This window comes from Anser cygnoides, chromosome 4, assembly GCF_040182565.1.
Source record: "Anser cygnoides isolate HZ-2024a breed goose chromosome 4, Taihu_goose_T2T_genome, whole genome shotgun sequence".
Lineage (NCBI taxonomy): Eukaryota > Metazoa > Chordata > Aves > Anseriformes > Anatidae > Anser > Anser cygnoides.
The window spans coordinates 38886860-38958948 of record NC_089876.1 but is presented as its reverse complement, the minus strand read 5'-3'; the positions used below and the strand labels follow the sequence as shown (position 1 = coordinate 38958948).

At 39.4% G+C, this 72089-nt stretch overlaps 1 long non-coding RNA gene across 2 annotated transcripts; it reads right to left on the bottom strand.

Moving 5' to 3' along the window:
* Nucleotides 1-12592: 12592 nt before the first annotated feature.
* LOC106040980 (uncharacterized) lies at nt 12593-68651 on the bottom strand. Of its 2 annotated transcripts, none has more exons than XR_001210188.3 (7): nt 68388-68651; nt 58597-58825; nt 57832-58028; nt 57080-57165; nt 56684-56827; nt 15562-15658; nt 12593-12882 (listed from the first exon to the last, which is right to left on the bottom strand). It is a non-coding gene; the product is annotated as an uncharacterized lncRNA (long non-coding RNA). The 2 variants fall into 2 exon arrangements; XR_001210189.3 differs by lacking the exon at nt 68388-68651 and adding an exon at nt 63890-64634.
* Nucleotides 68652-72089: the final 3438 nt, after the last annotated feature.

Below are 72089 nucleotides of genomic sequence, written 5' to 3'. Positions count from 1 at the left end.
GGAGTTTAATTAAATATCAGGCAGCAGCCAAAAGCTTGCTCAGAATTTTGGTAACAAGCTATGAAGCAATTTACTTCAGGTAATTGGGAGGCATTTGGCTCCAGACTTCTGTCTAAAAGCCACATGGCTGATGTGAAATGAGCTAATTGGTGACTCGAGTCCAACAGCGAGAGTCCCCATCACGCCAGCCCCTCGGTCTGCTGCCCCGCTGAGGCACAGCTGCGAGCGGGAGCCCGGCGCCACAGGTCCTCCTTCCAGCTGGGCCGAGGAGAGACAAGCCAACTGCCGCAGGCCTCAGTGGCAGCAGCTCCAACCAAGGTCTGCAAGTCCACATCTTCTGTGGAAGCTTGGTAACAGAGTTAGGCCGTCTCATTTCACAGGTGAGAGAAGTGACCTTGTGTGCTAACCTTATTTCAAGGGGGAGAAGTGGACAGAATAGGAAGAATAATCTGTAGGCTACTGGCAAATAATAGCGTAGACCACGGCACTGGGTGGTCAGTTTTGCTGTACCACAAGAAGTTGCGAAAGCCAAAGTCACAGTAAAGATGAAATGCGTTCAAATAATCCCCTTTAAACTCATCTTATTTGGGTCTCTGTCATGGAACTTTAATACCAGGTGGCCTTTAATAATACGTTTAAACATTCAGATAGTAGATTATAGGATTTCAGTCTCTTACTGGATTGTTTTGACACCTCTCCTATAGCAACAGGCAAACCTCGTTAACTGCCTGAAGTCAGCCATATTAGAGACTGCAGTGTCTGAAGCCCTCATACAGCTACTGGACTTGGCCAGGGCCAACCCAAATGGAAACTCATGCCCCCTGCACCCAACCTGCTGCAAAAAAAGGATGTAAACAACACGAACTGGTGGGTCTTGCAAGCTTCTGTGATATCGGACTACTGCTTTCTCTACAACCCCCTGAGTGCCAGGTTTCCCTTAAAACAGATTATTTAATTCTAAAGATAATTAAACATCAGTTATAATACTGAGTCTTCAGCAAACGCACACACTAGTATGCCACTCAGTTCCTTTCTACTCTACTGCACAGAGCAATGAAAGAAGAGCAGTGGCACGGCTGCACGCACATTTAGCAAGTCCTTCAGACAAAGCCTTCCACATTTGAAAGGCAAATTTTGCATTTCACCAGAGGATTTAAGTCAGCTGAAGCAAATGCACAAAGAAGCTATCTCTTAGCAATCCCTAAATGACAAATACAAGTAAATATCCATTCCACACTTAGAGCTTTGGCCCATTTTCCGATTTTCAAACTTTAACACAAATAGCATAGGTGATAGAGTTAGGAGAACTAAGATAGCCGTAGATTGCTATTTAAGTAATCACCAATAGGATATTATATATTATGAAAAACTCCTGAATGTTTTTCTATTTTTAAACACACCAGTTGCTTGATTAAAAAAATTATAACGCAGACAAATCAAAATATTCTTATGAACAATAAGGCTGATGTGGTGGGACGATACAGTCAGACTTCACAAATTACTTTCAACAATGTGTAATCACGTCTGCTCCCAAATACTGTCCATCATCCTGAAAGGTACAGCTTATCAGGAACTTTCATTCTCAAGAGTTCAAAGTATCATAAGATGAACACAGCTACCCTATCATAAACAAGTTCAAATCATAAATGAAAATGTAGTTCTCTCAAATTTCTCATACATACAGCTTTGTTAAGTGACAAAAAGACAAAACAAATCTGTTATTTTTAGCAGGGGGTAAGGGAGATCCCTAAGATTCTCTTTGCTGTAATTATAAGTGTTTTGAATTTTCCTTAACCTCTGCTACTGATCAAGATTTGGACATGTACACTGTTACTACCTCTGGAAGGCAGACCTATCTTTTAGAGATGCTCCATCCAGCTGCTACAGAAAAAGTGTATGCAACTCACACACACACACAAAAAAAAACAAACAAAAAAAAAAACCTTTGTTTGGAATAATTAACTAAAGGGAACAAAATAATATAATCCCATGTCACAATTTTGCATTTTCATGAAACAATCATATGACTCTAGAGTACAAAACTGAATTTAGCTAAAAAACTGACTTGAATATGTGTACAAAAGATAAGCAAGTGAATAAGGATCTTCTAAGTACTGCTGAACTTCTGAAATCACACCCCTGACTTAGCTAATTCAAGATAAATGTTAAAACAGATCTTTAGTGTAATGTTCCAAGGGAACCTATAATTGCCTTCTTCTAATCATTATATGAAAATGTATTTTCAGCACCAGAACAGATTAATCGATTTTTTTTTCAATGGGCTTTTTTCTTGTTTTTTGTGTACTGTTTCCAACTCAATGATATTTCATATGCTATCTGGTTCATTTCATAGGTATGTGATCAATTTTGATATGAAATATATTAATGAACAAGCAAAATCATATGCATATTCACACACAGATGGAGCAAAGCTCAGACCAGAGCTGACAAAGAAATCATTTCATGAAACAATGAGTCTCCAGCACACGAAATAGAGGCATCAATGTTTAGGATAAGAAATGAAGAATTCATTATCTAAGAAAGTAGATAGACTCTAGGAGGAGAAATTGTAATTACTTAAAATGGAATTAAGACAGAAATCTAAGGGTAGTATATTTACTTTTAGGAAAAAAAAAAAATTGCAATGGGATTTTTAATGATCATAAATATCCAAAATCGCAGGTTTTTCTCATCACCGAAAGGTGGAGAATCACAAAGAGAAAGAAATGCCATCCATGTAGCTAGCTTAAGGGTGTTATAATGGGAGAAGAACATTAGAGAGAGAGAGAAATAAACCAAAGAAAGCCTTGTCTCAGTTAAAAACAATAAATTAAACCCTAGAACTGACATAATTCAATGCCCTTCTAACTTGCATCAGATTCACAAGAGGATGCTATCTCTGAAATTACATTGACCTGAGCCTAATCAATAAAAAAAAGACTAACTAACTTAAATCTAACTAATGACAACAGCTTGCTTCAAATTAAAAGTATGCTCTCACTCATCTTTTTCACTCACTTACAAGCTCAAAACAAAACAAAAAAAAATTTTACATATCCAAATATTCCTAAAAATTGAAACCCTAAAGGCAATAGGACTAAATTAAACAGTACTTCAAGCAAATGAGGACAAAAATGTTCTCAGGTTCAGTTAAACTAAACTGCAGCTAAGGATTAAACTGTCTCAGGCACAGTGGCCAGGAAGGAAGGAAGGAAGGAAGGAAGGAAGGAAATGAAGGCATTAGGAACATGACAGGAGAGAATAATTTTCTTCTTTCTTTTTCACTAGCTGGGAAGCAAAGATGTTGGAGGGTCTTTGACTATCTATCAGCTTTCTGCAAGAATTGGAGTGAGATGACAACCAACACACTCCTGAGTAGCCCTGTCACATTCAATAACTGTTTCATAAAGGGAGAAAGACACTTATTTTTCCTACTTTATTCTTTTGTTTGGAAGTCATTAAGACAGTTACTTAAATTCACTGATCAAATGAGCAACTCACCTTATAAATCCTTTGCAAATACTTTGGGATAATATTACTCAGAATAGTGTGCCAGAGCCAGATTGTCCTTTGTCCTTGAGTGTAACTCTGTCAGAATTTTTCTAAGAAAATTTAGGAAAATGGTAAATGTTTTTGTGCTCCTGGGAGGTGAGGAAAAACTGTGCTCAAGTGCTCTTCAGTATCTGTGCTTGCAAGAGGGTTCTTTAACTTTCTACTTCTCTCCACGGAGTTATTCTTCATAGTTGTGATACAGAATAGTTGAAACATATTTTTAAATTCTTCGATAAACTTTAAGGATCACCTTTTCTGTTGTAAAATACCTGACTTGCTTTGGAATTGGAATCACTCAAAAACAAAGAAAAAAATCAACTAGACCACCCACCCCCTAACAAACCCTTATGCAACCTTGTTTGTGCCAGGAATCTCAACAGAACATCTTGCGACTCTGGTGAGTGTTTTCTTAATAATACAAAAGGGTTGCTGTCTGAAAAATAGCACATGTACACGCAGGTATCTCTCCCACTTCTTATTCACCCGACAAAGTTTGAGACTAAGAACATAAGCCAGTTCCCTGGTTTCTATGCCTATTAGTTCAATGAAAGCTACTCCACACTCAGCAACCACAAGCAAGCTGGCAAACAGTCCAGAGTTAAGGACTGAAATAGATGCGGAGGCTGTGGTAAACCCCACAAAACTGATGCAGCTGGGTGAAATGAAGGTCAGGTGGTGGTCAGGCTCAGACTTCTACTTTCCTGATGCTGGCAGTGAGTATTTTTCCAGGCTGCCACCAAACTGGTTTAAGCTATTATTCCATTGCTGCCCCCCAGCCAGGCTGACTGTTAGCAGCCTGCCTGCAGCAGGGAGCTTCCACTGACTCCCAGATTGGCTGCATCTGAAATCCTAAATAAAGTAAATAAACTAAATTTTAATAAATAAACCAATAAACTGAAGTTTATTCTTAATCACCACCAGTTCTAAAAACTATTTCATAAACTGCAGATATTGTACAATATGATATTAAGTGAGAAGAAAACCTGTAGAAGTGACTTGTTTTTGTTTAAAGAAGTTACCCTAGAGTTGACAAATGCCACAGACATACATGGCTACTGAATTTTTTTCAGAAAGCATAGCAACATTCATCTGGTAGTCAAACAAAAGATAAGATACAATATTTTCTTGCAGAAGAGATCCTTTAAAAATCTTTTTATTTTAGAAGTAATGCAGAAATCAATCAACTTATTTTCTATCAAGATAATCATTCCAGAAAGTGTTATTTGAGAACTTAGAATGTTAAATCCATCTAGGAAAAGGGGGTTGGGATTTTTTTCTCCTTTTTTTTTTTTTCTCCTCATACACACTTCTTCTTTCCTAAAAGATATGCAGAAGGCAGTCCGCTCGCATTTTGAACAATATTTGCATAATTGAAAGGTATTTAAGTTTAATACAGTACAGTAAGACCTAGGATTATGCAGAAACTTTTTAAATACTTTAGAAATATGTAGTATTTAAGGTTCTGCCACTACTAATTACAAAATATATTAATTAAGCTGATAACTGAACAAAGTGGTTAACATCAGAAGAAACCAAAAAGAATACGAGCAGCAGAGAAAATTAACACTTTCAATGGAATTTTAAATCAGAAAAACATAAAAGAGGAAGAAAAACCACTTCATGTTCCTGTGTAAACAAAGGGGTTGGATGTAGGAGTGAATGAAGTAAACTGGAGAAGAACTATAATAAAGTGAACTATTATGAACTATAGCAAGTTTCCTGGAATACTAATTTTAACTGAAATAAGCAGGTTAAATTTTTCCACCATCTCCTCTTCCTTCAAATAAATCTGTATTATGCATACAAGTACCTTGTTGCCCCCCTTCTGCAGAATATGCTCCAAAACTGCTCGTGCACTGGGCAGACGTACACACATCAGCACAGCCTTACTTCTACTGTAGTTCAGCTTACAGCAGACTTACGGCAACTTTTAAAACAGAAACATCCTCTGTCTCTCATCTTCCACACATCTTGTCTTTTAAGCACAACTTCCTCTTTCTTTCAAAGTGTGTACTCACATTTTTGGAGAGCCTGAGCCAAACTGCACGTGTACTACCTGCACTCAAACAGCAAAGCTTAAAAATCTTTCCAAGACTTGTATACATTTCACTCTTCAAGACTGAACCATCAACCATCTACCTCCTGCTGCGTACCTAGGTGCAAAACAGTCTTACATGATTTTTAAAATCATTTAAGCAATCTCTTTTCCACTATTGCATGACTGCCTTTCATCTGAATTAAGTTATAGGTTAAAGAGAAACAGTCATTCTGAACCAATACAGAAGTAAACCAAAGATCAAATTCAGGTCACAAGGAAATCTTTCATGGGATAAGCACTAGTAACTAGATTTCCAGCCCTAAGTAAATCATTGTTTCTGTAAAGGGATTTTATGTATTTATGTATATGTATTTTTTGAAATACATAATCCGTGATTGGGTTCTAACCTATTTCAATCTCTAAAGACAGTCTTTAACCCTGACCATATAAAACCTCTTGCAGAACTGTTGTTTCCAAGCCACTGCTTTTGAGAAAAGCCATGGTCCTTGTTCCAGCATTGCCTGACCCTACTGCCCTAGAAACCAATACTGAATTGCTAATGATAGAACGGGTATTTTTTAAATTACTAACATTACATGAAATAAACTCTTCCCTCCTCTAACATTTTTGAATCTTTCATACCACTACTCATTTGAGACATCCTGGCTAAAGAGATTCAACCCACACCCTCATGTAAGACATCAGCAAGCCTGGAAATGCTGCCACTGAATCTGTTTCATCAGGCTTCCTTTTGGTGCCAATCTCCATTAAGCAAAGCATCTCTTTAAACATTCAGCATTTGTTGCCCTGGTTTCTACAGTACTGCAATACTCACCCATAGTCAAAATAATGAAAAAGAAATAGCAGAAGACATGCAAAATAGCAAAACCATAGTATTCTTAAAATGTCCCCTTGACTACTGACTATATCACTGACCTCTTGTTAACCACCTTGTTAAAAATTATCACAGCATCTTTTCTATGCCTAAGCTCTCAAAGATTTTCATACAAAGCAGTGAATAATGCCTAGCTGGACAGCTTGGTAGGCTTTTCATTGGTCTTTCTGTATTTTGTGAGCCACTGGCAGTAATGCATATTGTTTCTAGCTTTCAGTCTACCAACCCCCCAGTACGCAATACTGGGAAAGAGGCTTTCTCCTGGTTCTGTCTCAGAGTGAAAAATAAAAGTAAAAATTTGTATTTGGATGGAGCATCGCACAATCACAGTAGGTCATATATCTAAAAAAAAAAAAAAAAAAGACATCACATAGGAAGTTAAAATACTGAACCCTTTTTCTACAAAGCTGTGGATTCACATTATATAAATGCTGTACATTTACAAGAACTGAAGGACCGAGTGACAAAATGTATGGAACAGAAATGTATTGAGGGCTGCAGATTAATTGAGGACAGCATCACCTCTCAATCAAGTCCCTAAGCCACCAGTTTCAAAGGATGCCTCAAGAGTACTAACCCTTTTTACTAGTGTATCCTGCTGGCCACTGTCAGGAAGAAATACCAAGTTTGTCTGACCCCATGCAATTCAGCTGCAAAGCACTTATTGACATCAAGAAAATATTTATTAACGCGGTTAGTCTACATCCTCCAGTAACCTGAAGGTTGGGTGAACAACTGCAGGACTTCTAAGCCCTTGAATATATTTCTCCCTAAAATGAATTTATTTCAAGCTGGTTAGGATAGCCTTGCAGTTTTGTATTACATTAAAAATGTATCTTGGTGTCAAAACAAGATTTGCTTCTGTAGAAAAGCCACTGCTAGAAAATCATTTTAATTCACTGATGGTAGATATTTTGTTTGGGTTACCACATACATATTTTGAATACTTATCTCCTTGCATTTTAACTTCATCTATAAATTTCTATACTGGATACTCTGGCTCTGTGTATGATACATACACATACATCGTGGCATTTCTGTAAAACACAGATTACAATGATTTATTTTTTTTCCCCAAAGCAAAACTGGTTAACAGCATTTCTGAAATAATAATAACAATAACAAGCTTTTTAATGCGTTGGCAATTGGAAGTACCAAACAGAAACTCAAACCTCACTTGTTTAGCACCCCCTAGAGTGGGTTAGAGAGATAGCTCTTCCCCAGCATTCAGTCCCTACGGTATTTTCAGCACATGGCTCCCAGAAGAGATGGAGATGGCAAATGAAATGGTGATGAAAGGAACTAACCAAGAAACTAAAATCTTTTTTTGCCACAAATGTAGCTCTTTTAACACAAGTATAATCGGAATGCTTATGTTACCACAATACCACCGTTTGCTGATTGCAAAACAGATGTTCAGTATTTTCTTAATTCAAACAACAGTCTTCAAACCAGGTTCTCTTCTGTTTTACTGATACAGAGCATTGCTTACCGAAGTATTTTTAACGCTTTCTTCTATTCTCCCAATTTCTACTTGAACTTGTCCATTAATTTGTAATCCATAATCATTGGCATGATATATTACAGTAAGGATACTGCTTGTGACCTTAAAATTATAGTCATTATTTTGGATAACGATTTGCAGTTACAGTTGAGAGATACAGATATTTTAATCTTGGAGCACATCCTAATTCTTCCTATTAAAAAAAAAAAAAAAAAAAAGAGCCACAACAAGATAAAAATACACACACATAAACTGAAAACTGCTTAATTTATAGAAGGTGAAAGTTTTAATGGTGATCAGTTTGACTATAATCAATGTATACAGCAATAGTATAGATAGACTAATGAGACTCAATGATCTACTGGGTGAAAAAAAAAGGCATTCTAATCTAGCATTTAATTTTAATATCTCAGTAGATTCTTATGAAGTCACCTTAACATCCCGATATTCTACATCTGCCTGATTAGAAAATTTATAATAGGAGACATGCATATTAAGAAGTAAAAGATAATAGAAGTAGATCTGAAAAGATAAATCAAATTGCATCTGATTGCAAAATTTCTTTCTGAAAGGCTGTTGCAAGGATAACTTTTTTATACTGTCATTGCCTGAATTAAATTAACAGTTTTGATTTATTTAAATGTGTAGTGCTATTAAGAAAATTGTTTTTTAAGTATCCCAATTCCTCTGATTGAAACAATTATCATTTTTATTGTGATGTGAAGAAAGTAACTTTGTAATTAGATCTGACACCAGAAAGCTTAATACAGTGTGGTGTCTTAATTTATTTGAAATTTGGATAGATAAATAGGCGTTGATATCAGGTCCTTCCTTCTTATTTATAGAATCCTTCAGTGCAAACACTGATGTCACTCATTTTTTGTAAGGGTTTATTTAACTAAATTCAGTTTTCTGGGAATTTGCTCTTACACAAAATGTGTCAACTGAAGATCCTAGAGCCTTGCAGACTATATTTTCTTAGTGGTTCTATACCATTTCCTTCAGGAATTCAGGTTTCTTCATTGTACACATGGATTATGTCAAAGGGTACCCTGTACCGCCCTTGCAAGAGCAGCATGCCCAAGTTTTATGCAGCTAGAAGCTACGTTTTGGGGAATGGCAGGGAAAAAGTCTATTTCTGACACTGAAGACAGATCTGAGTCATGGATTGCTGAGCAAGTAGAGGTGAAAGAAGGAAATTTTTCCATCTCAGAAATGTCAAAAAGTCTCCTGATGTTTGCAAGAGAGAAGATAAATACTGAAATGAACCACATATTAAAAAATAAAATAAAAATTACCCCTCCCTGTTTGTTACTTCCCACCAAACAAAAAACAGCCTACACCAAGCCTAACAATGAAACAAGTTTCCTGTAGAACTACCTCTTTATCCTAAAGATGAACACATTTTGAAAACAAAGTGCATTTAAGGATCTCCACAGTTCACTTCTTCTGTTGGAGGGAATTTTTAGAGGATGAGGGAATACTGGAGGAAATGCTGCAGAAGGTATTGGTGAGATTCATATATCTGGGGGGGGGAAGGGGTGTATTTTTTTTTTTGTTATTCATTATTCAGAATGTATTTTTTCCCTTATTTGACCCAACATTTTTTCTTCCATTTGAGATATGAGATTTATGATCTAAGATATATTTATGTAGAGATACAAATATTCACAGTACAAACAACCACAGTCTACCTAATCAGTATAGTAAAACTTAACAGAGTTTTTAAAAGACAATTCACAATTAGTACTGCAAATTAATTACATCATTTCACCCAGATGAGACCAGATTTTTGAGCTTGTTTGTTTTAATCTACAGAAAAAAAAAAAAAAAGGCATGAATCAAGCTAGCTTTGGGAATCCTTTGCCCTCTGCTTATGCTGACACTTGTAAAACAGCCCCGCACTGTACCCCTGGAGAGAAAGCTGCGATGAAGAGCTCACAGGTACCTGCCTGCACTCTTCCATGAATGTGTGTGTGGCAGCAAGTGCTCAAAACGTTTTGCACTTTTGGAATATTCTGTATAGGAGGTAATTAGACTAAGAGAAAAAATACTGTAGGGCAGGTAGTTTTAGTGGTGGAACAAGAAGCAGTGAAGGTATCAACTTGAGTGTTTGGGAGATAGGGGCCAGGCCATTGTAAAAGCAGAGCTGCTACCTCTGTCACACCAATCGATGGCTCTCAGGTCATTTTCTGCAACTGCAACGCAGCTTTCGGGAATACGGGTAAGCAAATTTGCTGGTGCACATCAGCAAATCAATGCTGATTTCAAAGTTACACTAGTTAAGGGATTTCCACTCCATTTCTCTCCGAGATGTCATTTTTCGCTATATATAAACTAGCACATACAGTCATCCATGCACATTCCCAAATCAGCCAGAGGGTATTGTTAATGTAGCATGAGTGAAAGGCTACCAAAAGGCTACTGGAGATGACAGACTACATCTAACGTATGAACTAATCTTCACTGCTTCCAATTACTCCAAGACGGGAAGCAAGGAAGCTGAAGTCACTTCCAGACTCAGGAGTGCCGCCAGCGAGGTGCCTGCTCTGCACAAGCCAAAGAGTTTCCCCTCAGAAATATTTTGCTAATTGTAGCTATACAAAATCACAGAGATAAGCAGATCTGCAGAGTTATCTCATCCAAACTATTATTAAGTTCTCACTGAATTCAAATGCCAACTAATTATCCACTGTCATATATTTGTCTAATGGACCTTCCAGAGAGAGCAGGATCTGGAAAAAAAAAATAATTGTTTTGATGTCTGAGATCCAAAAATTATCTGTTCAGATGGCTGAGGCTGAAACACTCCAAATACAATATTTAAAAAATTCAAACTCTGACACTGCGTCTGCAGACTAGGTAGCTCAGAGCCTTGGCAGTTCAGGATCACGGAAGGAGTACTGCAGAAGAGGAATAGAAAGCAGGATAATCGAGGACAGTGACTTGGATCCCAAAACACATCGAGGACAGTGACTTGGATCCCAAAACACATCTGCTGACAATTTTCAAAGAAGAAACAGAAGAAGTGACCGCACTTTCCTGCTTCTCTGCTCCTCAGAGGCCAGTTACCTTTGCAGAGCCCAGCAGGCATTAGCCCCTCAGGTGTTCCTCAGGAGGAGAAAGCTGGGAGACGAGGACTTCCAGGTGGAAGCCTCTGACATTTATACACTCCAAATACCCAGGGACATTCCCTTCTGAGGAAAAATATCTGCGCTCCTCCCAGTTGCCACTGAAAATTAAGCCGATACTTTCATCAAGGCGAGGTCACCCACAATTAAGAGAGAAATTCAAGGCAAGCCCAGGAGGTGCATCTCCACAGTGGATGGGCAACCAGTAAGCTCCAGCAGGACCTCATGCTGGTCCTGTGCTCTTCGACCCATTCAGAAACCACGTGGAAAGCCCGCAACTAGCAGTCACAGAGCCAGGTGATAACAGTTAGCCATGATACTAAACCAAACCAAAGTCACTTAGAACTATAGAAGGATGACGTGATGCTGAATTACCGAGGAATAAAGTTTAGGTATCTATAAGTGCTTTCAGAAAATATTTATACAAATTCACATAAGATTGTGTTAATTATTCTCAAACAAGACATTGTCCCTAAACTCAGACTGTGTGGGGAGAAAACCCCTATGTGCTTACTGGTCAAATACTTTTCCCCAGGTATTCACTACCGGTATCTGTCAGAAAAAATGTACTGGTTTTGGTAGCTCTTTGGTCCAACTCTGTATGGCCACTTTTATGTTCAGCTGCAGTTATAACAATCTACCAGAAACCTTCCACCTTGAGGAGAGCTGCAAGCTGAGACATTTCTGCTCTCTATCGAGAGACTTTCCCTCCATAAAGTAATATCTGGATCAGTATGGGAAAATATTTCTTTGCTGATTACAAACACGCTTTGTGATCCAAAGCTTCTCACGCAAGCAGCTCTACCACGCAGCCTTAGAAACCTTTTCCTCCCTCCTGTCTCAGCAGCGAACTATCTTTAGTAGCTTTGACATTGATACATGGAAGTCTGACCTTATTTGACAAAGATATTAGGTTTGATTCAGTAAAGGCTTAATTAAGAGGGCACGTTGAATAAGTAAGATCATACTAGCCTGGGTGATTTTTTTTTCTTTACATTGCAAGACTGCAGTAAAAAGAATGAGAATTAATTTGTGAACATGGTTATTTATGCAACTTACATGCAGAATTAGCAGATGTTAAATATGCCACCAAATGTATTGAATTTTTGTCCTCTCAATGAAAATTACTCCATTGATTACAATAAAATACTAAAACACACACACTCAGTGAGATAACACAAACAACCAGTGATTACTTTTAAGGTGACTGCAACTTTCAAATAGAGACTTAAGCAGTGCTCATTTACACATACATGCATAGAAATCACTCCTTGTTTGTATAAATAGACAAAGCAAAATTCACAGTTACCTTTCAAGTGAAATGCCCGTGGATTTTGATGATGTAATTTATTCCCACCACCACCCAGGTAAAGGTGTTAGCATAGCTCTTAGGGTTCCTGTGTTTTGAAAGATTTTCCCTGGGTTTTTAGAGGTTTAGGTGTTTTAAATTGTTTTATGTAACAGTGCTGGGAACGTGTTATTTCTATTTTTTTTTTTTTAAGTCTCATTTTATTACCAATGACTAGATCAATTCCAGCAATACCTCATGATTCCTACCCCTCCAGAACTTCGGTGGGGTTTGTTTTTCTGCATGGCATCTCTCTCATCTTTCTGCAGATGCTGTGGCAGACCTCTGCTTGGTACAGGCTGCCACCATCCCATTGATGCACTGATTCCAGCAGGGATCTAAGAGTTTGTATCAGTGGAATATCTGCCCCAACCTGTCTCTGCTGCTATTTATGACCATCACTTAAGCCACATTCTGAAAAAAAAAAAAAAAGAAAAAGAAAAAAAAAAAGTTATTCCTCTAAACCATGATCTAGAGATAACATGAAACCCCATCAAGTCCTGAGTTGTCCTAAGTAATAATCTTGTCACATTTCAAGGTTTATGTCTATATTTTAGGTGTTCATTCTTCACTTTTGTGTTGTTTTGTTGTTGGTGGTGGTTTTTAAATTAAATCTTATTTTGCAGCTCCTCACAAGATAGTATCAACTGCACTTAACATTAGCAGGCTGTTTCAACCCTTGTTCCGGACCATTAATCCACCTGGATCTATGAAGCGTCCTTATTACTTGTGTAATGTACTTTTACATTACAGATATTGCATGCCCAAGGAGTAACGAAGGATAGCTGAGAGCTGACTAAAGGAGAGGGAGGAACAGCAGCCTTATAAATCCTTCATTCTTATTCGTAAATGCATTTATAACAAATAAATTAAAAGTGCTTTAGGGATGAAAGACTAAGTCTTAAACAGCCTTTTCCTTTCTCTTTATTGTTGCCTCCCTTTCTTTCCCTATCTTCCTGAAGTCTGAATAGGGAAGCGAGAACAAATTAAGCAGTCTCACTTAATTAAGCAGAGAATGTTTCAAGTTAATTCTTTTGGTAACAGTATGGTTTTTATGGAAACAAAGTGAAACATAGCTTTAATATTCCCAATTTTGTCTACTTTCAACTGAAAAGAAAAATGGTGAAGTAGTTATAGTGACCAATAAGGTCCAGATACGTGAATTTTCTAATAGCATCAGCTCATTGCATCTGACTTTAACAGGGTCTTTGGGTAGCTGGGCCTCTTTCATATTTTATATTCTACAGTGAGAGCTACAATAAACAAAAGACGTGCTACAGTTCTGTATTTGTGCATCTCCCCCCACCACCTTTTTGTAGGGGTACTATTTTGGTAGTCAGAAAAAATAAAACTGGAAGAAGCCCCCATGCCCCTGCAAAACCTTGGAATTCAGCTGCCAAGCTGAAATGGTACAGAAATCAGATGAAACAATGCAGAGCAAACTTTGTGTTTTAAAAGATGAAGCATACATGTAAAGACATTGGGCTAGAACATTTGCTTATGTTGGCACTGTGTGCAATGATTTTTATTTATATATATATATACATATGAATCAGAAATAGCTTCACCATAAGAAAGCCCAACAGATCCTCTCAATTTAAATAACACGTTGTACCATCTATTAAACTAATTAGTCTCATTCTTCCGCTACAAAATCTGTACTGAAAGACTTCATATCCTAAATATGAAAATTTTCAAGTAGAAGAGCATATTAATACTCCAGAAAGACTTCAGGGCACATTTTGCAAGGCCATTAAAGTATGGCTTGGGCAGATGAAGGCGCTTGGCAGTAAGTAAAGAGTACACGTTAACAACCCCATAAACCACACCCTGGCCTACGTAGCTACTTTGGGATACCAAGGCAAAAAAGTTATCATGAGAAGAGATCATGCAAAGTTCTGTATCAGTCCTTTACAGACGTGTGTTAATTCAAACAGCACATGAGAAATTAGAAGAAAATGCTAAGAAAGGAGGAGTTTGTATGTTTAAATGATTAAAATCTTTTAGGTGAATGAAAAGAACCCGATGTTATGGTTTCGTCTCATTTCCAAGAAATATATAATTACTTATTTTTTAGAATTACTTCAAATCAAATTACACGTGCCACTTTCACTTGCAGAAATGCAACACAGAGTGCCTATTTACATTAGCAATTCCTGCCAGTGTGACAGACTAGCAATCTGGGCAGGAGCAGCAAGAAGAGTTGTTGCTCTTGGCTTCAAACAAACAAACAAAAAAAATTTACACAAGATGACTTGAAGGCATTTTTTTTCTCTCTCTCTGTTTTCATCCATTCCCCTCCCTCCCCCCGCCTTTTTTTTTTTTTGGTTGGTTGGCAGGTTTTGTTCTTTTTCAGCAAGACTATTCAGTTTGAGGGACTGCTATTAGCTGGCACAGTGAAGTTTCTTTTCCGTATCCCGAACTAAATATGTTCTTGACAGTTTCTAAGCCTCGGGAAAATAACTGTCCTTTGGACATCACTTTCATTCAGCAAAAATCCCACACTCAAGCAAGGCAGCCATAAGAGAAACTAGGTATTGACCTGCTGGTCCAGATTATTACCAAGATAGCTCCCCTACATTGCAACATAGCATTCTGTAGAAATGATCATTGGACACTGAAGAAAAAATAAAATAACTGCTGGTCATCTCCTTCCTATGTAGCAATATAATACGTGGATTCCATTTTTCTGCCTTTTCTTACTACCATTTCACAAATTTCCACCCAGTATATTCTCCACTTGGACCCTGATGGATGTGTGAAAATTATACAAAAAATAGACCTATATTTCTGGTATCTTTATAAGCTATATGCTAACACGCTTTGAACCAGATGGCACTCTTTCAGGTATTTCTCTTTTTTCCTTAGTATTATATGCTTTAATAATTGAACATAAGATCATAAAACTGTGCTTCACTGTGGTCCAGTCTTGTCACTGTAATACAATTGGATAGTATGAAATCATCTCTAGCTGCAGATGGAAAAGTGTATTTTTTTTGTTGTTGTCAAGGTTATTTGAGTGTCTGGTAGAACCAAAGAGTCCAAATGAATAGAAAGGCTAAGGAATGATTTAATCTGAGAGCAGATGCCTACCTGTAATGCAACTCGCCCGTAACAATTTCTCAAGACAGCATTTTGAGTGGGATGTAATATTTGATGATCAGTACTCTCATATGCCAAGGGCCAAGACCTGGAGATTTAATGCGGATGCACTTGTTAGTTGAGAAGATGCCACTCATTTGCAACAATGAAAGCTTTCACAACACTTTAGTGCTAATTTAAAGAGGTGGTCCTACAAACTTAGTGTTAGCTGAAAATGTTCTTCTTAATCTACCTTAGAAAAGTCAAACAACTGGAAAAAGTTTTTGCAGTCTCAGACACTTATTATAGTGGCTTGAAAAAATATGATCATTTCCTCATATTGTTTCTAATGGTTCCAGTTTCAGTGAACTCTTATCAAAGGAATTAAAAGATCACCAAAAAGAGTCTCCCCCTCCCCTTTCTGCCCTTTGCTTTCTCACTACATAAAATACCAGGGTCGAAAGTGCAAGTGTTGGATGTCCAGCGATGCAGTTTCTACATGTACTGCTTTTGGAAGAGGTCAGCTTTACTGAAAGGATAACACTTCTTCCCCATTATAGGTCTGACTAGCTATCGATTCGAGAAGAGACCCCAGCACATTCTGTGCTGGTGGTTTACAAGGAGCAGACCGAGGGCAGGTGCCTCCAGGTACAGCAGGACAAGGAGGGCTGAAGGACCCCAGCTGTATTCCCTTGCTGTTTTGTCCCCTAATACCACATCCCTGTCAAACTCACTTCTCCTTGCTAACGTTAGTTCCACTCAAAACATTGCAATTTGTTCCCAATAAAGGTGGTAAATGCACAGCTGACTGATCTAACTGAAATAACTACTTTGGGGATGAATGTTAAAGAGGAGGGAAGGCAGGGATTCCCAAACACTGGAAATAAATATGCTTTCAGCCAGCTGCTGCTGCACTTGAGTAACTCATCATTACAGTTTTGCTCTGAAACTGTGCTACACCGTTTTTAAGGGACACGTTATGTGCTGTGCCTGTTTAACTTGTATGCAGGATGGATTATTGCCTTTGAGACCACTAGCGTGTCTGCGGAAGTCTTTCAATCGTAAAATAATAGATAAAGGAATAAAATATAATCCAAGTCTGCCAAGAGAAGTTGTAGAATTACAAATACTCTTTAATAATTTCAGTGATGAAGTTACTGAGAAAGACTTAAAGACATGATGGACAGGAAAGAAAGTCAGGCTACCAAACAGCAACACTTAGAGATCATCCTAGAAATAACTGTGTTCCCGAGCACAGCAGCGGCTGGAAAGCTTCACAGTGTCAAAAGCAAAGCAGGCACGTTAAGCTCATCGGAAACCCATTTACAGGTGTAGCACATACACGGAAGACAGAAGGAAACCAGAGAGGCAGCAACAGTAGAGATATGGGCAGCGGGTCTGAACCCAGAGCCCTGTTTCAGAAGAGGATGGAAATGGAAGGAGGGATTTTTACATCCTTGCCAGTTCGCAACATGCTATTTTGTGCTGAGCCATGGTGCAGGAGGTCTGCTTGCAGACTTTCCAAGCTAATAGCCAATGTCTCAGCCAGCCACCTATGGGAAAGGGGAGGAGACACCAGGTTAGGAAAGGCCTAGCTGTCTACTCAGACACACAGAATGAAAAGAATATAAATTTATAATTCAGGTTTGTATCATTTCTCCTTCTGTTACATTCGTGAAAATACTCTAGAAGTTATTTTACCTGTCTACTTCAAGAACTAGGAGCTTAAGTATCAAACTAATTTTTACTTCATTACTATGTTTTGAACAAAAACTATTAAAAGAGCTCTGAATTATTAATAAGCGTGCAAAACATCAGGCAATATGACAGTCCAAGCAAGATGGTGCATGTCCTGGTTCCAGTTAGGACAGAGTTAATTTTTCCTCCTAGTAGCTGGTAGGGTGCTATGTTTTGGATTAGGATGAGAAGAGCGCTGATAACATGCTGATGTTTTAATTGTTGCAGAGCAGTGCTTACACCAGGCCAAGGACTTTTCGGCTTCTCGCTCTGTCCTGCCAGCGAGCAGGCTAGGGGTGCAGCAGGAGCTGGGAGGGGACAGACCCAGGACAGCTGACCCAAACTGGCCAAAGGGGTATTCCATACCATCTGACGTCATGCTAAACAATACTTGTTTAACATGCTTAACAAACATGTTAAACCAGTGCAAAGTTTCCCTAAAGACAATTCTAGATTTTTTTTGTTTTGTTAAGTTTGCTCTCTATTAGAGTCCAGAATTTAAAAAAAAAAAAAAGCAAAATGTAAAAGAGATGTGCAAAATGCATGATGCCGATGTAATAAATAAAATATAATGTCAATTACTACAGATTACTCATTCCATGAATATATGAAGTACAAAATAAGAACAACAAATAAAACCATGAAAAAAAATCTCCTTTTGGAGCAACACATCTTCTTAAAAATAACATTGAAGACGCAGGCAGGCAGAAAGAGATGCGTGATGCTATGAAGACCCTCAAAGAGTGTGAAGGGCAGCCTGCCACGGCTCTGGACCCACCACTTCAGCACAGCACCTGCCTCACACAAGAGCCAGGTACAGGACACCGAGAGGCCCAGGCAGCTCACTTGATGAGCGGGCAGCTTGCTCAGGGCTGTGCCCTGCCCCACCTCGCAGGTTTCCAAGGATGGGGATCCCATGGGCAGCCTGCTCCTGCGTGCAGGTCACAAGAAGGCACAAGGGATGGAGGGAAGAAGAAAAGGAGAGAAGGGAAGGAAAATTAGTTTCCTTCCTTCCTCCTTAAGGGAGAGAATTGGAAGGAAAGAATCCAAATAATTTCTAATGGTTAGGGAGTAGTTTCTTTTATGCAGTTGCAGCCCGCTGCCTTCTGTTTGCTCAGGCTTCAGAAAAGCTTAGCCTCTGACAAAAGATGAACCACCTCTATACAGACTGACATAGGTTTTTTTTTTTTTTATTATTTCCATATACCTTTTTCTCTAAAGTTTGCAATATTTTACATTTACGTACTTGTGTTACAGTTCATTTCCTGGCTGACAAACAACCTGGCACTTTGTTTCCTTGGTGATTTTTGAAACGAAGGCACAGGAGCCACCTTGCACTGCTCAGCACTTTGTACTAAGGCTAACAGGGTGATCCTTCACACAGCTCATGAGCCAGTCTGGAAACTCTAAACATGCAGAAGAAACACGTATTGAAGAAAACATCTTCAAGAGCCCCAAAATAGCAAAGTGACTTCCCTAGCATTGAAGAGTCCAGGAGAAACCTTGCACCATAATGTCCTACTGAGCTCCCTTTTATAAGAAATCAGCAAAATAAGGTGAAGACAAGGTGGGAACTGAAGGAAATGAAGATCAGAAGGCAATGACAATGAGAGTGACTGTAGCTAGGATACTAAATACAAGAAAAAAGAGTCAATGAGGAGGATGAAATGAAAGAGAGGAGAAAGCAAAGGAAGTACTTGGTATTGTGGTCCAGCCTGCAGTCGCTCAGCACCTCCAGCACACACCTGTACACATGATGAAGACAACAAATGCACAGCAGTGAGGTCCTGACAAGTAACAAACGTTAGAGCATTCCTGCTCGGGAAATAAAACTACACAAAGTCACCATACCTCACCTTTCTTGCCCTACAATGGCTACAACTAGAAGCTGAAATGAAATTCAACCTCTTGGTTTCTGTCTACAGGGTATGGACATAGGGTCCCGGTACAACATTGCCTAAAGTGCCAGAATGAGAACTGTGATTTAGAGTTAACCTAAATTATGATTCTCTCCACAATAAAACCAAGGTTTGTCCTTTGGCAGAGATACAATTTTCCTGGGGGTTGAGGACCAAAACCATGGCATAGTCACCTTCAGCAAATGAGAACACCGTTCTCCACAAAGACTCTATTTTGGCTTTGTTTTCTGCAAACACAAGCCAGGAGAGACAGGCCAATTCTGAAGTCTGAAACAAGATGCTCTGCAGCATGCACTTTCTCTCTGGAAAAAGAATAAGGGAACAAACAGTGACAGATGTTAGACACTCTTGGAAAGTCCTCAGATACTGTGGTGATGAACGACTGTAACAACCTCTTCAGGACAGAACGGATGGTTTATTGTCTGAAGCATGAGGTACCATTCGCCTTTGATAACGCTTGTATGCTGCAGTATCACACTGATGAAGTTATAATAGGAATATTGTTAAAAAAAAAAAAAAGCAGCTAAAAAAATTTTGAGAGAAAAGATTATTCATCATACCATGGAGGGCTTTATCCTGCATAGTTTATAAAATGCATAATTGTGTTAACATACCTAATTGTCAAGCTACTCTTTTGGCAAGCTAATGTATGAATGGGTGCCAAGCAGCAGGGAATACAAAATGGAGTGGAAAAAACATTGAGAGTTGGTGGTGTCCAGCTTCCCATTAAAATATATATTAAACATATGAGGATGCATTGCAACTAAAGCACTGAGAAGTATTCATAAAACTACTTTTAATATTGTCTCTTATTTTTCTGGGGGAAAGAACAGGATATGCAGTCTTTCAGTAATGTTGCTTCCTACTGAGCCAGATTTAGGAAACATGAACCTGAAAATGTTGTTAGAGATGAGGAACAATCATCAAGATCTCCACGTAAGATTGTCGCTTTATTATTGCTGTCTGGCATTGCATATACATGCTTGTTGTTTTGCTTTTTTTCCGGCGGATATAGAGAGAGGTGAGTGGCAGAGGTACAATCCCTGCCTTTTACAGAAGTATGGTCAAGCACTCTGGATTGCCAAGTCTTAAGGCAAATCCTTATTCTAAAAGAGGTTGTCTGTGCTTCTTACATCCCACTGGAAATACCAAGTCAGGTTTTAAGTCTCGCTCCTTTTTAGGATTCCTTTATGCTCCACCTGGTAAACCTGCCAAAACCCTCTCTAGATCTTTCTATTTTCTCCCCTTTGCCTGTTTTCCATCACCCTCTGTTACATCAGCACTGCTGAATACAACAAAGCTTCTCTTTCACCCCAAGTCCAGCCACCTCAGCCTGACTCAGATGTGAGTCTAAATGTCCCTGGGTGCTATTTACAGCTATCTTTTGGAAAAGTAATTGGCATGCACAACAGTTGCTACATGTCTGTCTAAATTTGCGTGTGCTTACATACAAGCATAACATATTGGACAGAAAATTTGAAGAAAGCTCAGACCACTGTTTCACTGCAGCACCACACTGCCAAACATTGTCCGGTGAAGCGTTATCTCAAGTATTGCAAGGCTTTGTCATGTCTATCCAAGATAGTGATTAAAAATTAGTTAAGAAAGCACCAAGCCTATGGTATTAAATAAATAAATAAATAAATAAATAAATATGGTGAAATAACCAAGACCATTAGCAGAATAAAGTCCGCAGTCACACATGCCAGGACGCCTGGGCTACATAAACCTCTGGTAGCACAGTGAGATGGAGAGAAGAGAGCAAGCACGCACACCTACCGTCCCCACCTCTCCCACGGAAGATAACAGCACTCACCAAGAGACATTTTCCATCGTGCCTTCAGCAAAAGCACACATGTTAAATGTGGATTGAAAGCTATCAGACAGTAACAAGGTTTCTCCGTGTGCTGCATCTGCACAGTGCGTTCGTGTCTACACGCATGCATGTGTGTGCATGGATACAGGGAGTGAGAGCACAAGAGAAGCGTTGTCTTTTCCTCTGCCCCCTGCAGGCACATTTCTGGTGCCCCAGTACAGCATCCACCACAGCTGTGGGGCTGCAAAACCCTGACCTGAGCCAAATACTCCAGCACCCCACATTTTCTGGTTCTGTGCCAAAGATGCCTCAACTTGGGAAATTGCACCCATCCAAGTTAGCATTCTGCCTCATTTCCACAAAAATGCCAGTTCACCCATTTCCAGAATGCACAAAACATGACTTGCAAAACACCCTTTCTTTTAATATTGTATAGCCACTGACACACTCATTTATTCATTCTTTAGGGGAAGAAAAAAAAAAAAAGTCTCTTTCCTCTTATCTCTTTCACCGTCCATAAGCCTAATCATTTTCCCTCTCCTCCTGTCCACATCTCTGCTAAAACATACTGACTAGCAAGCAGGAATACATAAGTTTCATATCTCTAGACTTTCTGGTTTTATGTTTTCAGAAAGATTTATTCTAGTACTAGAGAGGAACTATATTAGCATTTTGATTGCATTCTTTGCAGTATTTTACAAACACATAAGCAAGTACCCATATAACTTATTTCTACCAAAAATACAACTTTGTGTACAGAATTGCTGCCATTAGCTAGTTTACAGCACGTATTTATTAGAAAAAGGATAAAGAATAAAAAGTTGGTAAGAACTGGGATTCAATGATGCAGTTTAGCATTGCTAGAACTGGCTCAGTTAAGGGTTGGGTTGGCTTCCCTATCTTTTCCTAGCACTTTCAACAGGAGTAATTTTCATAAATTAGTTACTTGCACATGTACAAAAATAGTTCTTGTTCTGTAAAAGCACCTTGCATACGATTTCATATATAACTGGTACTTGGTGTTACTTCAGCATCAAGTTGTGAGATTGTAGTGTCAGCAATGCTGTAAAATCGACTACGGCTCCCTGTTCCTTTGGGCTCTTTAGAGGGTTGGAATGGAGGGGTTTGGTAATGCAGTCTTCACGGTGCTTTCGTATTCATACCAGGCTTGCCTGAGCATAATCTATACAGGGCTTGAAATGGATACATGTTCATCGCTTAAGTAATATGCTTGGAAACTATTATTTTGAAAATAAAATTAGAGCAACATTACCAGCAGCTTTATTTTTGAATGAGCTAACAAATTCCTGAAAACAGAAAAATAACCTTCCTCTAATCCAGCTAACAGCAAAATGAACATACTCTGTTGCAAAATATTTGACTTCTATTTATAACTCATTGAGAGAAGTACGGCCAATGGGAGCACAGAAGTAATCTGTCCAGAAGGATCTCTTATTTTTAATGAGCGTATCAGGCCTGGTATGAGAAATAAACAATCCCACCAAATGTTCCACTGGCAGCACATTTGAATACATTTTATCATTCAGTGACTGTGGAGCAGACCCAGCGATTGTCAGCTTCGATTAATTTAGCTCAATCTCCTATGACCAAGCTCTCGCCGCTTCTCAGTGACGAACTCGGCCTCCTAGAAAGTAATCCTGAGTCCTGAATAAGCACCTCCAAGCTCTCTGTCTAGTGGAAGGGCTGAGTTAAGCACAGCTTCAATTGCCAGCGCAAGAGGAAATCCCCAGAAAAGCTTCTGAGCCGGCGGTCAGGCCCTGCAGGCAGAGGAGTGCGTCACGCACCCACTCCAACGCCTGGATGAGCACTCTCGCCGCTGGAGGATTGCGGAGAAGGTAAGCTGCTGCTCGAGACGCCTCCTTTTTAGTGGAAAGTAGAAGCTGCCACTGCACGCTGGGGCTGGGCTTCGTCTCGCCCGTGTGCTATGGGGACGCTCGGAGGGCACCTTCTGGAGAGAGCCACCCTCAGAAGCGTGGATGGAGGATCAATGACTGGGGGATAACAGCGCAGGCACAGCGGGGTATTTAAAGCCAGGAGGGCTGCTCCAGGAGCTCAGGAGCCTGCAAACATAGATGGGGTTTCAGGTTTATGCCACTCTGACTTACACACCTCTCTCTCTTTTTGTTTTTTTTTTTTTTAAACCTATGTTCCTTTTTTTAAATTTTATTTTATTTTTCCCTAGTCATTTTTACAAACTTATTCTACTGATAAGTGGAAAGTGAACACGTGCTTTATAACACAACAGCAAAAAGAGATGTTTTCATCAACAGAAATCATTTCCATTGAGCAAGTTTAGCAGCTAATTACAATCTCTGACTTTAAAGATCTACTTCATTAGAGGAAAAAGGATATTCCAGACTTGTAAAATAATAGCTTTTTTCTTCAAATCCTTACCATCACAGATAAAAGTTAATATTTTTATTATAGTTAATAATGAAGTATATGAAAGTTAATATATCTATACTCCAAACCGTACATTCTCATCTTCAGCATTAAAAAAAAACAACAGTCATCATCAGTCCCTTATTGCATTAAATAGAGAGATGCTCTTTCCGTAGACCCATTTATTTCAAACACCTTTCATAGCACCCAAAACAAGTGGCACCATAAAAAAAATCATATGCTAGCAGTGCTTAGATGTTTTAAAGCAAGTTCAGTGTTACACCTCCATAAGGAAGCATGCAAAGCTGCTTCAGCTACAAGAGGGAAAAATATCCCAAGTGAGACAGGTCATGCTGCAGGGCGGCAGCAAGTGAACCACCGGCCCCCTCTGGCACAACTCCCTCCTCAGCGGGACTTAAGAGCATTTCATAATTTAATAAAAGCATTTTCAAATAGTTAACATTTATTTGGGTTTAAATTTCATAGAATCATAGAATATCCCGAGTTGGAAGGGACCCATAAGGATCATTGAGTCCAACTCCTGACATCACACAGGTCTACCCCAAAATTCAGACCATATGACTAAGAGCACAGTCAAAACGCTTCTTAAACTCTGACAGGCTTGGTGCAGTGACTACTTCCCTGGGGAGCCTGTTCCAGTGCATGACAGCCCTCTCAGTGAAGAACCTCTTCCTGATATCCAGCCTGAAACTCCCCTGTTGCAGCTTGACACCATTCCCTCGGGTCCTATCACTGGTCACTAAAGAGAATAGATCGGCGCCTGCCCTTCCAGTCCCCCTTGTGAGGAAGCTGCAGGCCACGATGAGGTCCCCCCTCAGCCTCCTCTTTTCCAGGCTGAACAGGCCAAGTGACCTCAGCTGCTCCTCACACGTCTTCCCCTCTAGGCCCTTCACCATCTTCATAGGCCTCCTCCAGACACTCTCCAACAGTTTCACATCCTTTTTGTACTGTGGTGCCCAGAACTGCACACAGTACTCAAGGTGAGGCCGCACCAGCACAGAGTAGAGTGGGACAATCACTTATTGAGATTTAGTCACACAGATTTGGTCTGGTTAGAAGTGATTTCAAGGGAAACGGTTGACATAAATGGGTCCCCACTCAGTGACATGAAAATCTGACAAAAAAAACAAACAATTCCCTCATCTCTTTCCACATCACATCAGGTATTTGAAATACCTCAGCAAGCATCCGTCCACTGCCTCGCAGTTACCTGCAGCTACCAGGGGACGCTCCCATTAAAACGAACAGGACAGGTCTGTTCCCATGAACAGCAACAGCCAGGAAATCTCTGTAGCAGGCACAGCAGATTGGATCTCACACCTGAATCCCAGGAGTGCTGAGAAAAGCTGTCATATTGGTATTTTTAAGGGAGGTTTTGTTCTTGTGTTTGTTTTTTTAAACCAAGTCTTGTTTTTGTTAGAGCTACATTTTCAAAATGCCAGCTTTTCTGCCCCTCGGGAGGAAACAGTTGTTCAGCATTTCACAGCACCTTCCCTTCACAGAGTAAGAGCTCCTTTCAGTACTGAATCATATCGCAGCAACACTTGTGAAAGAGAAAACCCTTTGACTCAACATTGTTCCTCTTGAATCGTTTTCTTTCACAGTGAGCTGAACGCCACACTTTTACACAGTTTCCAGCAGTGCACACACCAACTTTGGGTAGGAAACTGCACAATTTTGCTGCTCTTGGCTTACAAATGGGAGAACAACAGCCAGGTACACACCTCAACTGCGGCCGCCTACCACCGCACACCAGGCTAACGCCTTGTGATGTGAAGTTATGAGGGAGCAGGGATGCTACAACTGCAGTCTGACAAGTGTGGGGTGGTGCTAGCGCCAAATTCAGACTGCATTTCCTTTCATTTCCTCTTTTTGACAGAAAAGTCTATATTAATCTCACAGCAGTCAGAAATTTTACTGATGAAGGCTATACCTTCAATCAATTTGCCCTAAATTGGGATTTTCAACTTTCTGATCTGGCTATTGAGAATTTCTAAGCCCATCATATTTCAGAAGTTTGACACTAGGGCTTACGACAGGTAGTAAAAGCGCTCCTGGGACACCGAGAAAAACTGCTATTCCTTCCAAAAAAAAAAAAATATATACATTTGAGATTCCAGAAGCTTGTATCAGGATGAAATCTAATACTTTCACTCCCATTCTTGTGCCTTTTTTTTTTTGCCTGTCTCTATTTAATATATTTAGCATCTGTTAAACATTTATCATGATCAAGAAAAAAAAAAAATAGAAGTTACACAACAGTTCCCTTCTCTATACTGCAGAAATCATAAATACTATTTTTAGCTCAGCACTTACTCTCAAGAGAAAGTAAAACAACAACAACAAAATTAAGGTAGAGGATGAGAACAATCTGAGGCCCAGCTCAGAAAGCTTTCCAAAAAAGCACCTTTGCTTGACTTGCATGGCAAACACTACTACGCACATACAATATACTTTTACAAGTTAGAAGAATCAAAAGATTCTATTTGAAAACACCCTGAAGCAAGCCAAATAATTGTTCTCTCTGAGAACACATAAGCCATATGTAAAATCAAGTCTCCTGCATGCAACTGAAAAAATGACTGATGTATTATCCCCAGAATGAACTGATATACAGATAAAATATTCTTCCTCTGGAGATCAGCAGAAGGCAAGTACATTAAAAATCTGCAATTTAAGTAACAATATTTGCTTAATGTTAAAGTGCATAAGAAATTCACATAAGAGGGACCAGAGCTACTAGCTTTGTCTTGTAAAGCACCCAACCTATGAAGCCATAATCGTATTTCCTCTTGCATTCTTCCCATCTGGCCACATTAATCTTTCATTCTCTTCTGCTTGGCAGTAGAGCTTCAACAGAAAGAGAAGAAAACATCCTTCCTCCCTTCTTTACCCAAGGACTGATGGTTATTGAAGTCCCCTAGGAGATGCACATTTAAGCCTTCTCCAGTTCTTCCCCAAGTCCTAACTCCGGTGCTACCCTGACTAGGCCAGGTCCGTACCACCACCCCACTATATGATTTTATGCGATTTTGCTCTATTTCTGTGTTGGCCACACTTTGAACATGGTCATCAGCTTGTGTCACCCGAGGGAGGTGTAGGTGTCATTCTGCTAATTTCTATGTTCCCACCTGTCAGCAGGATGTAAGTAAGTGCACACACAAAACTGCAGAGTTCTGCTTTGCCATTATGAATTCAGGCATCTAAGATCATCCTGTTTATTATCTGAAAGTGGGTTTGGGGGACATTTCTGGTCGATCAGTTGGGGTCTTTTTGGTTGGGGCAGATTTTTACTGTTTTTCATTCCTATGATTTTTCCCTTTTCTCATCTGGAAATCCACCTGTATTCGTTTGGTTTCTCAGCCTATTCCAGCCCATTTGGGAGCATTTCCTGAAACCAAAGTCTCAGTTCCTTTCTTGGGGACTTCCCTTCTCACCTCGGCTGGGACAGGAGGCACAACCACGGGGCCAAGCCAAGGTCTTCTCCGCGCACCACACACACAGGCCAGCACAATCTCTCGGGACCTGCTCTCTTAACACAGTCACAGAGAGCCCACCCTGCATTTTCAAAAGCAAACAATATTCCCAGGCATAAGGCAGGCTGCCTTCTCGTGTTATCTAAATGTGAAAGCCAGCCGTGTCCACGCTGACAGCGAGCACAATACAAACAAAGTCAGTCTTATGTGTTAGGGAAATGCTAAGGGGCTTAGGTACATCCCAAAGAATACCACTATGCTAAGCAAACCGACGTTTGATTCTCTAAATAGGATGGATAACCACAGACAGGTCACCGGATGTGTACCAACATAAGTACTCACCAATTGCTCTAAAATAAAATAATAATAATAAAGAAATATTTGAATTCTTAACTTTAGTGAAAGGTTTAGAAAACAGCAAAGCAATAACTTAGGAAAAATTACCTGTGAAACAGGCTTCCCCCCACCATTACCTCCAAGCCTAGCAGAGCTGGGTACACTACCACTGCAGTGCAGATGGCAAACTGAACACACACACCCTGAACAATTACTTTGCCAATGACTGTACCACAAAGTCTGAACCTTTGATTAAAACCTCAGAGTTTTAATCCACCTCCCAGATCCATATCTCCATAGCAGAAAAGAAAACAAAATCCCTCCAACCCAGCCCTGTTGCTCTCAGATGAATCCATAGCACTGTAGAGAGAGATTCTCATTGCATCTACATGGGTCTCTCTTAAATTTCATAGCTTTTGTACACCGCAAACTTGAATATTGAAGAAAGTGTACACTAATTATATCCACAGCACATTAAAAGAGTTAGTAAAACTCACGCCTACATTCGGCATGACATATTTCAAACAAATGAGGAGGATGACACAGTGTGCCCGATGTTTAAGGACGACTTGCTGACCCCTTGTTGGAAGAAGTCCAAACTAGCTCTCATGCTGAGTGCTTTCCACTTGCACTAAAGCCTAGAGGACTAAAAGGCCCCTTGTAATAACACCAAGACCAACGCATACAAAGACAGGTGATCATTTAACTAGTACTGATAATTACAGGAAGGAATTGCAGCTTAGCATGCCTCTGCATAGCCTTTCCAATATCAACTTTGCTGTGAACTTCTCTTCTCACTGCCCAACACTGCTGTTCTGCAGGTGGTAGAACAATTTCCTACGACATTAGGAAGGATCTAGACCCAAACATCATCACAGCAAGGCCACAGAACTTGGACAGCAACAGCCACTTACTGAAATACTGTATTTGATAAATTCTCCATGACCCAAATGAAACTAATTAAATTCAGACTGACCTTATCATAATAAAATCTGTACAAGATATACCATGCTTAATACGCTACATAAAAGCAAAAAATAGTAACAGCAGCAATCCCCATTGACAAAAATCCCTCAACAAATGCATTTGAAAATCCTCAGAGCTAAATTACCAAGTGAATAAAATTGAAAACCCGCAGAAACTGAAAGTCTCATGAAACGTTAGATTATCTCCTTACTCGCTAGCATAGAACACATCCCTTCTTCAGAATGTCAACCTGCACAAATATAATCAGATTTCATTTGACAATAACAAATTCCACAAGTTCTTCATGTTTGCAGGGCTAACAGTCAATTATCAGCAAATTTAATGTGCAATCTCTTAATGAGAGAGCTGTAAAGAAACAATAATTTCAATTGAAAAGATGGGATCCAAGAAGAAATATTGTAAATTCATGTTTAATCTAGAAGATATATTTTTCCTTACCTGACAACTTTTGGAGTTTTAAAAAATCCATACCTAAGACCTAAATTGGTGCCTAGAACTCACCTCTGACTTGTTAGTATTTTTTGTTTAGGCTGTTATAATGAGATCACATTTAGGTAACTGATTAAGAAGTAAACAAGAGGAAGCAATTCTGGGTACTTTAAATCATATTACCATCCAAGTCTTCAGGCAGGCTCCTGCAGCAGAGCCTCTGCAGCTGAACTCTCTTAATCACCTTCCTGTCTGGTGAGGTGGGTTGCCATAGCGAGGTGATGAAAAAAGCACATCCCCATCCTCTCTGAAGGAGCCATTAGCCCACTTTAAAGGATAGAATGGTTCAGGTAAAAATACTAGTGCTTTGCAATCACATCAAATCTTTCATCACAAAGCACGGTGTAGCTAAACGAGCATGTGACTTCAGGTTTGCTAGAGAGGGAAATTGTTTCTGGGAATGCTCAACACTACAAAGCAAAACAAAGATTGTGTCCAGCATTAAGGAACATATTTCCTGATACAATCACTGGTTTCTAAGCATTTAACTTGCTCAGAAACTTGGTCATGCACTGAACACCCCAAAAAAACTCCCAACTGCAAGTGTGCAAGTAAACCATGCCTCAATTTGTTGAGTTACGAGGTTTACAAACACCCACAAGGAAAGATGAGTTATTTGTATGCCTGTACATGAGTGTGAGTGATGTTTCTTGAATCTTGGGGTATATTTTAATTTTCTATTATTTTTAATCCCATCCAGAGTAATGAAGTCCAGAATAGACAGGAACAAAAGTTGCGTATGATTCTTATTTTTATCTTCCCCAAAAGTTTCACTAGGACATGTGGGAGAAAAACAAGGAAGAAAAACAAAACAAAACAAAAAAAACACACCCAACAACCATATTATTTACTTTCTTTTCCAAATACTTCTGATAAATAAGCTGTAACATATGCTAGGTACCTAAAAAGCTGAAAATCAAAATGTTCTCACTTATCTTTTAAAAATGCTGGTCACTGCAGGCCTTTATTTGCATTTGTGCAAGGAAATGAAGTGCCAATACATAAAGTAATACCATATGTCAAAATAAAGCTTTAGAGAAGATGAGGACAACATGGGAAAAAACAAACAAACAAAAAAAAAAACAGATCCATCATTAAGTTTAGTTGTGCAGGGATTTTTCTCGCATCTTCTCAGATAATTATGAATATATCTGTGACTGGCCAAGAAAGAGAAGAAGAAACATCTCAGGCAAAGTCTTGAAGCCAATGCTACTTTTTAATTGACTGTGTTGATGCCAGATTTTCAAACAGTGCACCCAAAAAGAAGCCAAGCACAGAAAGGTGCTTACCTGCTCAGAATGAAATGCAAGCTGAATATTCAATTTTTTCCAAGCTGCAGACTGGAGAGGCACTAATATTTGCAAAAATGTGTAGGTATCCCAAACATAAAATCACATGATTAGTTTTCAGTCTCATCTTGGTATGAGATGATGAAAGACAGCACACGTTTAACTGCTAAATATTTTGGATATAACTTCAAAATATCATGCAATTTAAACAAATTTTTATAAGTTCATTCCTTGCGCTTCATTTCCCTAAATTAGATGGCTTAGGATGATTTTGTAAGGTCGACATCAGCAAAGCAGCAAAGCCCAGTGAAAGACTTCACAGGAAGGGAATAGGATTTTGTTTTACAACAAAGCTGCCGCCACGTACTGACCTGACGCTCACACCTCCGTACCCCTGGGCACTGGGACGTGTGTCCCCGGTGCACTGGCTGGCGCCCAGTGCCCAGATGCTTGCACCTAGGCAGCCCGAACAGCCCAGGACCATTCACTGGGGAGCACAAGGAGAGTGCTGGCATCAAGTCCTGCTGGCCAGCCTGGAATTTCCCAGATGCTGACCACCCCACAAGCTGTCAGGATTTCCTTGCCAGCCACCCCTGTGGATGTCCAGAGGAGCCACACGAGGTGCTGAGGATGCTGCCTCCAGCTGCTCAGCCCGCAGCATCCACATGCCCTGGCCTCATCTCTCCCCTCTGACTGCTCCTATTGACGTCCTCTGCAAAAGAGGCTCTGGAAGTAACCTACTGCGAACAAAAGAGTGGGCACTGATGCCCTTTCCTCCCATCCCTGTTATCCAACTAGTGCTTGCTATCATCTAGAAACAGCCAACTTTAGAGATAAATTGCCTTGATGTAATTGGTACAGCTGTTCCCATTTTACTTGCAAGCTCAAATGTGCAGTTTAAAAAGTGTATTTAAATATCACACTCTGGTTCTTCCTTTCCTTCTGGAAGCACACAAATCCCCTATTAGTCCTCTCATTTGTGTAGTTTCAACTACTGTTACTTTTTTTCCACGTGCTTTTACATATATTCACACACCTAAAGTACTGGCAGTGCTGTTGTTTAACAGCCTTCTGATCTTAGCACGGTATGGTAAGACTTTCTTTACTTCCAGGGACAGTTCTAAATAGATGAAAGAACAATTGTGCTTCAGAAAACTAAGATCAGTTGTTTTACTGACTTAAGAACGGTGGCTGGGAACCTGTCCTGCAGGACAGGGCAGCACCCCAAAGCCCAGCATGGGGCTGGCTATTGCTCAGCTCCCCAGATGTGCATCAGCTTTCCGTTTCGGGAAAGGCAACTGTATACGAATAATGGGAGGGAACCACAAAACGTGGAAGAAAGGTCCTTGCTCAAAATGATCAATGTACGATAGCACAGACTGCTCTGTGGTGGATATCTACTCTGAAGTCTTGATGCCGCAGACTCTCTGAAACAGCATTCATCACACCGTACAACTGCTGTACAAAGCGCACGACCAATCCAGAAAAATAGAACAAGCAAGTTGCACAGTTCAACCCAGTTAGGTCCCGCTATCATCTGCTTGTCTTTCTGTATTAAGTATCGCTACAACAAACTGTAAGCATTACAAGGATATACCTTTAAATGCTTTTCATCTGCTCACCATCTTTACACAGATGCTAAGTAACTGCATCACCTGTTCAGCTTCTCATTACATATTTGCAGCATCAATAGGAGACTAGAGAGAAAAAAAGAAAAAGAAGATGACCAGTAGCATCTGCGTCTCTACAAAACGAATGTGTACACTGGTATATAGAGTGTGTTTCAACTGTATAACTTTGTCTATTCCCAGATGTTGACAGCTTTATTTAGTTCTAACCATTGATATTTACAAAGGGATCAGAAGAATAATACCTTCCAAGGAAGCAAGGATTCCACAGTCAAGTACCTGAGGCTCTTTATTTTATTCTATTTTTACCCCACCTGTACTCAAATTAAACAGCCAAAATTTCTTAAGGGTTATAAGACTAGCTTTGTTTGAAGGATGCTCATTCTTTTCTGTTAAAAACAGCAGCTAGGGTAGCGGGGAGGATCAGCCCAGAGGATCGCTTCTGAGGGTACAGCAGACTCATGCTGTTGGTCGGGATTGTCAGTTTACAGAAGAAAAGAACACCTTCTTAGTAGGTAGGCATGAGTTGTATGAAGGAGGCTCCTTTGATTTCTAAATGACTTAATTGAAAGGTAACTAACTGTTCAGTAAAGTGTGCTAAGTACAAGATTGTGACTTTGCATCGTTGTAGGAGAGGGAAGAAAGACATCTGTCCAAATTTCTAGACGGCATCTCCATAACACTAACGAAACATAGGGTGGAAAGACATGCAGCATTTGAGGGCAACACCAAAGGAATGTTTATCCAAATGATCTTACAGCTCTCCAGGTAAAATGCTCCACAAGCTTCCAGAGTAGATCGGTCCTGCTTAAAGAATTACTTATGCTGCCATATTTGTCTCTTATTATGTTTCCAGTGCTTTTTCTGACAAGGGTGGTTTGTCTCCACAGTCTTTCAACAATTAACTTGAAATCTTCACTACACCACATTCCTCTTGGGATATTGTTCCTAAAATAATTCACCTATAAATTCCTTTCCCTCTCTCTTTTTTTTTTTGAGGGTGGTGGTAATAGGGATTTTTATTTCTCTCTGATTTTCTACTAGTTTGCGGTCCTCCATGATTCAAGAATTACAGACCCTTACTGTTTCTTGTTCACCCCCCATTTCCTTCCACCTTCCCATTCTCAAATATTTTTTTTCCCAGTAAGACAAAAACAGATGTGCACATCTCCATTATTCATTCCCTACTTCCAAAACAACGGGCACCAGTATCTTTTAAGTGGATAGCTTGTATGAGCTGCTCTACTAATTACCTGAAATATATTGAGATAATTAAAACAACTCATCATATTGTCTGAGAAAACATTATTTTAGCTCTACCTTTTTTTTTCATACCATTTTGTGGCTGTTGTTGGAAGCATCCGTTTGTCTCTAATGCTTCTTACAAATAAGATCTTAAGATCTCACTCATATTTTGTTTTGTTCGGAATGTTATCGATTCGTTATTGCTTGACTCTGAAGATAGGTCAGGAGTACTATATTCCACTGTATACCAGTGCCTTCTGAATAAAAGAAGAAAACACCAGCATCAGCATAAATGTGTAGGATGCCTCAGTACAGTAACTTTTTTTTTTTAGTGTTTTCTGTAAATAAGTTACTTCAATAATTTTGCTTCTTGGTACATGGGTTTAGTTATATAGTCTTTCTACCATAAGAAAATGTGTGTATATATGCATTTTTAAAACACATTTTCTTGTTTCTGCAGAGTTAATAAAATACCGCAGGGTATGCCATGTGCTTGCAATCACTGGATGTACAACTAAGGAAATTTAAATGCTGTGCACTGCCTGGTACCCCATAAATTTCCCTCCCCTCCCCAAGCCTCACACAGCTTCATCACTGAGCTCAGGTTACAGAGCTGCTTGAAAGGTGCAAGTAATTTATACAATTCCGATCACTCTGACAGTATCAGGAAACAATTCTGGAAAGTCTGCAATTGCTTCACAAAATGTCAACTGTTTCGTCTCATGGTAAGACATTGTTTAGGACTAAGCATTAAAAAAAAGGAAACACTGAAGGAGTCTTTTAAAACATACGATAAACTTGGATGGAACCAGACAAGGTTTGACCATAGCCAGCTATATAGCACCTATCCATTACTGAAGAACTTAACCTAAGCAATTGTCAGGAATACATTTGACTGAACTTTGTGGGTGTTACTTAGGTACAGCTGTGATGAGGCAAATAAATTCCTCTATCCACATGCACTAATGCAAATATGAACTGAGTAAATAAAGCAGCCCAGCATCATACAAGTAACAAAAAAAAGGGATCTTATAGTTCATAACAGGAAATACTGGTAGAAACAGAATCAAGGACAAAGTCATGGATGTAATGCTAGATTTCAGGTGTGCATTTTTTTATTTTTTAAATCTGACAACAGACTTTATTAAATATTTTAACCATTATAAGGTAATTCTTGATAAACAATCCTTGACTTCTGCCAACTCATAGTACGGAGTTGTGTTTGCACACACACACATCATGCTATATATAACTGTAAATTAATTACTGATAATTGCCAGTTTAGTTTTTGACTAAAGCTAGCTGATATTTTTGAATGTTAATTGTTTTTATATACTTTCATGAGCAGTCACTGTACCAAATTAAGTCTTCCTACCTAACCCATGAGCCATCTTGTGACTATCCAGTAACCATGTTACTTCTCAAACCAACAAGTAACAGGGAACCAGGCATCAGTTATGACACTAGGAAATAGGTGTTCTAGGTTAGGGACTTGCTCTGAAACGCAGGTGGTCTCAGCCCACTTTTGGTATCCAACCAACCCTCCTCTCCCTGATTACACAGTACCAACTGTTGCTAACTTGAGCAGGACACAACTTACTGGGTAATCAACAGAAATTGTGTACTTAATTGCAGCAAAGATCTGGTTTGAAATAATTGCAGGGAATGGTGGCAGCTATAGTGTTCTCTAGAGTGTTCTGGGAGGATCCCTTCTTGTTATGTTATGCGCACTGATTTGACCACATCAGGCTACTTAAAGGGACCACAAGGTCCCAGGCGATGGCAGCCAGTTCCCTGACCGAGGTGTGATGAAGCAAGATGACTAAGTGTTGGGTTAGGTGTCAGGTTGACCCTCACATACACTCCAATGCCCTTTTCTTCAAAGGGAACAGGCTTGCAGGATAGCTACGCTGATTTTAATCAATTGATTATCTAGCCTTTGCTACTGTAAAAGACCATAATTTCCAAACCATTATTAATACAGAATATGGTCTGCTGTCAGTGAAGGATTTCACTTCAGGACTCAAGAAGTTTAATAAAGAATATTTTGGTGAGTTCTGATGTGATTTTATATTTCATAATTGTGGCATATGTCACATGAAAAGAGGTGGAGTAGTAGCTGAAATATAAGATCTGCAGATATTTCATCTCTCCCTATGAATAAAATTAAAATCATGTTGGAAAACTATTCTGGGTACCATTCTTCTCCTGAGTGCCTGCTTAAGATGACAGATAAATCCACACCAGCAGATTATGTCTACTGTGAACTAGAATAGTTTAGCCATTGTTCTATATTCCTCGCAATTCTTTTAAGCCTTACAGATTTTGTACAGACCATGGTTCCACAGGAAAGAAGAGTTTAAAAAGCTAGTTAAATCATCACACTATTAGAAGAGGACAGATGAAGTCCTAGCACGTGTGCATCGGCATGTTTCATTTGTGGTTGACTGTACCGTGTATATGTGCATAACCAATGTTACCACAAATCTATTCAAATACAGTTCATACACAAGTACACTCTAAAACTGTTTGCCTGAGTGTTTCAAAAACATTTATTAAATGAAATCACAGATATCCTTTTCTACAAGGATCATGTTTATTAGAATATGATAATTGTCTATTAAGAGGAACAACACAGCCTATTGTCCCTTGTCCTCTTTTACTATACCACAGCAAAAAGATGCTCAGGTCTCCCAAGCACATTGATTACGCTCACCTGTTCTCATTAGGTCTGGGAAAACCATCTTCTGGGGTCACAAAGGTTAGGAAGGAAGAGATGCCAGGAATAGCATGGACAACATGCAAAGACAAAAGACAACAATTGACAAGCACAAGGGTGGAAGCTTTGTATGGAGTGAGGCAACTTAGGCAGTTGTTTACATGTTGGTGTTTCTCTGGACTGCTCCACTGAGAGCCTTTGGGAAATCAAAGGAGAGAAAAAACACTTGCTGGTCTTCTGGTTGGAGGGGTGAGCAATATGCCAATGTGACTGTCATTGGAGGAAGAGGACACTGTGTCTACATACAAAACAGCATGAGAGGGGAAAGGTACAGTTTTGTCCATAACGATATCAGCCAGGTGCTTGAAGGACTCAAAGAAAGGAGTATGGGACAAAACTATAGATTTTGAAGCAACAGCTGTATTACTAGAAATTGGTGCGACTTGCATAATTAGAAACAGTCTTTTGGGAAAATAATGAATTCAAAGAACATGTGCAAGAAAGAATTGAATCTCTACACTATTGTTAGGTTTCCTTCTCTATCCTTAAAGTAACCACCACATGGGAGGTATCAAAAGTAGAAAGAAAAAAAATCCAGTTAGAAGATGTATTGCTTTGTGGTAGACACACTCTCCCCCCACATTACTGTGTTATTTTACACCACTATTGTGTCACAGTTTTTTTCATGTCTTTTCTCTCCCCTCAATCATTTCAAACCCGTCATTTAAAAGTAAGCAAATCTTTTTATAGGAACAAAGTCAGTCTCGCTTATGTCCTGGTTACATTGCTCATTTGCATAGCACAGAGTTTCAGACATGATTTATTAGTAAAATACATGCTTTGATGACTTGACTCATTTCTAAATTTGCAAGCCAGGGCTGACAGAGGTTTTATGCGTTGACGTTTCCCAGACTTACTCCCTTGCGTGAGCAGAGCGGCGGGCGCTGATCCATGGGGCCAGCTCGGCCGCCCATACGGCTCTCCTGCAAGGCACAAAGGCTGGTCTAAGCCAGAGCCCAGACCCCGTACACTGGGGGCTCCTTCTCACTCAGTAATTCCAGCTTCATTCATGCCTTCCCATCTCCAACCCAGGGCTGAGGAAGCAGAGGGAAAGAGCTTCCTGCCCCCAACCTCGCATCTCATATGCTGGGACAAACATAATGCTGAACTTGCCTCCGCTGCTCTGTACAAACAGCTCTCTGAACCGTATCAGCATTTTGCATGCATTGTAAATTTGGGAAAGAAAAATAAGTTAATTTAAAATGTGCCGCAGTTTGTGCCAATGTTGTTGATGTCACCCTGAAAGAATTCCCACCCTTAACACACACTTCTTGAAGTATTTACAATTTATCTGTGAGACTCAAGATTTTCATTAGTCAAAGTGTTGTTTCTTTACAAACATATGGAAATCCAAACTTTCCCAGTTATTTTGGTACTGCAATAGATTTGAAAACTAGGCAGGACTTACATTAAATTTAAGATTACTTTGCCACCATATGAGGAAAGGTAGCAGCAGCTGCATAACGTAGCATACAACAATAAATTATGTTTGCTTTACAATTGGTATTTCAATCATCTTTCCACATAGGCAAAGAAGAACAGCAAAGTTTCATTACCAGACCAGTATTATACAGTGGTTACTGATCGAGCAGGGTCCATCATAAGCTCTATAAGCAGACAACAGAAGCCCTTCTGAAAGCTGAGGAACTGCAGATCAGACGCATGATCTGCATTACAGAAAACAAGCAATGGGATATGAACAAGAAAACCCCTCCAAATCCCTCATGAGCATATAGTCATCAACTATAGGACTGTCCAGGGGCCTGGGATGAGTGGAAGTTGCCTCAAACAGCTTTAAGTTTTCCTAGCAGTTATACACCACCAGGCACTGGTGGTCAGCAAGGGGTCTTCAGAGCTCCACTCACCTTCCCCCTTTCCTTTCTCTTTCCCCACTCACATGCTCCAAACAAGTTCTCTAGTGGGTTTAGATTCTCCTTTCATATTCTTTAGAAATTTAGATTCTAATTTCAAATTCTTTAGAAAAAAAATTAACCACTGCAGCAATAGTGAAATTAAATTCACAATATGGTCTAAAACCTTTTTTTTTTTTTTTAAGTAATGAGGTTCACGAAGTCATTGACAATAAACCTCGTCATTAAGCTACTGATAATCCCACAGTTATATTTCCTACAACTTGCAGTTCATTTTCTGATGTTTCTCCTAGACACATCAGAATATAAAAAATGAAGAATATGACTTAAGTTTTCCTGCTGAGTCTGAAAACAGAATGATGTCCAGAAAACAAGGTTAAAGAATAACATCAAATAATTGATTTGGAGGAAAGATTTAGAATTCCAAAACTGACTAATAGTTATCATTAGCATTTAGAGTCTTCTAATAATCAACAAGAAGGAATTCAGAGCTGGAACCACTGAGAACTACAGTATTTTTAATCATTACGGAATAATTACCACAAAAGTAAGAAAACTTTGCTCATTTACAAATCCGAGAGCAGTAGAAAGAGATGAATGACGGGTTTGCCTCTGCTTCTTATTAAAGTCTTTTTTGTGCCAATGTGTCAGAGGCAAAGAAACTAAAAATCCAGTAGATATGGGTCTCCAGGGAGCACAACAAGTCAGGGATTTTCTGATGAAAGTTTTTTTTTTTTTTTTCATAAAAATTGGATTGCCTGAAGGAATGTATGAACCAGTTTAGATGAGAAGACCATTTCTGGCTAAATGAGGGAAAGGGGAAGAAAAAGCCCATTCCCTCTTACTTCCAAGTAAGTAAAATCTGTAAAAATTAGAGCACTTAACTGGAACATGCGACACTTCACTCAACTTCATCCCAAAAATCTATCCTAGCCACCAAGCTGCAAAGCAAGCTTGATTGTTTATTGGAAGTGGAGGGGAAATGAAAACAAAGAGCAGAGAAGAAAGTGAGATTCATCTAAGAAAACCAACAGCCTGCTAGTCATTGTGCTCACCTTAGAAGTGAAAAATGAAGCTTTCAGTGCAGCTAATCAAGCCAGAGTCAGTCCTTCGAAGTCCAAATGTGTACCCTGCTAGCTTGGGTATGGCTATTCCGACAAAAAGAACTGGTCTCTTGCTTTTCATGAAAGAAGTCTGAGGTGTCCTCTGTGCTTAACATCATCTTGAAAAATGACAGCAGACAGGTGCACCTAAAGACCCACTCGTTCAGTCCCTGATATGAGTACCCAGCACAAGGCCAACTATACTAATGATAGCACAAGTCCTACGATACATATTCACAGATCATATTAGAGCAGTGACGTGGCTGTGGACTTTAAGGCTCATTCTGTGCAAGGCAAAAATCACTGTCACAATCATCTTGCTCTGTAAGAGGGCAGAGAGAACGAGAGGGCCCTGCGGGCTGGGACTGAGGTGCTACGGTATGCAGCCACAAATACCTGCTGCTCAGAGGATGCCCCCATGCACCCCATTGTTTTCCTCTGTTGAATTCAAGATCCATGCTGTGGGAAAAAAAAAATCTCTACCCCCAGGTGCTTGTTTGATTTCCTCTTCTAAAGAGAAACCAACACAGAGAGGCTTCAAAACACCAATCTCAATTTTATTCCTCCCACCTGTGGGGGTAGGGAATGGACCAAACTGCCAAAAGCTAAGCTACAGCCACCTCTACATTGGCAAAAAGCAAAAGTAACATCAGCATAGTGAGCAGTAATGCTCTGAATTTAAACAGCTCGGCAGAAGTCAGAATATTGCCCTATTTCCTTAACTAGTCTAATTAGAGTATAGAATTCAATTTGGAAAGTACATTTTTAATAAACTTATGCTGAAGCACATTACGTTCTTCTTGAAAACGTTTCAGATGTACAATTACACTTTACAGATCTGTGAAACAAGAACAGATATGCCTCGCCTTTGAAATGATGTTACGTAAAGCTTCTTTCTTCTCTAGATTAGCACAAACAACAAGATTAAAAGCATTTCCAAAATGAAGCAGGATGTGTACAAAGCTGTCATTTCTACAGCCAGTACCACGTTAAACCTCACACAGTGAAATAATTAGCTTGGGTTTTGTGTGTGGATGTGGATTTTTTTGTTTTATTTATTTATTTATTTTTGAAGCACTGACATGGATCAATTTATTTGAAAGAGAACATAAGATGTTGATATTACAATGGCCTCTTTGAATCACACTAAATAAAAAGAGCTAGGCCTCAAATAGCTTGCAATTGTTAAGAGACTTCAATGTCTGAAAAGAGAACGACTGATGATGATGATGATTCAGAACTCATTGCAACTGGCGACATATATGCCCTACACTCACTGAAAGAAAAGCCAATAGAGTGGATCCTTTTCCTTGCTGTACCCTATACACGAGATTTATTGTTGTGCATCCAGTTTCAAAATCTTCAGAACAAACATCCAACTGAGCAGCTTTTAATTTAACAGACAAATGAAGTATTTTGTATAAGTTTTCTTCTCTTTTGACTCTACCCCCAACAGCTCAAGCAAGCAGAGAAGTAAAACACGAGAAGTTCCCTTTTATTAGAGTGCTAGCTGACATGAACTAGATTGTCATGCTTAATGACAAAATCCATAGGGAACCAAAAAACACTATATGGTAGAAATCCCTGTACAAAGAAGCTTTAGCTGAAGACCAAAGAAGCTCATATTACTCAGCATATTAAACTACTAGCACTAAAATCCTTGAAATATATTAGTACAGTGGTACATTTTTACAAATTTCCTCACAAGAGCTTCAGTACAACTGAGTTTCTCCAACACTGGAAAGACTACGTAGCCAGGGGATATTTTTGTACTGCTTATCGTCTTTTATCAATATACACTTGCTTTCAAGAATTGGAGCGCTTCAATATCAAGAGTCCTTAATTGTAAGTAGATGATTATGTTTCATCACAATGAAGCTGGAGCTGAAAAGCACATATGAGTTTATTCACTTCAAGTCATCCCAGTTTTAACAGGAATATTTTAAAATTCTTAAAATTGTTGTGTTTGGGGATCTTTAGTTTGAACAAAGCACTTAGATGCATCCTTTCCAAAGTTTTTCCTTCAATTTCCTTAGAAGCATATACAATATATTCAATACATTCACAACAGGTATATCAAGAGTATAAGGGAGGATGCAGCAACATTCCCATCGAAATTCACAAGACAGAACTTCACCTCTGATCACTATTAGTCTTTTTCAGTTATAACCTTTTAAAAAAAATCCCCTCTTTTGTAGTCTTACTCTGAAAGCATCTGATTCATTAATATTTCCAACTCTAGCTAAAATCCTTGTCAAACATTGAAGGAAATCATGAAGTTAGTCTTTGTAAGATGTCCTTCACACGTGCTTTAAATTTGTCTCTCGTTTACAAACATAAGTGTTCTTCATTATCCACTGTACAATAGCATGAAGCTCTCAAAATTATCATTCTCATAAAATGTAGCAGGATTATACTGGAAAAGAGCATTCTGATAGAGAAGTTTGGTTGTGCAGTGGTAAAGCAGATGCACAAGTAGCAGGACTAAGGGAAGACTTTGATCTCACCTACCTTTCATGTATAATTGACAGTTGTAATTTGGACTCAGGGATGACAGAAAGGCAACTGAGAAATTCTTTGAGATGCCTGTGTACAGAGAAGCAACATATGCTTAATACAAGCTGAAAGGAAAATACAAAGCCTGAAGAATCAACATTGCAGAGCTTAAGTGCTACACAGCACAGCAGTCATACGTGAAAGGGTGGCCCATACAGACCTCATCAACGCAACCATCCTCTGGTCAGACTGTGAGTTAGTAAATTAGTCCTTGCTATAAAAGTTAACATGAGCAATTGACTGAGGAGCACCCAGATGCAGAGAAATGGTGATGGGTTTATTCACAGAAGGAAGAGGGAGCAAAGAGAGGGGGCACCAGAAGATCTTATCTAGAGTAATACCACCTGAATACCCAACATTTGTCCCTCAGGGTTTTTCCCCAGAAAGTGGATGTGGGGAAGATATATTGTAATCTAGAATATTTTAATCTCTGCCTCCCAGGTGCCAGCCCCCCTCCCCTCCCCCCATCCATAACCCACCACTGCAAAAGCAGCATGCAAGCTCAGCATGCTTCCAGGCTTTTGATCTATGAGGAAAGAGCCTGTAGTGGAAATGATGTGGGAGGCAAAGCTTTGGGTACAAGTGAGATATTTACCAAAGAGTATTTTCTCATTCGTTGCCAAGAATAAAAACTGGTCATGGTGTTGATGTTGGCCATTTCAGGAAGGAGCAAAGACCTCCAGCTGAAACAGCAGCACTTTGAAGCTTCTGTGAAAGGGCTAAAACCCAACTCTCACATGCTTTATAATAAGCAGTAGTACAAGTAGAAAATGGACTTAAATTCCTTTAGGTGAAGGCAAGTTAACACTATAGTTAAATTTTAGAGTGAGCACAGACAAAATGCCTACAATGGGATCATTCTGGTACCTCAAAGATATTATGAGCTTCACAGCACAGATGGGTACAATTTACTACTCTTCTCCATTCAGTTTTGTCTCACAATACAGATCTTCAATGCAGAAGTTACTCCCAACATGACTTATTTCTGTTAATCCATACTGTTGATCTATCCTGTTCCTCAAATACTGTATCAGATAAATATGTATTGCTACAAGTAGTCAAAAAAAATAAATCAAAGTTTTCACCTCCTGTAATGTATTGGCAAAAAGCCCTCAGGAACAAAAACATGTCTGAATCCTCAGGTTACCTGCAAACGCTCTACTTCAAGGCACAGAGGAGCAGGGGCAGGCTGCCCTCCAAACCAGGGTCCCTGCACTGGATCCCACATGAGCTGCCAGCTGCAAGAAAGCCAGCATGAGGCCTGACCCTGGGGTCCTGGATGCCCCAAATTCTGTCAAACTTTCTGCAACACAAAGTTTTTCTCTGTGTTTCAGAGGTTTTGATGAATTCAAACTTGTATGTAGACTTCATTTCACAAGAATATTTCCACATTAACTGCTACTATTTTTTCCTTGTGTTGCTGGATATAGCCCCAGGCAAACACCAAAACCCTGTGGTTTGTAGACAGACATTAAAACTGTTCAGTGAAAGCACAATTCCAGTCAGAGGGATGCACTAAATGCCTTTTCACAATATCACCAAACAGCAAAACAGCAAACTCATGCTTCTGCCACAAAACGTTGTTTTACCTTCACTGGGCAAGATTTTGCTTCTTTTCCACAGGCTACGCTTTTGGGGAAATCACTTGTGGCCACAGCAGCATTTCACTTTCAGTGGGGCATTCTGCACTGTTCAGCCCACAGACAGAACTGAGCACTGAGGAAGGCAGCAGGACAGCACACGTCTGCTGCACCTCTCTTTGCACTTTAAAAAAAGATGACACTGAAGAGCCTGTACCTTTAACACGATTTAATAAGAGGTACATATTACAAAAGAAGTTTTAAGATGACAAGTTGAAAAAAGGCTAGTAAAACACATTTGAAAGATAAAGAAAAAAATATGCATTAAGTGTCAGGCTACTTATCAGCTGAAGACTGCCATCCATAGTGCTAAAATAGGCATGTAGGAATAGCATTTTGAATGTTATCGCTCTCTTACTATCCACCGATCAGTCTAAGCAGCATTTGGTTAAGTGTTTTAAGCAGATGCACAAAACTTTGCTTTATCCTCAGGAAAGTCAGGTGTTCGGATATGCACAACAAAAGGGATTTATTCCACTTCCAAAGTAGTTTTAATTTGCAAAATCCACAACATATACAATAAATCTGTAAGACAGATAGATGGCCATAAATCCCTAATGAAACCCTGCCAATGTAAATATTGTAAAAAGGATAAATAGCACTTAACTACAACATGGACTAGCAAGTTGCATTTTTCCTCATCTTCCTTCTGCTTTTCACCAGTCTCCCAGGCCCTCTCCAGCACACAGCATGCACAACACCACAAGATGTGCTGCCGGTGACTCTGCATGGCCCTTACTCTTCTCTGCCTTCATTTGTGTGTGTGTGTGTGTGTGTGTTGTCTTTTTTTTTTTTTTTTTTTTAAGTATTGTTACTTTCAACATTTGTAGAAGGCCTAGAAGACCCCTTCTAAGGCCCTAGAAGGGTCTTCTGTATCTATAATGATACAGAAGCAGACACCTGCCCAAGATGAAAAGCTAACAGGGGCAGGAAAAAATACATCACAAGCATGAACGAACAAAACCACCAGTCACGTGAAAAGACCTGTGGTAGACAAATTAGGCAGTACTATAAGCTTAGGGGAAAAAGCTGGCTCTAAGAACTGATTTATTTAGTCATCATTTTGTTAAAGTCATTTGTTTTTTTATGTAGGCAAACCTGAAGGAGAACAACTAGCTTAAAGCATTACTGGAACGAGACTCTTCAAACTAAAATCTTTCAGCTCATTTCCAGGCTGCTCTCATGCTCTGCTACCAAGGAAAAACAGTTGCTCGTTACCTTTTACTTGAGCTGGGCTGGCATGTTTTCATCCTGGCCCAGAGTCACAGTGCTTTAATATATACCATTTTAATACCATGCTGTTTCTTAACTGGCTGGCTAACCAAATAGGGAATACAAGTGACCACTTTTTCTGCCTCTTTTCACAATCGTGGGTGGTGGAAACCAACATAAGAAGTCAGTAACTGGGTGCTTTTTGCTGTCTCCCCTCTACTTCCCCAACATAATCCAGAAAGGAAAAAATATATATATATCCTTGATCATCAAGTTTTCCTTTTATCCTGTCCTTACAAGATGAGAGATAAATCTTTACCTATGAACTGTCAATTTTTACCTGTAAAACTCAAGAAGCCAAGAGACACCACCCTGACCATTATACAGAGGATTTCCAAATTCTCAGCCAAGAGATGAGACCACAACTTCAACCCAGTAAATTGACCTTCAGCATAACACCTGACAGCACATCCAGATTGCAACATTTAGCTGTATTAAATTTTTTTCCTCATGCTATATACTCTACAACCATCATTTATTTCATTTTAAAATCTGTAATTTTAATCCATATCTATCATGGGATGTTTCAACTTTTAATATTTCTACTCATGTTGCAAAAAAAATCCCAGTTGTGTTTTTGAAAATAAAAAATCTCAATTCTATAGCAACAGAATGACAATTTTTCTGTATTTAAAATGTATTTTATATCTGGAATAGTTGTAGTTGGGTTAAAATTCAAGACAACTTGCAAATGCATTAAGCAGCTTGTCTGAAACACAAGGTACTTCTCCATAAACCATTAAGTATTGCATTCAGTCATTTGACAGACATGTGAATACTGGATTTTAAGCTTCAGTGTCCAGAGGAGGACTACAAAGATGGTGCAGGGCCTAGAGGGGAGATTTGTGAGGAGTGGCTGAAGTCCCTTGATTTACTCAGCCCAGAGCAGAGAAGGCTGACGGGAGGCCTCACGGTGGCCTGCAGCTTCCTCATTAGGGGAGCAGAGGGGCAGGGGCTGAGCTCTGCTCTCTGGGGACAGTGACAGGACCCAAGAAAACAGCGTGGAGCAGGGACAGGGGAGGGTCAGGCTGGGTGTTAGGGTAAGATTCTACACCCAGCGCGTAGTCAGGCACTGGAGCAGGCTCCAAAGGGCAGTGGTCACGGCCCTGAGTGTGATGGAGTTCAAGAAGCATTGGGACAACACTCTCAGACATAGGCTCTGATTTTTGGGTGGTCCTGTGCGGAGCCAGGAGTTGGACTCGACAATCCTTGTAGGTCCTTTCCAACTCTAAGGAGAATATCATCCTAAATTTTGGTTGCTGTGGGAAACAGTAGTGCTGGCACTTCTACACCTTTGTGAGTGAAATTCATTACACAGAGAACTGTGTTTGGAGGCCAAGGAGCAGCTGTAAGGTCTTGATTTGCAGCCAACAGAGCACCCAGTAGCTCCCTGAGATACTGCAGCTCCACAGCGGAGAGCAGCACTGCAGTCCTGCCCCTGGAGAAGAGCACAAGTTACTGCCACCTCCACAACAGAGCCAGGAGTGTGCAAGCAGCAGAGCTGTGCTTGGAGCAGCCGTGCAGGAAACTTACACGGATTCAGGCAGACAGGGATGACCTGCGTGCTTTCTAGCTTTCCCTCCGGAGCTTCCAGCAGGCTCTGCCTCTCAACATGGCCAAAAATAAATAAAAACAAGTGGGAAGATGGTGATCTTGCTGAATGCCATTGTTCACAGGGCCCTTTAACATCTCAACTTTAAGCTCTGCTTCCGTACTCTATAGAATAACTTAGATCAAAGACACAAAGAACACCAAAAACATTAAAATCAATTAACTCCAACTTCAAAGCCACCTGATTTGTTGGTAAATTATTTGGTCAATGACTGATTTGATGCACTTTGTTGAAAAGTGGGCCAGAACGGAAGAACACAGACATTAAACCACAATTAGTAGAATTAAGTAGAGGGAAGAAAAAACACACAAACATAATACAGTGTTGAGATTAAAGGGTAAAGAAACATGATTTCTCTATTGAGGAAAAAATATAATTGAAATGGAAGCAAGCAGAAAAGCAAGAGTAAAAAAGAAACATTAGAATTCAAAAAATTAGCCTCACAAAGAGGTGGGATTTACTTTTCATTGCCATAATGATACCAAGTTCTGTTTCAGATACATTAAATATACAAGGCTGTTAGTCATCAAGAGTAAAAGGAGTGAAATTATTGCTTATTAATCTCAATGCTCCTGATGGGTTTCAAGCTCCAGAAGCAGCTATGCAGCTTCTTCAGAGATGGTGGTACAACACTGCAGAAAGCTTCATCCCAAGAGTAGTTTCAGGCCAACAAGTTCTGCACTTCTTTTCTTTTTTTTTTTTTTTTTTTATTTTTTATTTCTAAAGCCAACAGAATAAAACAGAGAGTAACTTTATCTGCCATTTTAAGTAGTAAAATGTCTCCCAGCAGAGCAATGCTTTCATCATCTGGAAATCATGTCCTTAATGAACACACAGTCAATATTGCCACAGTTCTCCAGTGCACACCTTTATGGTTTGTTAGATGTGGTAGCTATTAGCATCGCTGTCCTCTAGCTATATTTCTCTCTGATCTCCCAAGTTAAGCAAGTGTAGGTTGGGTACGAGTTTTAAAGCAAGTGTTCCTAATTGCCTCCAGTTGCTTCTGGGCTTAGCCTTAGTGATTCAGAGTTTTTAAAGAGTTGTCATCAGTAGAAGATAAGTTCGCTGCTTTCACCTCGGGATAACGAAGATGTAAGATAAATCAAGGAAAGGTAAAAAGAGGACATTGAGAAGGAAAGAGCCACCTAACAAAAACCCTTCAATCTTACTTTAAGGTAAATTAGATCAGGTCAGCTTTATACCTTGCTCCCCCACTGGGAGGGATTTTTGTTTCCTGATTTTTCTAGACATAAAACTAAAGCTTCTTATCTTCTTTGTACACTTACTTTGCCTTAGGAAAGATAACATATGATAGTTGTCTTAAAATTATTGGAAAAAAGTTACAGGGCAGATTTTTTTGTTGTTTTTAGAGGAATAAAAACTGTAAGCTAATAGTGAAGCAACACCCTACTGGAGAACATTGTATTGTTGAAGACGTACTTTGAATAAGGACACCCTCAGTCTTGAGGAGATGATATCACAGCGATTCTCCCAAACAGCCACAGCCATAAGTCTAAAACAGAGAACAGCTCCCTACAAAAATATTGCTAGGATGAAAACCAACCAACCAAAAAGAAACCCACCAGCATTAAACACCTATTCCATCTAAACCTTCATAACGTTAGCTAGCATAACTAGTCTCCAGTCAATCAGGAGCCATTATTTTACAGCCTATATTTGACCACAAGTAATTACTTCCATCTTGTCAGAGTAAGAAGATCCCACTTTCAGCAACAATTCCCTCCATCACAAACACACCCTTAGGGCCTATTCAGGTATCACTCTCTGCTGCAGCTCTTTCTAGCTTCCCTTCCCTTTTACTTTCCTCCCCTCAAAAAGCCTTAAGGATGGAACACTTCTCACAGGCTCTGGCACTCCAATACAGTTTTCCCATGGGTATAGCTACAGAAGGTGAAGGACGCACACTTATGGGTTTAAGAGGAAACACCCTTCCTTCACCCTCTCCTTTAAAAGCATGTTATTCCACATTAGTGCTGTGAATCTGAATTTGATAGAAAAAAATGCTTAACACCTACATTGTATTTCTTCCTATTTTGCCCTGCTTTGCATATCCGAATTTGTAACACCTGTTAAAAAGCACACACACAATATTGCCAGCAGCACCACGTTAATTAAAAGCAGAAGTAGTCACTTCCTGATTGAGATGTGTTTTAGAAAGTGATTGAGCTATAAACTGTCTTTTTTACATGTTAAATGGACATCCTACCTCTAATCACTTGCAATTAAGTCAATCAATCAGGAAGAAGGTATTTCTGGAGACTAGCATCATGTATACAATCTATGTAATCACTCACTTTCAGTGAAAACGTGCAGAGATCGCATATATACAGATGAAGACAGACAATACATGAATAAAACAATGCTTTTGTATAATAAGCTAATTTCAAGAAGCAACTAAGAAGTAGTCAGAAGACCAATACCAATAAAAATTAATGTAGCAAAAAGGCTTTTGGAGTTTGATCAACCCGTGAAACAAAACAGGTCGTGAATCAAATCACGAGGAAGAGCTCTACTGGACATTCCCAAGGTGTGTGTCTCACCTCCTCTGATCAGAGACATCTACAGAATGGAGAATGAGCTACGCTGAGAATTGCTGCTCACGTTCTGGCACAAGGCTGGTGACAACATGAAAGGAGAAACTCACCTTTCTGTGCCGTTCTGGTCACATGGGTTTTGTTGTTGCTGTTTGGTTTCAAATGGAGTACATTAATTGTTCATTCTATCATCCACTTGTGATAGTGTCAGAAACAGAAACATGCCGTGTCCAATTTTGCTTAAAATTCAGACCTCATCAACAGCTTCACTTTTTTTTTTACACACTGTGAAACACACAGAATGCATCACATTTCAGCAATCAAAAGAAATTCATAACAAATTGTACTTTGCTGCCTGTACAAGTAAACTTGTCTATTGTGACCACAACATACTCAAGGAACAGGAATTCACACTGCAGAGATGCTAACATAAAGGGTGACTCCATGGTTTCTTAGGACTCACAGGTAGCCTTCACGTACGCCAAAAATGGCATGCCTCTAAAAGGCAGCCTGTTCTAATAAAACCACTGAGTTGATTTTTCATTAATTTAATACAGGTTTATAAACCAAAGTATAGTTAAGTATTCCATGACATGTATTTGATCACATCTGTAGCTGAAAGAGAATTAAAGTGCTTACTCTCTAAAACAACTATTATAATACCATCTTGGTATCTTAAATAACACAGCAGCACTCCAGAGTAAAAACGTCAAGAAAGACAGAAACAATTTGCAGGTATTTCACGTGACAGTTGTTTGAGGCTTTCTACAGATCCACACAAAGACTCACACTTTGCTCATATTTTTAGGACTCCAATAGTGAAACAACAATATACTTGCACAACTTCCCCACTGCATATTTTTGAAAAAAATAACATTGTCTGCTGTAACCATCCGACCTTTTCTTTATCAATGATAAATCTATATGGCTTAAGTAAGACCATAAGTAAGAGCAAAGTCATGTTCAGGGCACACTGATAATGCTACAGAGCACGCAACACAATACAGAAGTCATAACTGGAAAGGGCAGAGGAGGTAAGAGTTTCCTTCCTTCAGCAGATTTTGTGTTTAAGTTCTTCAGCAACAGAAATAAATAGTTAAGAAACAATGAACCCTTATCTAACCAAACCAAAAACTTTATGAAGTGTTTAAGAAAAAAATAGTCTGATGAAAATCTAGTCATGAAAGTGTATTTTATGGATGAAAAGTAAAAGACTGATAAAGAAAATGTAATAAAGAGAAGTTGTTCAGTATTCTGCATATGCAATCAAGAAGAGAAGGTTGCGTAGGGTGAAGCAAGTGTTGCTTTTGGGTACTGGGCAGTTCCTTCAGTGCAACAGCGTTGACTTATACTACATTCCCCCAAAGAGTGGCAAAGCAGGGCCTTTGTCTTAAACTTCTGCAGGGACCCTGAGGAACGAGCCCCAAGGGCAACAGCTCATGCTGCACAGCCACGCTCATCGCAGCCAGCAGGGGAGTGTGGGGCAAGGGCAGAGCCTCAGCGAGCCCTCGTCATCACAGGCTGGGGAGAGCAGGACACAGCCTACACAGCAAGGCTGTCCCATTTCAGCTTGGGCCGTTTTCCCTGAGCTTGCTACCAAGCACAAGGCAGGGCAAGTGAGGGAGGAAAGAGAGGTGAAATTGGAGAGACCTGCTGACGCAAGTATTTAGGTCACCTGTGGTTTGGTGTATTTGCTGATATGGGAAACCAAGAAAACATTGTTTACTGAGAAATTATGCATTTTATACAGTCAAAGCCCAGTGCCTTCATAAAACATAACTATAAACTGCAAGTAAGTGAAATGCAGAATTTTCTGATCTATGCAACACTGCACTTGGCTGCATGTGAGAATACTGAATATGGTGGTGTATGAAATAAGGATGCAGACAAAGTGAAACTTGTAAAGTTGTGAGCGTAGTAAGCTTTAATGCTTATTTTAGCAGGACTAAGTGAAAAGATAGCACGTATAAGATGATTTCCATCAAAGAAGAATTAAGTCTATGAAGAACATTAAACAGATAGGCCTCAGAGCATGAGAAGAAAGATGAATTTGATTGCATCTTGTACGGTATATTTATTGAATAGAAAAAGTTGTAAAGGTAGTTTTAGAGTATTGTCTAGTTAAAAAAATAAATAGAATTTGTCTTTCGCCCATTTCACACAGAACTGAGGGGAAAACAAAAGAACTACATCTATTTTTTAGCTGTACATAGCAGAAGCCTCACTCTGCTTGAGATCCAAATTATAGGCAGTAGCTCCATTTAGCAACCCGTACCACAAGTTTACTTGGTAGCTCAACCATAAAGGCAAAAGTTGCATTGACAGCATCTTTAAGTAGATCGAAAGAGAGCTACCTTCAGTAGTTACACATCATGTAACAGAACCTCAGCTCAGCTTTCACCGGTCTTGTGATACTTGATGCACCTTTTATGACTGTATTTTATGTTGCACAGTGCTACATAATGGTACTTAATGTAGTCGTAAACCATAGGATATTAAATTTATACTTTCTAGATTATTAAAAAGGTTTAAACAAAGTTTCAAACAGTTTCAATTTGTCTATTTTTATTGGGTTCCTATGGAAAATTAGGAAGAAAATACTCAGTGTGACCATGTTTCACAAGGCACAGATTTAATTTTCCCCTAGGGTCCAACTGCCAGAGCCAAAACAGAGCATCCCCAGCCTCAACACTTGCCCTGCCTTTCCACCAAACCTGCAGCAGAGCTGTATCTTCCACTGCTCAGCCACCCCACTTCACAGTCCAGCACCCTAACCTTTAAGAAAGGCTTCTGAAGTATATCCAAAACATCCTCATAGAAAAAAAAAGTAAATATTGGCTGGATAAACAGATAGTGTGGACTGAGAATTAACTGAACTGTTAGACTCAAAGGTAAGTCGAGCTGGAGACTGGTCACAGTTGGTGAGCCCCGTGGGCCAATGCTGATCATCTTCATTCACAACCTGGCTGATGTGACAGAGTGAACGCTCATCAGGTCTGCCAATGAGTGGTTGATACACCCAATTTGTATGCTGCCTCTGCAGGATGAGGAAATAGGCTGACAGGAACCTCATGGCATTCAAAGAGAAGGGTGAAGTCCTGAACCTGGGAAGGAATGACCACAACAGCACAGGTTAGGGGTCAGCTGACAGAAGAAGCCCTAGTGGTCCCAGTGGACACCAAGCTGACCATAAGCCAGCAATGTGCCTTTGTGGCAAGGAGGCCAACATCCTTCTGGACTGCATTAGAAAGACCATTGCCAGCAGGTCTAGGGAGGTGATCCTTCCCCTCAGCACTGGTCAGGAACACTGGGAGCATTGTGTCCAGTGCTGGGCTCCCTAGCACAAGCGAGAAACTGGGTATACTGGCTTGAGACCAACAAGATGGGCCACTAAGACAGTTAAAGTCTTGAAGCATCTGCCATTTTGGATCATTTGGTCTGAAGAACAGGCTGAGGGGATCTTAATGATATGCATAAATGTTTAGTGGGAGTGAGCAAAGAAGACAAAGCCAGACTCTTCTCAGCAGCATCCAGTGAAAGGGCAAGATGCACAAGTTGAATAGAGAGTTCCATTTAAACATCATATTATTATTTTTTTTTTTGAGCTGTTGGGGTGCTCAAACACTGGAGCAGGTTGCCCAAAGAAATTGTGCAGTCTTCATCTGCAGAGAGATCCAAAAGGTAACTTGGCATGGCTGTGAAGAACCTGCTCTAGTGACCCTGCCCTGAGCAGGAGGTTGGACTAGGTGACCTCCAGAACTACCTTCCAACTTCAGCCACTCTGAGGAGGCACAGTTAAGTGCCTTTCACGTGATCTAGAACACTGGGACATATAATAATGCTTGCATCACACGCACACACAAAATGGTTATGGCAGAGAAGAGGCACTACTACCTTGTGTACAGTCACCCAACACCAACTTCACAATATACTTGAAACTATTCGTCACAATAACTGCCTGGAGTCAGACATGGGCTTGAATGCTCAGCTGTCCATTTACCATGGATATTTTATCTTATTCAGTTCAAGGAGATGCAGTGTGGGTATTTCTTTCTCCAGCTCATAAACCCATGGGGGCACACATACTGCTACAAAACCAAGAGTGAGGATCAAGGAAGAGATCCCTGCTATTCAGCAGATGGTGAGAGGAAAGAGCAGATGGGAGATGAGCTAGAGCATGCAGGACTATTTTGGCAGGCAGGGTGAGCAAGCAAGGCTTAGTCACAATGCTCAGAAGAAATCCAGAGAACACCTAGACAAAGGAGTGTGCAAAGTTTTCACTAGTGGAGTTGACCAATGAAAGAGTAGAGTAGGATGACATGCTGACTGGAAGCACCTTATGATGGGACAGTGATACAGGTCCATATTAAGGTATCTGTCCAGGTTTCCTAGAATCCAAAGCCTCTTTGTATCATACCCTCCTCCTTTTACAGAAACTGCAATACTGTCTGGGTGGGGGGAAGATGTTTCCAAGTCCTCTTGTAGAAAAGCACAGCCACTGTTAGTCAGCATACCTTGTAGAAATATACAGAGATCAAGTAGCCGTTATCATTTTTATCTTCATTATGGATCTACACTAGGAACATGACACATCTGTGCAGTCCCAAAGCAATAGGAATGTACCAGTGATGTTGCATAGTTTTACACTTTCCTAGTAACATCCCAGGGTCCAAGATAGTCCATCTCCTCTTGCCAGATCCAGCTGGGATTGCTGAGGGCAGACCTAGAGAATAGCTTGTGCTCCCTCTTGCAGAGCCTTGGCTGCCCAGCAATGCTATGACCTTTCAGGTATCTTTGATGCTACATAAAAAGGGTTTGAAAGTTTATCCTTACTCTCATGTTAGGTATCACAGTATCACAGATTTCTAGGTTGGAAGAGACCTCAAGATCATCGAGTCCAACCTCCTAGTAGTTCACTAGAACATGAGTAATAGTATAAGAAGAAATGCACAATTCTAGAATTATAGGGATATATTTGCTAAGAATTCATCTATTGCTTTTGACAACCAGATGTTTATGAAAATACAACCTCATTAATTCCTGAGTTATCTACTGTTAATACTCTGAAAGCAGAGGGCGCTTTACTTTTTGTATTAATGGCTTTAGTTTTATATTCTTGCTTAAGAATAGCTTGTAGTGTTTGATTAAGCTACATTTCCTTCTTATTCACTGCTTGCATTCAAAATAAAGATGTTTTTTGCTTAAGCCTCTCAAAAGCCACCAAACAGTAGGTAGTCATAAGTTGTTAGTACTGTTTCCAGTTTCTCTCAGCCAAGATCATAACCCAGTTATCTGTAGTCATCACTCACAATTGAAGCCAACTTGGCTGTTCTTCAGGGTTTCTACTTAAAAAGAACTTTAAAATAAATGAAATGGGATGCTAGAAAGAAGAGAAGAAAAAACCACCACAACCCTGCAGTTTTAAGGGAGATAAAAACAACTTATTTACTTTTCACCATTGAAGTGCAGCTGTAACTTTATCTTAGCAGCAGTTAAAGTTATCTTGTTCTTGGAAAGAGAAAGAGGTGACTTCTCATCATTTTGTTACTCCCTATGTACAATCTGAGATTCATTGGGCCTCCTGAAAGACCAAAATAGAAGTTATTTTATAGAAGGAAGCATTCCAAGAAGGGAGAAACCATGGATTCTTTTCAATAGATTACTTCTGCAGGGGGTATTCAACATTTTCAAACTCCTTCAGCTTTGATTTTTTTGCTATTTTTGCCATAATTATTTATTAATTTATATTATGGCTATTGCCATTATTATGGCCATAATTGCCATAAAAGTCATAATACCAGGAATAATGAAAACCCGACTATCATATTAACAAGACCTGCCTAGTAAATTGGGTCAGGTATTTGTTATTCAAACTTATTTCACAGCAATTGCCAGGCACCAAGGGGAGACAAGAAGTGCATCTGACTTTTGGACACAGTTTAGCATCAAAACTCATACCACAAGAAGAAAAAGTTTTTCCTCAAGTGTTGCAGAAAACCCATAACTTACTCTTGAAAAATTTTACTTGTGCTCAATGTTATGCTGACCTTGGAAAAAAAATAAGTAAATTAATGCACTTCTATGAATTATGTGTATGTTCCCCTTTCCTTTCAGTTTGGGTTTACACTGTTGTATACTGACAGTTATAAAAGACAAAAATTAAAGTTCCTTTCCAGTAGATTATTTTAAGATAGTATAAATTGTATTTTACAGTGCAGGAGTGGGATATGTTCTGAATCTTTTTAAGTACTCCATTATTTTCATCACACAACTATTGTATTTTTCATAAAGAACTTTAAACTCTGACAGTGACTTCCATAAGTTGGCATTTCAGCTGCAGAAGATGTTAGACAGGCTGTGCCTGAGCTGCTCCAGCAACACCTGCGTTACAGAGATAGCTCAAAGTTTGCCATATCCTGGGGACCTGCCTGGCCTCCCCAGTCATGAGGAAACATGATTAACAGTCCTTCCTTACAGATTTTCTTTACAGAAAAAGAAAAAAGGTATTATTTATATGTTGCTCTCAAGACATTATAAAAAGGAGGTACTGGAATAATTTTTCTCCATTCTTTCTGTGGGGAGAAAGCTACAGGTGTTCGGTTGCTTTTAAACAATTGTTTCCTTGATTGGACAGAACACAGTTTGCCAGACCTCTGGAGCTGCCCCAGGTTCAGCAGGGAGTTCATGTGGTACAATATGACATTATGTTAGTAGTGTTATTGTAGTCCTCCTTTGCATTTTACTCGCTCTCTCAAGTCGTTTGGGTGAATGCACTGGTAATCACCACATCAATGAAAAGAAGCAAGTCTGGGGAACAAGCTTGAAGCAAGTCAGTTGGTGAATTTAGTCTGAAGTTCAGAATAAGGTAAACTACTATGAATTACATTATTACTTTAATTATTAGGTTACTTGGTATTTGCATACATAAATTTAGAACACCTGGACATAGCATTACTCCTTCTATTAAAAAAAATCAAATCCACTTCTAGAAGTCAAACCCTCAGCCCTAACAGAAAAGAACACACTCCTTTGGTGCACGTTGCAAAAACCTCAAGGTAAGTTGGTTTTCAGGGATCCTTTCCCCCCCCCCCCCCCTTTTTTTTCTTTTTATAGGGATTTGAGGCAGGGTGGGGGGAAGCTGAGACATTTTAATGGAAGGAAACTGACATTAGCAACGCTAAGGTTATGCTATGTGGCATGACAAAGACTTTTGCTTAGACCTTGTAGCCTCAGAGACCAGAGTGAGGAGCTGGAAGTATTGAAGCTAGGATTCAAGTAAGATCTTCTCCTTCTCTCCCTTTTCTGTCTCCTGATCTTACTTACTAAGGCTATGTTACACAAGGCTCTCACTTCAGTCCTGGTCCAACACTACACCTATGAAACCCTGTAGTGCCAAAACTTCCTAAGTGACTTCTTTCACCTGTTTCTTCACTGATCATTACTCTGAAACTCCTTGAGCCTGACAAGAACTTCACATAAAGGGAAAACACATTGTAAAAAACTCCAAAAATAAACAAAACAGCCCCCCCCCCCCCAAAAAAAAAAAAAAACTCCGTTTCAGAAGTATACTGTATGCTTCCTCATGGGATAGTCTTATAGTTACAAGAACCCTATCTCTAAGGCATCTAGGTAGACATGAGTTCAACAATTAAAAATAAAAATAATAATACATTTGTAACCTCACAGTTGAGCAGAGACCCTTTACCAATTCACAGAATCCCTTGCCAATACATCTCCCCACAAAACACAGAGTAATGCAAGAGCTCCATGGAGTTTTCAAGCAGATGAAAGCACACCTATTCTAGCTTTTTTTTTTTTTTAAGCAAGATGTTCTCCCATTATTCAGTGGGAAAGGCTAAAAAGGGCAGGGGAAATCCTATCTGGCATAGCAGGTTGAACTGAAACAGACGCTGTTGGGTTGCAAAACAGCAACTGAAAAACTTGTGTTGAAAAGCATTAGGCAGTTCAACACTGAATGCTACCACCTCCATTTATATCTCAGTTGTTTATTTCAAGGGCTGATGGCAATTGCTGCTGTTTAATGGGATAACTGAACTAAAAGAAATCTTGGGGAGAAATCCATAAGTACATTGTCTACTTAAAAAAAGTGCATATCGCACACATAAGAAAAGAAGAAGTGAACCCCAGAACTGGGGATACAGTATGCTAGGTTCATGCCTCCCATTTTTATATATCTGATAGAGATTCCTCTGACATAAGGAAGGAGGATTTTGCTGCAGCAGCAGCAGCTTCCCAGGGTTTGAGAGTTTTCCCCACCATACAGCAAACAAGATTCATATCTCCCTGCAGGGAAAACTGAGCAGCACCACATCTCAGCAGCTACATTATCAACAATTTACTTGGAGACTCTATCAGGTAAGAAAAGAAAAACAACCATACTGAAAGGTGACATCTTTCCTGGAACCATCCATAGCACCGCTTCCATAAGTTAGCTAAGTTCAGCCTGTCGTTACATCAGCTACCAGGGTCTGTATGTCCAAGTTCTGGTAGAACAAATCCGCAGAAGTTCCCTGGTTCTAATTCCTGTAAATTCAAAAAAAACATATAAAGTGCTACGATGTAATTAATGCAGCACGAGAAATGTGTGACCTGAAAACCTCACAAAAAAACCCAACATTTTAAGTTTAGCCATATAACAGTGGTGAATTATTTTGGTCATAGAGCTCATTTAAAATTAGAATTTAAGATTTTAGTAGCAAAGAAATAAAACATTCTTCACTGAGAAGCTTATTTTCTACTGTTACTGGCAGTTCGAGTTAAAATTGAGCTACTCACTTGAGCATTCTCACTCAAAAGTCATCTCTGTGCTGAATAAACTTGCGTGACCTGAATATGTTGCATCTGCCAGTAGGCAATAAGTGCTAAAAGGCAATAGACTGGAATTACTGAAGGAGCTGCAGAAAACAGTTATAAATGAGAAAATATCTTGAGTGACATTTGAGACAGGTCTAACATGTAAAACATGTAGAAAATACCTATCAACGAAGAGCAGGAAAAATGAAAATGAATGTTATATCCATTTATATTCAAGATACAGCCCTTGGGACTAGCTTGGAACTTCCCAAAAAAGCGATTTTCTTCTTTCCCCTCTCAAGCAAAATGAGAAACTTCTCACTTGCTTAAAATCAGAGATCAAGATGAAATCGCAGATGCTGGTTTTCACTATCAGAACATTTTTGTCAGGGAAGGAAAAGGTTTCTTTAAGCATACATATACACACATATGTATTATAAATCACTTTTTTCACTACTTTGGGATGGCAGTTATTGCTTTCTAGCTTCTCACCATTTTAAAGACACTTCTTCCCAAGTGTCATCATGCCAAAAACAGCCCATTAGGGCAAAACACAATGAGCAATGCTCAGGAAAAGTTAAAAGCTCATCTCCTCACAGCTTCTAAAAGCTTTGAAACTGAAGCTAAAAATTGCAAGCCTTTGTGCTACCAAACTTGGCTATCTATACTTCCTCAGTCTTTATTTCTACTTTTATACTTATCCAAGACTGAATTTGATTTTGAAATCAGCTTACCAACAGCAGGTGAGGATCCACATATAAGAGACTGCCCACGCCCTTCTGCATGCGCAGCTTGGAGCTGGTGCTGATCGGTGCCTCGCTTTCAGGGCAGGCAATTTTAAGAGATGCTCATTTGGGATGGAGGCTGGCAGCTTGTTGTTAGGTATTGCATCCAATCTCGGTTGAGCATATGGCCATTAGGACACTATTAGCTTTCAACAAGAAAGGTTGAAATATGCTCAGATTAAAGGAGATTCAAGCCTTCAAGAGAAGTTGAAACCTACTGCAGGGGGAAAAAAGGGGGGGGGGGGCGCTATTGCTCCCCAAAAGACTCACAGTATCTACAGCAGGTTGATACTTGCAACTCTGCACCCAGAAATATAGATGGGGAGTGTACATCTTTGCTGAATGCTCTGAATCAGAGCCCAGCAGTGAAGTTTCTGAGCCAGGATGTAGTTGCATATTGAAGGTTGATAGCCTATTAGCAACTAAATCTCTCAGCAATTCCTAATGGTATATATGGCTGTGATAAAACGGGGTCACTATCTACTCATTATTATGATTTAAAAACTTCAGTAGGTCCCACAAAAATATTTAATCAGCTTCACAGGTTCTTTGATAATTCTGTACAATCAAAGAACTGACTTTTAGGCACCAGAAATTTCCCCCATATAACGGGTCCTTTAAGCAGAGGCCACCTGCGTGCCCACCAAAACCAGGATTTGACCAAGAAGCTGGGGCTGTGTGGGTCTCCCTTGGGTAGGTGTGGGAATGACTTACCCACATTAGTCTCACGGAACCAGAAGAGCTCCTTCACCGGAACCCATGTATGAAGGGGAGCACCATCATCTGGGGCATAGGCAGCACATCCCATCGTTTGGCATGTCACCAGAAGTTTGGGCTTGTTTTCTTTTCCACCCCATCAACACAATATTTATTAGCAGGATCAGTTGTAGCATGCCTTGGACACAGCTATTTCATGATTCCATATAAACAGTACAAATGCTTTCTATACAAATGAAGAGATATAGGAAAGATACAAAGATATTATTTAGTAGGTATGGAAGTTATCCTTTCCTACTTTTTTTTTGTTCTGTTCTTTAAATCATTACCAGGTACATTGTAATTCAATAGTAGGCTGATATTTAATTAATGACTAAAATCACTACCAGGTACATTGTAATTCCATAGTAGGCTGCAGTGAAAAACAGATAAGAGGGTGGGTATAGGAAAAAGTTTAATCTAATTTCTTCAGAGGATGGAGGTAGTAGCCTGGGGATGAGAGGCAAGATAAAACTGCCTGGTGCAAGCATGCAAAGCACCAGTAGACACTAATGGAAGTAAAGCTATTCTTCATCAGCCCCGCTAATCAGCACAGAGCAGAAATCTGTGAGTTCTGTCAAATCTGTGATTCTCTGTCAGCACCAGGGTCTGAGATCCCAGGTGACAAAATGAAGTGGGCTATGCTAACACTCATCAGTGATTTGATCTCTGCTTATGGAAGGTGACAACAAGAAGCACTCCGTTTAGAAAGCATTTCCTTGCTTAGTGAAGCAAGGCATAAGCAGCAGGGCATGAGCTGCCATTTCAACAGGATGGTCTGGTCCACAAGCTTCTCTAGTGAGAGACATGCAGCCAGCTTGTCCTAAACCAGTGACTCCACAGTAAGAGTGGCTCTTCCTTGCAAGGTAGCTTGCCTGTCAGCTGGGCCACAACAGCTGAGGCCAAAGATGGGCAGTACGTGTTACAAAGAAGTCCTGTGATTTATCCTCTGAGTATGTGGGGAGGATAGGGAAAGAGTAATTCACTGAAATGTGAATAGTTTTAATCTTCAGTGGGAAAGATAATAACAAACACCTCCACAGAAGAACAACACACGATTTAAAACTGAGTACATTACAACAGATCTCAGTTATAGTTTTTAATTAGTGTTCCTATTACATGACTTATTTACTCTGAGATGCTTGAGAAATGGACAATAGTTCATCTTCTCTAAAGGAAGGTTTGGTATTTGGGTTGTCCAGCCAGCAGTTACTTCATGCCTCTCCCCTTTTTCATTCTCAATGTAATGAGATATCCATTTAGTTTCAACTCCTCCTAGATTGCTCCCCCCACATCCCCAGGTTGCTGATGGGCTACAAGAATACAATATTATTCTGTATCTTTGATTTTATTTTTTCAAAAGCCCTCTAGGCTCTAGAAGTATTACGTATTTAATGGCATTTTCATCAGCAGTATAATTCCCCTTCCTGTTCCATATTCAAGCAAGATTAATGTTTGCAAGTACTACAGCAGCACCAACTGCGAACAGAAACATCCCAGAAAATCAAATCAGCAACAAAAATCATGTAGAAAGCACTCAAATTGTCACAATACATAACCAGAAAGACGCATGCCTGGAAAATTCCATTTCTTATGGAGGTCCATCTATAAATAAAAGCTTTTTCAAACACTTATGACAGGCGCTCAAGACAAGAAATTTCTAACTATCCAATCTTCTTATAGAGAGTGATTCTGTCCTGTCTCATTAATATAATTCTTAATAAGTAATATAGTTTCACACACTAAGCCATGTTTACTGAAGTGAATCCTTTTGGGGGAGGCAGAGTATAATAGTTTTAGTAAAAAAGATATGAAGATGTGTTTCAGATGGCAAGGATAAATAGACAAATCAATTTCAAGTTTTTTTATATATATATTTAAAAAAAAAGAAGGTTGTCTTAGGGCTTCATCCCCTGTAATCACGCACCCATGTACACACATGCTACAGACAGCCTGACTGCCTGCAGGGACAGGGTACCTGCAGCATGCTAACCTGTGCCTTGCAATGGTGTGCCTCCACTGACCCCCATGGCACTGCTGACCATCGTGCTCCTCAGGGGCTCCATCCCCACATGTTCAGACACCAGCTTGGGCCAAGTCACCTCGCAGCAACCCCAGGCAGCAAGGCTAGCACAATATGTTAAGGACCACAGAGCACACACATCTCTGCAAGAGGCCAAGCTGAACAAGCCAGGAAAGGTGGGCGAGACACTGCCCACAGCTCCAGGAGGTAGATGATAATGGGGTCAGTTATCAAAACTCCACATCTTTATTGTTTCACAGAGCCAGACATACACCTCATCCCTAAATGGAGATTCAAGTCAGAATTTATTTTTAGACAAAGAAATCATTACTACTACTGACACCTAAATGAAAGAGTAGAAGTAACCTGCACTCTTCAGCATGCAGCTAGCTTTGGTACATTTAAGGATGCTGTCATTTCAGTTGAAGCAATATCCTGGAATTTCTCTCTTCTTTTCTGGGTTCAGTAGTTATTGACCATCTATTTTTAACCCCTTGCTCTTGTTCCAATTTCTAACTAAGGATTTCAGTGAGATAGAGACATTCTCACGTTTACTTTCTGTTAAAGCTATTTTACTAAAAAAGTAAAGCTGTCATTCTGGTTTTTTTTAGGCTTATTAGATTTATTCTTAAATGACAGAGCTCAAAACAACAGCCAGGGATGCTTTGCCAGGAATGACAGGATCCCATAAGAAACTGAGTTTAATAGTGAGCGAGTTTTTTCCCCATATTTCTATATGTGAAACGTGCTCGTCTGTCTGTACCCATGATGTCCATTCACAGCTGCCCTCTTTCAAAGCTTGAATCGAGTTTGATGCCTTAAAAGAGTGATTTCTAAGAGGAAAATCGAGCTGCTTTTCAAATATCTGACGTTTACTTCTAATTTTTAAATCTCAACCCTTAATGAGTGATAATGAGTGTTGGAGAAGGCACAAGGAGAATTTTTGATGCAAGATCAGAGGCAACTCAGAAACTCAAGGACACTTGATAAGTCAGAATTTACCTAATAAACGAGCTGTATTTTTGATGTATTTTGATTATGCTATACTTTGCTTTAGTTTGGACTTTCATGACAGTTAAAAGCAAAGTTATCTTTATCACAGAAACATTTAAAATGGAATTGATTTGAAAAACAACTACATATTGAATTGTAAACCATTCTAAAGTTTCACAAGAACAAAAGGTCAGATGCACAGCTTACGTAAATTAGTGTTGTCTCTTTGATGTCAATGGAGTTGTACTGGTTTCAAGTGATGATCTAGTCTGCCTTGCCCTAAACTTCGCATTTGAAACACTTTCTTTTAAGGATTTGCTTCTCTCTAATCCAAATGTCACAATTTAGTGGGAAAAACCACCAATACCAAAAGAGAACAAAGAAAGCAGAACCATGTCAAACAGAAGTCTAAAATGAAAAATTGTCCTTTAAATCTCTCTTCAGCCTCCCTCATTTGCTCTTTCCTCAGTTACCCCATTTCTAGCAACCATGATTTTCTAGAAGCTCTCCAAACATAGAAGCAAGACTCAGTTTTCAACTTTCCATTGTTCCTGTATCAGTGTTCCTCCCCCCTCCCGAAAGACCTGAGGGCAGTGGGTTACAACCAGAGCCCAGTCACTGTGAGCTGTGCTAAAGCTGTAATCATAAACGTGGCATTAGATGGGATATAGATGTTAGATACTTCATTAGATATGGAGTACCACAGACGTACAGACCAGGAGGGAAGCTGAATGAACCGAAGAGCAGCTCTAGACATTACGCTTTGTTTGACACCTGATCTAATACAGGTAGTGTTCACTGGGGTATAAAGATGTTCAAAGGCTTGCTGAGAAGCTTAATATAGAAATATAGAGACAGACATATATACACACACACATATACAGTTTGACACAGCATACTTTAAACAGTTACTGGAACACATAAGCCTATTTAAAGACAGGCACAAACAGCAGCAGCCAAATTCCAGTGGTATTGTCTTTTACACAAAAGATTTTATTGAAAGAGAACATAAAAAGTCATTCTTGCTAGCAGGAATACCAACAAAACTGTTATATGTTTACACATTTGTGCTGTACTTCAGCCTGATAAAGGGACAGCCCACCAATTAACTTGTGCGGCACGGCTTCAGTCTCAGGGACTTTCAAGGACAATAGCTAAATGAAAAGTCAGAACTGCACATCGTTAAATTATAGAAAACAGAGCCAAGGGGAATAGCAGATGCTCAAAATTGGACAAAAATCAAATCTAAGCCGCTGTTTTCTTATCAAGTATTTTGAACAAATAGCATTTCATGATCTTTTAAAGCAGTGCTCCCCAATCTGCTTCATTAAAAACCAAAGAGTCAGCCAACATCCCGAAGCCTCACCAGCCTGTATCTCCATACCTATCCCTAGAACTCCCTGTCCTATCCACAGCAGAAAGCAGGAAGTTCTTCGGAAGTGCAAGAGAAAATTTCTGAAGACTTGCTGTCACCTGTGTCTTGCTTTTTCTAGACTCAGCAACCCACAGATTTTTGATACTAGTACATTAAGAAAAGAGAGAGAGAAGGGAGGAGGCAGTAAGCAGTTTAAATGTAGAATTAAGCCAAAGCATGCTGCCAGAACCTGAACATACTGTTCTGTAAAGGGGTTTGCTGGTGCTGAACAGACAAGAAGGGTTACTAGAGAGATGGATGGCATCCTGTTCACTGGTTCCAGTCTGAGGTTTACCTTTTATGTGGGCATTTATCAAGGCTCATGCTCAGCCTGTGGCCTGGGTTACTACATCACTAGCTATCATCTTATTTGCATTCATACAGCAGAAACTCAGCCAGAACTACCTTACACTTAAACTTGCTGTCAATTCACATAATATTCAAGACACTTTTTGCACTTCAGCTATTCCTATCTGCACCTGCCATTCTTCCTACAACAGTATTATCTAGTCATTTAGTAGGCCTAGTGATTTTTCTATTACAGAGGTTATTAACAGAAAATACCGAACAGAACCAAATGTAGGAGGGACCCACGAAGATCGCACCCTATGCATCTTAGAGTTTGACAGATAAATACCCTCAGACTTTTCTCTAATTACTTTTGCACTCACCTAGAAGTAGTTTCCCTAATTTCCTTATGAGAATATCACAGAAGTACTCTAAACTTCACAGCTTCTCTTTGGTCTGCAGGGCTCATTACACAGGCATAGAAGAAAATTAGATTGACTTGGAATAATTTAATCTCAGCAACTCCACATTACCTTCTTAGTGCTTAAACTCTTCTAATATTTTTCCAGAAATTGAAGGTGACTTCCCTGCAACTTCAACATCTCTGCTCAAGCACATAGAGGTACTCATTTTAAAGACGACAGAAAGCATGCAAGCATGAGAAACTCTTCAGTTCTTCTTTCCAATCTACTCCGCTTGCCTTTTTTTTTTTGTAGCTAATCATGATGGGGTTATATGACCACCAGAAAAGACACTCATCTTATTTAGAAGACACCAATGCACAGCACTACCATTTTAGGACTGTGATGGAACCCTGCCATGATCCTACAGACCCCCATAGCTTACCAACCACCACGCCCAAGATCACCACACAACAGGATCACAATGCATCTCTACTATGACCTCAATAGGCAAACATCTTGAACTGTCTGAAAATACCAGTAGTTCCCCAAAGCAAAGAGCATTGCTACTCCCTTAGTCCAAAGAGTTTTAGGCCTAGAAGTCAACATATTTTCTCAGGTATGGTGTACTAGATGTTCAATGTACATCTTCAGGATGAAAACTCATGGCTCCAGCACAAGTTAGCATGTGTTAGCTTTCCTCTTCCCCTGCATGTTCAAATTTGAGTTTCCTCAGGTTATTTGATTATTTAAAAGTGGTTTTCATTTACTAGTCTATATATTTGTGCCATAAGCAGAACACACAGAATTCCAGCTATAACAGAATACTGTGTGACATTCTTCCTCCTCGAAGATTTTGCAGAAAAAAAATTACAGCTTTAAGAGATTAAAAATAACACAACATATGAACTGGCTCCCAGTGAATAATTCAATGCAAAGGGTAAATTAAAGTTTGAATAGCAGAAATAGGCTAGAAATGGGAGGGATAAGGAAAAGAAACAAGCATTTTTTTTTTTTATTTTCTTCATGTCTGAATCAGCAATTTGGCAATGACACTGAATTCATTCATCATACACATGCCAACACCACTACTGCTCAGGGCAGCTGTTCTTTAGGTCAATCTTTTGAGAATCTCTTAAAAAACAGTTTGGGTGAAATGACCAAAATGATTTTGATGTTAACAGGCACTTTGCTTCTAGAAGAGTTGTATGACTCTAGCCTTTTTCTCCCCACTACTACCAGTGGCTGGTGGGAGCAAAGCATGCCATGTACTTGATCAACCGTCCTGTAGTAAGACAACACTGATTATAAAGACTGCTACTAGTGATATATAGCTATATTGTCTTCTGAAAACCAGATAGCAAGGATTGTTTCAGCTCCTATATTGTTATTATATCGTGTTCACATGTAAGTGACAGCATGTCTGTGTATTAAAAGCTATCATTATCACCTATGAATGTAATAACCTTTAATAACTTCAGAGATCTGGGCTTTGAGACTACTAAGCAGCTTATGAATTTAGAGGAAAGTAAAGGTCAGAAATTTCTCATTGCAAGCATGAAATAAAATCCATTTGTTTAAAATAACTGACAATTATTAAATACAAGGGATTTGTGCATATGGAACTCCTGTTGACAGGTTCCCTTATAGGAAAATGAAACTACAATCATTCTGCTCTCAGAGACTCAAACTTCGATTCAATTCAGACTCAACTTGTTTTTTCCTTGTATAGCACAAAGTACAAAAAGGTAATAAGTACATTTTCAAATGTGGGGAATTTAAAAGACTGAGCAAATGTTGAATTTATATGACTGTTTACTAAATAGTGACAAATAAGTACTTCCTCTTCAGTAAATTCCTCAATTACTATGTAGATGTTTTCGACACATGGACAGCTAAAATTCTAGTTATTTAATTCAAGACAGGATAAAAAAGAGCACTGTTTTTCTCCTCGCTTGTTTTGTACCTCCTAGCTAATAACTAAATATATTCACTTTTTTCATTATGTTCTTTGAAGATTAAAAACATGTCTGGCTTTGTACTGGATCTGCCTGGACAGCTGACAGCCCATTAAACTCAAGTAGTAAAAGACGTACATTTTAAGGTCCTGAATTCCAAAGCACACCAAGATGACTTACTGTATATGTGCAAGAGTACTCCTGAGACACTTTGAAATCATATATTTCAACTTCTAAGTAAAATGGATGATCATCTGCTTTTATAGGAAACTGGTTAAGCAGCAATTAAAATACCTTTCTGGTCAGGATCCTTACAGAATAGGTGTGTCTATCATTAACAGGGACTTCTATTGTCAAAATCTGTATTAAAAGTCGCTTTCACATGTAGTGTTCTCTTCTTTTAATCCAAGAACACACAAAAAATCCCTACCATGAACCAGATAATGGTAATGAACCAGTATCTGTTTTCAACTGATTATGAAACACATGCACCTGATTCACACTGCATCCTGGCTTTTAAATCCTTACTGTGGAGGGAGCAAAGAGTTGTACTGCTCTTTCACAGCAATTTAAATTTTTTCTTAAGTTGTAGTACTCCTTTCATAAGTGCTTCCTGTAGCCCACAATTTTGTACGTATTGCTATGCACCCCTCAACTCACCTTTGCCTGCGTTATGGCATTGTCTAAGATTGCCTCCATCACCACTCCCAACTCCAGTCGAACAAAAAGAGGACTGTAAAATTCAACGAGATCATTTATAAGTATATTTCTGGCAAAGCTTCTCAAGCTTTGAGGTGGATGTGGGAAGCTTCCTTAAGTTTAAGGCACAGATGCAACATAAAGAGCTACAATAACATGTAATATTCTTTTGGTTGTGGACCTAGGAGGTCTATTTTACATAAAGAAGAGACTTATAGATTTTGAACCACAAAAGTAAAAAGATTTAAGCAGGTAAGAAAATACATGACAAAATACTCTCATGTCTTCACTTAGAAACATCTTAAATTTGCTTCTGGGCTGCATAAAGAAGAACATTAGAAACAAACTGCCCAAGAACAAGTCCACAAACTCTTCCAAGCCAGCCACTTGCCTCTATCCCCCATCCCATTTAAAAAAGAAAAAAAGCCACTAAAAAAGATATATGCACATTATTTTTTTTGTAGATAATATTGAGTCTCAGTGCCCCTATTACACAGTCTTATAAAGACTATTTGCCAGTAGGTTTCCAGCCTCTTGTTCCTGAGGAGATTTGTCAAGGAAACATTGAGTCTTTTCTGGGGTGCTTTCTTCTACAGAGAATACAAGTTCTAATCCCTTTTGTAAAGGGGCGAGGACACAGTTCAGTCAAGTTCCCAAACAAACATCCTCTGTCATTATCCCAGCCCTTTCTTACCAGGACTTCAACCTAGGCTACAGGTCAGCTCCTGATTTGTCTTAGCTTTCAAAAAACAGAGAAGCAAGCACCTTCATACCTGCGTGATCAGAGGTTGTAAGGCACAACCTACAAGAGGTTGTAATACACAATTATCATACGTAAGAAGAAGAAATCAGAGGTCTGCACCACAAGATCTCAAAACTGAGGCAAAGCTAAGTTGAACTGAGTCTATTTCTTCTGCATGAACTTAATAACAACAAAATTATTAGACATTGAATGAGTCCCCATACTATTCCTTAATTAAATAAACTCAAGTCTGGTCTCATGTAGCATAAGTAGATGTGCATCAGTATATTCCTAAAAGAGCATACATGTAAGAGGTTTAAGAAAAAACACCTACAGCTCATACAGTTTTGGGGGATGCAATCAAACAAGAAAACCACACGCCTGATACAGGCAGCAAAACAAATATCAGAACACTGTAGAGTTACACATTAAAGTTTCCTTTTGAATAAAAAAATATTGTTGTTGCTGTTATATTTCTATTCTAGATCACAAAGCATCCTAGCAATTCCTCTGCGAGTTCTTCCTTAGTTTCCAGCATTACTGCATCTTATCAGCATAACAATCGCCTGTGATTTCACTACAAATCCCACATCTTGACTCCTGATTCATTTCTTCTGGTTTTCAGTTATCAAAATACAGACACTGTCTTAGCTAAAGCATCTCATCAGGTACGTTGAAGTTCCATTAGTTTTCTACAACTTCCATCATATATCTTCAAAACACTTTTATTTCAGATCTCTCTCTCATGAACAGACTAGTTTCTTTGTTCCTACACACCAAACATCACATTCAGCAGCATTTAAACAGATTCTCAAATGAGCTCATCTAAGAAATCCTATCTAATTCATTTAGATTATCACTGCACTACATCACCTCAGCTCCCTTTGCAATTTCTCACAGAAACTATTTCACTCAGCACAAATACCAAACAGCATCACATCAGGAACAGGCCACCACTAACACACAGTGAGAGCACCTACAGTTGCACAAGACAACACCTCATTCTGACTTCTTGCATGAGGAGCCACACTGGATTATGTCTACAAAACTCCGAGAGCAGGCCTCACCTCAGCCACACCAAGGATCACCTCTATCTGCGCTTAGGAGCCATGATGACAAAGTGCCATGCATAATTCAAGTAAGACATTATTTCAAAGCTAAAACATGCATCTACCTGAAGTCTTCTGCTCAGTCACATTCCCACACATAGGGTCAAATGCTGCTTTCCTACCTGTAGCAGGAGCCCCTCACATCAGCAGCCTGGTAACAGAGCACAAGCGTAAGCAAAATGCTACCATCTTGGGATCTCAGTGAGGCCTCATCAGAACAAAACATCTCAGGAGCCGCATCAGAGATCAGCTGCCTTTACTTTCCCACTTTCTCTGCACCTCACTTTAAACAGAGCCTACTAAAAAAATATATAAAATACACATACAAAATCTCATTCTCTACTTCTTTAGATATACCCTTTCTGCTTCCCTTGTCTCTAACAACAAAATCCTCCCAAACTCTCAGGTGTGCCATATCATCACTCAGTGAACCAGCTGTCCCCCCTCGAAGCAGGTGTAGGTAGCTAAATTACAGCTGAGAAGTGTTTTATGATAATAAAATTGACTATGCATAGGATTGGTGGGTTTGTTTTTCTAATCAAAATGTGTTTTTGAATAAAGTCATGACCAGGTTACATTAGTCAATGTTGTTATTTTCAATAAACTTATGGTTCCACTGAAAACAAAACAAACAAACAAAAAACACAGACCTTGTTTCGTATGACTAGCTTTCCATAATATCCAAGTGAAGGACATGAGTTCCACTACCTACTTTCGGGCATATCCCCACAGCAGCAATTCTATAAGCCTAGTTACATCTCTCCAAATCATCCCAGCAATCCTTTCCAGAACCTTCCACAGTATTAGAGTTTTGCATCACTCTTTCCAGACACCTCACCTTACATCCCTGGCTGACAGCAAGCCCAGCCTGTACCCCCACCATTTGGCCACCTGCAGAAGGGGCCATCCAGGTGGGTTCTGCGTCAGGCAGCACCCCTGCTTCCCTCCACCACCCCTCAACATAATGATTCCTCATCAATCAGCAGGAAACCCACTCTCATTAATTTGGCTGTTCACCAGTCATTTCCTTCATTTATGTTCCATCTTCTGCTTTGTACAACTTGTTATTACCATGTTCTAGGATTTGTTTCATTAAACAAGATTTATTTTCTTGAATGCAAGCGTATGTGGCTTGGGGCTATCTGATAAAATATTCTTTCACATTCAATATAAATATAGCATCTTACACATTCATTACATACTCTTACACATGAGAATACACAATTTATTTCCCATCTCAGTTTTCTGTTGTTGTTGCTGTTCAGCTCTGTAAAATGATCACTTTTAAGACACTTAATGCACTTGGTATTATGGTTTGATTAGATAGATGTGTAGATTCATACGCGATAAAAGCACAGAAATGTGCTTTATTTACTGGAAGGGTCAAGGAGGGTCAATAAAATTGGGGGGGGGGGGGGGAAGGGGGGAGACACGACATGCTTGACATGCTTCCATAAATGTTTTGGTAGAAAAGGATTGCTCTTGCATTATGCCCTTACAGGGAAGAAGCGGGGGAGGAGGCAATGAAGGAGCTCTCCAGCAGTGTGACCACACCACTGAGCAGAACCTGGGCAGCATCTGCTCTGGGACAAGCTCCTTTGCTTAGCTTTATTCAGAAAAGGAAGAAAACAGTAATGAAACTGGAATGATTTGAAGCAGCATTTTTAAAACAGAGTCATGCAGCTGTATGATGTGCTTGTTAAAAAGTACATGATTACATTGTCATTCTTTTACAAATAAACACAAAAGGCAAGGGAACAAGCAAGCAAGTGAAGAGAAGAAAACAAAACCGGGAATAAAATAATGCCTGTTCATGTAATTTAATCTGAACTCTCATTGCCTGCTCTTCTTTGGAAGAATCCTTCATCAACATTAGAAAATTCATGATAGCTAGACTGTTGATGAAAGAATAAAACACATATCATCTTCTAGAAAAACAAATGCAATTATGTAGGCTATAGGCTATACCACAAGACATAAGTAGTCTCTTTTGTCCGAAACACTGTTTACATTTTTTTATTTTTTTTTCATCCAGTACTTTGAAATCAAGTATTTAATCTTCAACAGTTACTCAGGTATCGTATATGCAATATTGGACAGTACCTTTTTCAAATATTAGGTTCCTTCATGCTACCATTTTTAAACACTTCCCATCGCAGGCCCAGTGATAAGCAGATGATAATGTTTTATTGCTTCAGCAAACAAGTGGAGACTGGCTGAGGGATTCCTGAATCTCTTTTATTAATGCTCTTTATCTCTTTTATAATGCTCTTTTATTCTAACACTAAACTACTAGGGTCATACAGGTCTCTAGTTTGTAACGTCCAGTTCTGTCCTTTAAAGTTGTTATTTCCTATCAGACTGAGTCCTCATGCTCAAATTTGCTCCACGGATGCAGAAATTGCATTTAGAAAACAGGATTTCCTTTCCTTTATTTCTGTTCTTGGCGCTATCTTCATTCAACATGTAACATCATTTTGACACAATGAAGTAGATAATACCATAAAAGCTAATGCAATAAAACCTACCTAGCATACACAGACACAAGGAAAATGGAAAACGTCTGTCATTACAAAAATACTGTTCAATTTTTGTTGGTTGCATTTCACACTCTTCCCCAAACTTCACTAATCCCTCTCAGATCCTGGCTGCAGAGGTGGCTGCTTGAGTCCGAGTATCATACAAGCACCTGATTTTCTTGCTTGCCACATTATTTGTTCAGAGTAATTTGTTCAAGAGGCATTTTAACATAAAATCTATTACTTTGGCTGAAGAGAAAAGTTTATTTTTTACCAGGAAAAATCTCTGTTCCAGTGAAGTACCCTAGCAAGACTTGCATGGACAAAATGCCCCAGCACAACATGGCAGGTCTTCTACCATGCTCAGCTTGTTTTCAAAGTGTATGGAAGGAACCCAAGAAACATTCCTTGGAGGAATGTTTTTTTCTTTTAAAAGCTGTATAATCTTTAATGAAGATAAACGGAAAAGTGTAGGATACTTTCCTATGCCTCAATCCTTCAGAGTCCTTATGAGATATATTTTTTTTTCCATTTGGACTGCAATGAAAAGGTAAACTGGATAAACTGTGTTACGTAGGGTTTTGTTGATTGTTTTATTTTGTTTTGCTTTGTTTTGTTTTGTTTTTTGAGAAGCCATTTATTTATTTATTTATTGGTTTTGCTTTGAAAAAATGAAGTAGAGATGATATAAAGATTTATAGTGACTTCTACACTGTGAGCTGTCCCACTGTATAATTTACTTGTAATAGTATCAGAAGTAAACAGCTATTGTGTTACAAAAAAACTATTTTGGAAATCTACTGTGACAACAACATGCAAAACCTCATTCCCTGTGGTAGTGTCCAATCATTCACTGAACTGGAGTCAGTCTGAATGCAGAAGAGAAACAAAGAGAACAACACTTCAGGTAGAAAAAATAAATAAATTTTCCTCAATTTTGGCAGTTTTGCATTCCGGGAGGATAGATTAGGTTTATAGTTGGAGAGATTTACAAAATTTGAACAAAAAAAAAAATAAGAAATCATATCAGTTGGCTACAAGCTTCATTCTTCAATGAGCAAAGCAACAACATAATTCACCTGAAGAAGTGGGATGAAATTGTTTTACTAGCGCAAGTAAAGGGGATAGAAGAGGAGAGCAGAAGTGAAACTGTGGTGTAGTTCCAGGGACAAACAATTTGAAAGTGACAATTTGGGAAGAAAAATAATCACAGCTTTGTGTGTTTGAAAACACTGTAATTAAATCAAATAATGTCTCTGATGTTGTATTTTTTTACTGTAGAAAGAAATTTCCTATGAACAGCCC